Raw genomic sequence first — 72089 nt, forward strand, 5'->3', positions numbered from 1 at the left:
CACTCCACTCCCCAGTTCAGTACCGGCGGGCCACCACCCGACCCCGGTCCTACGGTTCCACGTTGATCCGCTAACTCCTGCAGACGGCCACCACCGTTTGCCAACCTTGCTGACAGTGCCTGGGCTCCGACCCAGACACTAGCAGTTTTGCACTCCTGCCCACAACTGGGCTCCTCACTGAACTCACTACCTCCACGACTCAACTCTAAACTGAACTCCAACTAACTGACTGCTTTTCCCACCTCCAGGCCTGTGAACTCCTCGGTGGGTGGGGCCAACCACCTGGCTCCACCCCACCTGGTGTGGACATCAGCACCTGGAGGGAGGCAACAAAGGTTTTGTGTCTGACTAGTGTAACTATCCGGGGGAGGAGGTGTGTGTGTGTGTTATGTCTGTGACTACCTGGCTAGTCCAGGGTGTCAAACTTGCACTACCCTTTTGACCCCCTTCTTGTGATGTGAAGGTGTGGAGTCAGTGCCTACGTGTAATTCCTGACACCACTCCTCTGGCTGACTTGGTGAGCTGTCACTGACTGGGTGGGGTGCAGTAATGGTGGATGCTGCTGCTGCTTGGATAGCATGTGTATCTACTCTGAACAGCTTATCAATGGTGGCAAATCAAGGCAGCTTAACCTCTTGCTCTCCGCAGTTCAACACTCTCAGGGGCACTCTTCCCTTCCGTATTAATGAATAAAACTATGATGTAAATAGTAAATAGATACCCCACAATTGTACATAAAGGTAGGTTATGGGAGAAGGGAGAAGAGGGAAACAGGAAAATAGTGTAATAAAGTATACCTTCCAGGGGGGAGAGGAAATGGCAGCACAGCCAGTGGAGGTGAAGCAAGGGGAGCCTGCAACTAAAGAGTTGGGAGCGTTATCACATGGTGACTGAGCCTGATTGTAACGGGAGCATAGAGGTGCCGATTCTGTCTTACCTGCGGTGGTGTAGAAGTGGGTCTCCTATGGTGGAGTCAGCTGTGTGCAGTGGTGGCCGTGGGTTCTTTTATGTGCGACCGTAGTAATAGCTGCGCCCACTTCCTGTATGGGAGTGGAATGCAGTGAGGTCAATGGAACGCATGCCTTCGCCTGCGCATTTGTGAAGAAGGGGAAGGGGGAGGGGGGAGGATGTAATTGACTACAAGGGTATGAGTTATGAGTGATCATAGGGATAGTGGTACATAAGTGGAAAAACCTATGGAGGACCAAATGTGTAAGTGCATACCTTATACAAACCTATAGAGTGCTGACGGGTGAGAGTGTGATGTTAGATACAAGACATCCTATAGTGAATAGTGATCCGTAATCAAGTGCAGCAGGGATATTTCACGTGACTATGGGAACCTGGACAGTAAAGAAAGGGGAGAAAAAAAGGTTAGACAAGGAAATTGGACATAATGTAACCAGTTGACTGATCAACTAGTTACATTATGTCTGATTTCCTTGTCCTTGACAAATAAAAAACAAGGAATAATGGAACTCCATACATAGTGGAACCACATATAGTGTGAACACGGAAAAGAACCGGGAGTTAGAAAAAATGTACACGGCCCAATGCTGCACTTGATTACGGCTCACTATTCACTATAGGATGTCTTGTATCTAACATCACACTCTCACCCGTCAGCACGCTATAGGTTTGTATAAGGTATGCACTTACACATCCGGTCCTCCATAGGTTTTTCCACTTATGTAACACTATCTCTATCTATGTGTATATGATCACTCACAACTCATACCCTTGTAGTCAAATACAGCCTCCTCCCTCCCCCCTCCCCTTCTCCCTTTCCATCAATAATTTTGCCAGTACAATATTAGTTTACATTAGGCCAGTTGATCAGACATGACAAATATGACAAATAAAAAACAAGGAAGAATGGAACTCCATACAAAGTGGAACCACATATAGTGTGAACACTCCGCCTGCTCAGGACTCCGTGCATACAAAGCTAATCAGAATGGGGAAAGATAAGATCCACATCAACATCGTGGTCATCGGCCATGTGGACTCCGGGAAGTCCACCACCACCGGACACCTGATCTACAAGTGCGGCGGCATCGACAAGAGATCCATCGAGAAGTTTGAGAAGGAAGCGGCGGAGATGGGCAAGGGCTCCTTCAAGTATGCCTGGGTCCTGGACAAGCTGAAGGCGGAGCGGGAGCGTGGCATCACCATCGATATCTCACTGTGGAAGTTCGAGACTGGGAAGTACTACATCACCATCATTGATGCTCCAGGGCATCGGGACTTCATCAAGAACATGATCACTGGCACCTCTCAGGCGGATTGCGCTGTCCTGATTGTGGCTGCTGGTATGGGGGAGTTTGAAGCTGGGATTTCCAAGAGTTCAGACTCGTGAACATGCTCTCCTCGCCTTTACATTGGGAGTAAAACACGAAATCATCGGTGTGAACAAGAGGGATTCCACAGAGCCTCCGTACAGCGAGGGCATGTTTAAAGAAATTAGCAAAGAAGTTTCTGACTATGTGTATATGATCACTCATAACTCATACCCTTGTAGTCAAATACAGCCTCCCCCCTCCCCCCTCCCCTTCTCCCTTTCCATCAATAATTTTGCCAGTACACTATTAGTTTACATTAGGCACACACTCACATATTCCATTCCTTAATGACTTATTGTAATTCACATTTGCATAGAATTCCTTATGCCTGCCCCATTACTACTGTACCGCCCTGAGAGGGGCTCGTCTGCTCCGCTGCTTCGGGCCGAGCCGCTCGGGGTTCGGGCTCGGGTGGTCGGTGGCTCGAGCACCTCGTGACCGGGGGGCCACGTCGCTCTGTTAGCCGGGCTGGCGGTGTCGGTTGAAGGGGTGGCGCAGCCGGTGAGGCCGCGTAGTTGTCGGGTGAGTTGTGACGCCACCCACGGTTCGTGGTGAGATGGTGCACCACCGCTGCGGATGATGGTGGGGCTTCCTTGGGACGATGTTGTGGCGCAGCCTTGGTGTTAGCCCCTCTGTGGGCAGGGGCGGTGTGTCCCGGGGCCCGGTGGTGAGGGGACGGGCATTGCTGGAGGGGTCGTGGTGCAAGGGGGACGCGCTGCGTTGCTGTGCCCGGGTGGCACTGATGTACTCACGATTAACCACACACGGAGTCAATAGTAAACCAAAGTTCGGTGATGGTCGGGTCCCGCAGCCGGCTGCCAGTGTCCCCTGTGGGGTTGGTGGTGGCCCCTTTTCCCTTGCACCTGTGTTGGGTGTTTGGCTCCCCTGCCTGAGCAGTGGTAGCTCGCTCCTCGGTGATTTGGCTGCCGGAGGAGCCCTCTGTTGCCCGCAGGTGCTGGCCCGTCGGGTGTTTGGCCCTTGTCAGTGGCACTCACTCGGTGACGGTGGGCTTTTGCCTTTTGTCGGGACTTGGGTGTGGGTGAATCCGTGAGGTCCAGACAGCAATCAGTTAATTTGCCTAAACTCGGTGGGTTCTGAGCTAGGACGGTGTTTGAGTACCCGGTACTTGGTGCTCCGGTAAAACGTTTGACTCTCCGGTTCAGGGCTGGCGGGCTCCAACCCACAGCCGGTCCCTACGGTTCTGCCGGTTGTCTACCGGGACGACTGCAGACGGTCACCACCGTCTGCCTGTCTGACATGTCAGCTCTTTTATGAAGTACAGACTTGATTCATTGGGCCGTGCACATATTTTCTAACTCCCGGTTCTTTTCTGTGTTCACACTATATGTGGTTCCACTATGTATGGAATTCCATTATTCCATGTTTTTTATTTGTCATGTCTGATCAACTGGTTACATTATGTCTGATTACCCTATCAAACCTTTTTTACGACTCACTACTCACTATAGGATGTCTTGTATCTAACATCACACTCTCACCCGTCAGCACTCTATAGGGTTGTATAAGGTATGCACTTACACATCCGGTCCTCCATAGGTTTTACCACTTATGTAACACTATCCCTATGATCACTCATAACTCATACCCTTGTAGTCAATTACAGCCTCCCCCCTCCCCTTCTCCCTTTCCATCTATAATTTTGCCTGTACAATATTAGTTTACATTAGGTACACACTCACATATTCCATTCCTTAGTGACTTATTGTAATTCACATTCGCATACAATTCCCTATGCCTGCCCCATTACTACATTCATACCAATTTCACCGTATCCTGATAACCCTTGTCTCACCTTGTTGGTCCCTACACCTGTTATCCTGTCATTTCCTGTGTCTGTCTTGTCACATAACACATTTTAGCATATCCCTTGTGCTCCCTATTACCTGTCCTGCCTTTTAGAATTATGTCCATTTATGCCAAAGATACAGATAAAGGTACAAAGATATATTTTACCTGTATCATTTATGCCAATGTAATCATACTGTTGCACACATATCCATTTCTTATACCTATACAGCTCCTGGCGCTTATCGCCTGTGTTTATTATCAACCCCTCCTGTTGTTGCGTCAGCGTGCATTCACTGCAGCCTAGCTGCGTCTCACTCCCTTTCATTAGGAAGTGAGCGCAGCCTTTTCTCCATTCTGTGCATATGCGACGTTAAACACAAATGCGAATGTGCAGGCATGCGTTCCATTAGCCTCACTGTGTTCCACTCCCATACAGGAAGTGGGCGCAGCTATTACTACGGTCGCACATAAAACAACCCACGGCCACCACTGCACATAGCTGACTCCACCACAGGAGACCCACTTCTACACCAACGCAGGTAAGACAGGATCGGCACCTCTATGCTCCCGTTACAATCAGGCTCAGTCACCATGTGATAACACTCTCAACTCTTTAGTTGCAGGCTTCCTTTTGCTTCACCTCCACTGGCTGTGCTGCCATTTCCTCTCCCCCCTGGAAGGTATACTTTATTACACAATTTTCCTGTTTCCCTCTTCCCCCTTTTCCCATAACCTACCTTTATTTACAATTGTGGGGTATCTATATGCTATTTGCATCATAGTTTTATTCATTAATACGGAAGGGAAGAGTGCCCGTGAGAGTGTTGAACTGCGGAGAGCAAGAGGTTAAGCTGCCCCGAATTGCCACCATTGATAAGCTGTTCACAGTAGATACACATGCTATCCAAGCAGCAGCATCCACCATTCCTGCACCCCACCCAGTCAGTGACTGCTCACCAAGTCAGCCAGAGGAGTGGTATCAGGAATTACACATAGGCACTGACTCCACACCTTCACATCACAAGAAGGGGGTCTACAGGATAGTGCAAGAATACGAGCAAGTCTTCAGCAAACATCCGCTAGACTTTGGGGCAATAAAAGGGGTCCAACACTACATCCCCACAGGTGCACACCCACCCATCAAAGAGAGATATAAGCCAATACCACCTGCACATTACCAGTGTACCAAGGACATGTTGAGCAACATGAAGAAGGCTGGGGTTATCCGTGACAGTTGTAGCCTTTGGGCAGCTCCGTTGGTCCTGTTAAAGAAGAACGACGGCACCACTCCCCCGTATTGAGGAATCGTTAGCTGCATTGAGAACTGCAAATTATTTTTCTACCCTTGATCTCACTAGTCGCTATTGGCAAGTGTCCGTTGCTGAGGCAGACCGGGAGAAGACCGCCTTCGCCACCCCGATGGGTCTCTGTGAGTTCAAAAGCATGCCCTTCGAGCTGTGAAATGTGCCAGGAACCTTCCAGAGGCTGATGGAATGCTGCCTCGGACATCGTAACTTTGAAACGGTACTGCTATACCTAGATGATGTTATTGTTTATTCTAAAGCAAACAAGATTTTAGGGTGTATAAAAAGTAAGATTAGATCCCGTAATCCCAACGTATTTTTACTCCTCTATAAATCACTGGTAAGGCCATATCTGGAATATAAGAACCAGTTTTGGGCTCCACATTTTAAAAAGGACATTCAGAAGTTAGAGTCAGTTCAAAGGCGGGCAACTAGACTACTACAAGGAATGGAAGGCCTCCCATATGATGACAGGTTGAAAAAGTTATTAAGTGATTATTGGCTGTAATGGGGCTTTCTGGCTGGTACCAGCCTTTCTTCTTAGCACACAGTAACCACAATCCCTACACCATGCTTCGATGGATTCTCTCATCCCAGCCCAGTAAAACTACATATTTCACACAGTCATAAGCAGCCCATGGGCATTCACCTGGATTCAAACCCATAACAGCTCATAGACCAAACAATCAATCTACCACTGGACCAAAGACAGGAAGTTAAATCCACTTCCTGCGGTAACTAACTTAATCCTATAGGCTATAAATCACTTGTAAGGCCACATCTGCTCGGGGAAGACGCTCGAGCGGGAAATTTTCGCGCCCAAGATGGCGATTCTTCCAATTTTTCGGCCGGACGCCGCCGGCGGAGACTACAAGGTGCACTTCCACGGGTAAGTGGAATGGCTCGATCCTGTTCGTAATGCCAAGTTGTCGCGGGCGGCGGGGAGCGTGCTCGCTACGCTCGGGTCCGGTTTTTCTGCCGGGGCTGCTTGGTGGCTTGAGCGGTGGGGCCGGATCCGGGGACTCAATCAGCGCTCCTCGCCCGTGAGTGAAAAGGGGTGGTGTTTGGGGGGTAATGGTTAGTTCGTGACGCCACCCATGGGTCGTGGTGATAGTGGGCACCACCGCTGCTTGGTGAGTGTTGGTAGGGAGCAGCTGGGATGTTGATTCCCCCTCTGTGGGCAGGGGTTGGTGGTCCCGGGGCCCGGTGGTGATATGGGGAGGCAGGGTCGCTGGGGTGCAGGGTCGCAGGGACAGTGCGGCACGGTGCCGGATGGCACTGGTGTACTCACTCCGATACAAAGGCACAAAGTCACTGGTGAACCAAACGGCTGGATGGACGGGTCCCGCAGCCGGCTGCTGCTTCTGTGGTCTCCCCGGACAGGTGATGGCGGCTGTCTTTCCCTGCACCTTTGAACTGACTTGACTATGATTGTTTCCCAACGGTAGTCCACTCCCTGGTGATACGCCCTAGGGAGCACTCGTTGCCCGCAGGCGCTGGCCCTTTGGATCTCTAGCCCTTGGCGGTGGCTCTATATCCTAATGGGTTGGGCGGTTGCCTTCTGACGGGACTTGGTAGTTAGGGAACCCCGGGGGTTCCGGTCACACTCGGAAGCCTCTCTCTAGGTTAAAAACCTCCTGTGTATGGGCAAGTAGGAACCTGCTATATTGGATAAGATTACCTGTGGCAACTGGGGGAAGGGTGCACGGTCAGAAGGTATGACCCTCTTCATATAGACAAAAAAAGACTGACTGCACTCCTCGACCTGACGTGTGAACAGGTGCATAACTGAACATTGCCACAGGTAATCTTATCCTATATAGCAGGTTCCTACTTGCCCATACACAGGAGGTTTTTAACCTAGAGAGAGGCTTCAGCATAGCGTTAGGGACCCAGTTACGAGATATGCCGTGAAGGGGCAACTGGGCAGATATACAAATGGCCATTTATATATGCTAAATATCTCATTTTTCTCAGATTTTCCTTAGCAGTAATGCAGGTCCATGTTCACACATTCATGGTTTCCATACTTTAGCATTATTAGAGTGCAAACTGTCTTTTTGTATTTTATGGAGGAGTGTAGTCAGTCGTTTTTTGTCTATAGTTAGAGAAGTCAGACTGTGAAATATTCTAGCACAAGAGGTAGTAATGGCAGACACTATAGTAATAACATTTAAATCATGGCTGGATGCATATCTCACTACACAAGGCAATGTGGGATATAAATAATCAAGAGACAGAAAATATATAACTTTGAGGATAGGTTGAACTTTATGGACCCATGTCTATTCATCCGGTAACTATGTAGGATGTATATTAGGAAATTGCTTAAAATGCAATTGTTTTACAAGTAATTTGCCCTTAACTTTTTATGTGCAAATTAATATTTATAAGCCCAACCTTTCCATGCAATAAATGCACAATATTCATGAAAAACACAACGTTTAATCCACGACCTCTATTTCTTTTGGTGTCTATGGGAGGCCATAATAATAGGGCGCCTGCTGGATAACAAGTGCAATGATTGACTTCTAAAGTGAAAAGAATTGCCAATGGTGAAAGGGTTAAAGTTTTGGTCCTTTATGTAGTAGGCCCCTGTAGTAACCATGACAACTGTTATGAGCTCATAAACACATGTCATAAAGAAGATTCCATAAAAGAAGGTTGCGTTGCCATGATCAGTGACATTACTGATGTGCCTGGAGACGTTGAGCTTGACCACCCCACGTAATGTGCCCACCTTGGTGTAATTTGGAGGTTCTAGCAGGTAAAGAGGTTGTCTGCTTTAGACACCCCCAGGGTATATAAAGGTAACTGAGGAAGGTCCCCAGCACAGGATCCACTTCTGTTACCCTCTCCAGAGAGTAGCTCTCATTTAGAAATTCCTGGCTATGCCTTTAATGGGTGATAAATTGGGAGGGATATTCAGCCAATTAGAGGTTATCCGAAATGAACAAACCCTGTAACCAAGTTTACAACTTCTGGAGAGTTGAACCTGGATCTGTGAGGGAGAAATTGTTCAATCAGGTCAACCAAATTAGTTGTATCAATTCTTGTGGTGACAGATATAGCAGCCAGATCTCCCCCACATCCAGATTATCACATTTATAGTCTAAATTTATTATTTCATTGTCTGTAAATCTGGTAAAATGTACAAATTGTAAAACTGCTGTTACATCTGTAATACTGTATGTACATCTTTTATTTGATCCTAGATTGTTAATCACTTTATCTCACAATAGGGACTAATAGGGACTCTTTAGGTAAAAGTCGACGGTGAGCGGGGGCGCCAACTGCGCAGGTAATAGGGCGCCGACCTCCGCTGCAAGGTAGGGACAGTCATAGGGCTCATTAGGGTCAGCCCCCTTGTGTGTTGTTTTCTTATTTAATGTATTGGATGTGGGGTTTCCCCTCCTTTTAACCTTATTAATAAATTCTAGGTTTTAGGAGTTTTTTGTTTATGATATACATCTGTTATATATCGGCGCTAACTCTATAAGCCCAGGGGAAGGGCAATCCTCCGGCCATGGTTCCCTAGAGGTTTCCCCCACAGGGGTTTTCTCCTCTCCTGAGCGCTGGAGGGTGACTCTCCGTCAGTCGGGGGTGTGCCATTTTCAGTGTCATGTAAATTTCAATAAAATTGGGACCATTTGACACCTAATTGCAATGTGTTGTGTATTTATTTTGTGTGTTTCTGTCTGGTACATTTTGTTTGGGAGTCTATCACATACCACATAAAGTCACACGGCAGGGAATCTGCCGGTGACACAGGACCCTCACTTACTCAATAAGTGCATCTTGCCCCATTAGTTGCTCCTGCTCTCGTGAATAGGATGAAGCAGAGAAGACAGCGCATTACAGTATAACTCCCGCATTCTTGGAATAAGGACGTATTTTACAGCACTATTACACACTCACAGTCAGTATTTTTGTCAGTATTTTCCATCAGTATTTGTAAGTCCCGAAAATCAAAGGGGAACAAACACCGAGAAAAAGAATAACTGAAACATTTGCACCTCTTATGTGTTTTGGATCTACCTCTGTTCTCTCAAGCAAATACTGATGAAAAATCTCGCCATTACAGATGAGTGAACCGGTCGTGGTTCTGCTCTAGTTCGGTTCGTCGAACGGAGGTCTCGTTCGAGTTCAGTTCGTCGAACGTTCGACGAACCGAACTCGAACCACATAGGAAACAATGGCAGGCAATCACAAACACATAAAAACACCTAGAAAACACCCTCAAAGGTGTCCAAAAGTTGACAAACAACTCACAACACAACACAAACACATGGGAAAGTGACAAAGACATATACTCATGCGAAAACAAAAGAGCTGGACAAGGAAAAAGAGGAGGAGTCGCAGATATAGGCATGGCACGCCCTTCTAAAATCATGTAAAACACCGCAAGGTAACTCCAAGCGGAGTCTCCCTTTTTTCCAAAAATTGGGCCCCACACACACCCACCCCTTCAGTGGCAGCACTTGTGCCCCAGTTGTACACTTCATAGGTAGATTTGCATCGAGCACATTCAAAAATACGCCATACTTAACCGTTCCCAGGATGACCCCGGGGTAGGTAGCAAAGTCTTTGCTGAACCATGACTTGTTCATCTTGGCTCCTTTTTAAAAACAAAGCAAGCAAGGGTTACTCCAAGCGGAGTCTCCCTTTTTTCCAAAAATTGGGCCCCACGCACACCCACCCCTTCAGTGGCAGCACTTGTGCCCCTGTTGTACACTTCACAGGTAGATTTGCATCAAGCACATTCAAAAATACGCCATACTTAACCGTTCCCAGGATGACCCCGGGGTAGGTAGCAAAGTCTTTGCTGAACCATGACTTGTTCATCTTGGCTCCTTTTTAAAAACACAGCAAGCAAGGGTTACTCCAAGCGGAGTCTCCCTTTTTTCCAAAAATTGGGCCCCACACACACCCACCCCTTCAGTGGCAGCACTTGTGCCCCAGTTGTACACTTCACATACTTGGATCTGGTCCGCCTTTATCAATGGTTGCTGTCTGGCACTGGGAGGGTCAGTTCTGATATAGTCCTGGTATGTGTAGAGCTTGCTCCACATGCTGGGACCTGGGCTGGCCTCTATGCACAATTGCCTCTTTTGCAACTTAGAAGCGGTTATAACTACAGGTTACAGGTATGTGTGCTCCATTATGGTTCTGCTTTTAACTTTATCTAGGAGGCCGCATGGCACATGAAATACAGAATATAGAGTAGGACCCCCCTATTGAGATTTGCCGTGACGTTGGCAGGGGTGGCTCAAAGAATTGATCAATTATTTGCTAGAAATCTCGTTTATATTACAGTACAGTTGGAATAAATCTGTGAATTTGCACTTTTTATATGATGCATGCCATTTTCAGATCGTGCTGGCTCCCCTCTCTCTCTGTTTGGTTGTAGTTATGCTACAAATGTCTGGTGGCTGGTCACCACCATGCTATGCACGCCTGATCTTGGTTTGCAATATATTCCTCCTGTTGGTAGCTGTACACATTCAGTTGCCTCACCCTTTCCACAGGCATTGCTAATTAAGCACCATACTTGGATCTGGTCCGCCTTTATCAATGGTTGCTGTCTGGCACTGGGAGGTTCAGTTCTGATATAGTCCTGGTATGTGTAGAGCTTGCTCCACATGCTGGGACCTGGGCTGGCCTCTATCCACAATTGCCTCTTTTGCAACATAGAAGCGGTTATAACTACAGGTTACAGGTATGTGTGCTCCATTATGGTTCTGCTTTTAACTTTATCTAGGAGGCCACATGGCACATGAAATACAGAATATAGAGTAGGACCCCCCTATTGAGAATTGCCGTGACGTTGGCAGGGGTGGCTCAAAGAATTGATCAATTATTTGCTAAAAATCTTGTTTATATTACAGTACAGTTGGAATAAATCTGTGAATTTGCACTTTTTATATGATGCATGCCATTTTCAGATCGTGCTGGCTCCCCTCTCTCTAAGGGTTACTCCAAGCGGAGTCTCCCTTTTTTCCAAAAATTGGGCCCACACACACCCACCCCTTCAGTGCCAGCACTTGTGCCCCAGTTGTACACTTCACAGGTAGATTTGCATCGAGCACATTCAAAAATATGCCATTCTTAACCGTCCCCAGGATGACACCGGGGTAGGTAGCAAAGTCTTTGCTGAACCATGACTTGCTCATCTTGGCTCCTTTTAAAAAACACGGCAAGCAAGGGTTACTCCAAGCAGAGTCTCCCTTTTTTCCAAAAATTGGGCCCCACACACACCCACCCCTTCAGTGGCAGCAGTTGTGCCCCAGTTGTACACTTCACAGCTAGATTTGCATGAAGCACATTCAAAAATACGCCATCCGTAACCGTCCCCAGGATGACACCGGGGTAGGTAGCTAAGTCTTTCCTGATCCCAGCTCTGTTCATCTTGGTTCCTTTTTAAAAACACTGAAAGCAAGGGTTACTCCAAGCGGAGTCTCCCTTTTTTCCAAAAATTGGGCCCCACACACACCCACCCCTTCAGTGGCAGCAGTTGTGCCCCAGTTGTACACTTCACAGCTAGATTTGCATCAAGCACATTAAAAAATACGCCATTCTTAACCGTCCCCAGGATGACACCGGGGTAGGTAGGAAAGTCTTTGCTGAACCATGACTTGTTCATCTTGGCTCCTTTTAAAAAACACAGCAAGCAAGGGTTACCCCAAGCGGAGTCTCCCTTTTTTCCAAAAATTGAGCCACACAGACACCCCATCAGTGGCAGCACTTGTGCCCTAGTTGCAAACAGGATGTTTTGATTTGCATCAAGCACATTCCAAATCCACAAGCATTTACTCTCCCCAGGATGACACAGGGGTAGTAAATTCCTTGTGGATCCATGACTTGTTCATTTTGATGAACGTTAGTCTGTCCACATTGTCACTGGACAGACGCGTGCGCTTATCTGTCAGCACACACCCAGCAGCACTGAAGACACGTTCAGAGACAACGCTGGCAGCTGGACACGACAAAATCTCCAAGGCGTAAGTTATGAGCTCTGGCCATTTTTCAAGATTTGAAGCCCAAAATGAGCAAGGCTCCATTTGCAAAGTCATGGCATCGATGTTCATTTGGAGATACTCCTGTATCATCCTCTCCAGCCGTTGACTATGTGTCAGACTTGTTGTCTCTGGTGGCCTTGCAAAGGACGGTCTAAAAAAATTATGAAAAGATTCCATAAAATTGCTGTTACCAGCACCAGATACGGTGCTACTGGTACGGGTAGACTGTTGAAGATGACGAGACCGTCCCATGTTTGTCAAGTTACAACTGGGAGATTCACTCCCTGCACCTGCATGGTTGTTTGGTGGAAAAGCCGAGCTAAGATCGAGTAACAGCTTCTGCTGATACTCCTGCATACGTGCGTCCCTTTCTATGGCTGGAATTATGTCACAAAATTTGGACTTGTACCGGGGATCTAATAGTGTGGCAAGCCAGTAGTCATCATCACTTCTAATTTTGACAATACGAGGGTCATGTTGGAGGTAGTGCAGCAAGAAGGCGCTCATGTGTCTTGCGCAGCCATGCGGACCAAGTCCACGCTGTGTTTGTGGCATAGAGGTGCTAACCGTTCTTTCTTCCTCTGACATCTCCCTCCAACCTCTTTCAACAGAAATTTGACCAAGGTCTTCCTCATCCGCTGAGTCTTCCATGTCCATGTACAGTTCGTCCTCCATTTCTTCATGTTCTCTTACACCTTCCTCAACATTTCGCCTGCTACCATGCGCCCTTGTTGATCCCTGTCCCCCATGGTCCCATGCCTGCCGCGTTGGTGATGATGAAAGTCTGGACCTTGGTGATGTTGTTGTGTCTTGCGCATATGAATCCTCCTGTAGTTCCTCCCCTTCCTGTTGTCTCAGCCCCTGACTCCGAATAGTGTTTAGCGTGTGCTCCAGCATGTAAATGACTGGAATTGTCATGCTGATAATGGCATTGTCAGCGCTAAACATATTCGTCGCCATGTCAAAACTGTGCAGAAGGGTGCATAGGTCCTTGATCTGAGACCACTCCATCAGGGTGATCTGCCCCACCTCTGCATCTCGTTGGCCCAGGCTATACGTCATGACGTATTGCACCAGGGCTCGGCGGTGCTGCCACAGTCGCTGTAACATGTGGAGAGTCGAATTCCAGCGTGTCGCCACATCGCATTTCAGGCGATGAACCGGCAGGCCGAAAGACTTCTGGAGCGATGCAAGTCGCTCAGCTGCGGCGGTTGAACGGCGGAAGTGAGCAGACAGTTTTCGTGCCCTGGTCAGAAGGCCATCTAGGCCGGGATAGTGTGTTAAAAATTGCTGGACAACAAGGTTCAACACGTGAGCCATACAAGGCACGTGTGTCACCTTGCCCAGGCGAAGGGCTGCACCCAGGTTTGCAGCATTGTCGCACACAGCCTTACCAGGCTGCAGGTTGAGTGGAGACAACCATTTATTAAACTCAGTCTCCAGAGCTGCCCACAACTCATCCGCTGTGTGACTCTTATTCCCAAGACATGTCAAGCTAAAGACCGCCTGATGCCGTTGCGCTCTGCTGCCAGCATAGTAATGAGGGGTGCGTGATTCCTTCTGCGCAGTGAGAACGCTGGTGGCCTGACAAGGCAGGCTTGGGGCGGAGGTGGAGGACCCAGATGAGGTGGAGGAGGCAGAAGCAGTGTCGGAACTTGGACAGACAGAGGATTGACACACAAGTCGTGGGGACGGCAAGACTTGTGCAGCAGACCCTTCACCATCTATCACCATAGTTACCCAGTGCCCAGTCAGCAACATGTAACGTCCCTGTCCATGCTTACTGGTAGTATCGGTGGTGAAATGCACCCGTTGACACACAGAGTTTCTCAAGGAAGCGGTGATGTTGTGTGCGACATGCTGGTGTAGCGCGGGCACACCTTTCTTAGAGAAGTAGTGGCGACTGGGCATCTGGTACTGGGGCACAGCGACAGACATAAGGTCTCTAAAATCCTGTGTGTCCACCAGGCGGAAAGGCAGCATTTCGGTAGCCAAGAGCTTACAGAGGGATAAAGTCAACCTCTTAGCTTTGTCATGGGTCGCAGGAAATGGCCTTTTATTTGTCCACATCTGAGGGACAGAGATCTGGCTGCTGTGTGTAGACGGTGTTGAGTAGGGTGTCTCTGGAAAAATGCAGGTTTGTGAGGAAAGTGCAGGCGGAGACATGATGTTGCCTTCATCCAACGTTGGTGCTATCGATGTCTGAGAGAGCTGTACACACGCACTTGTTTCCCCTTCCAAACCAACTGACGACCTACCAAGCAAACTGCCTGTTGTGGTTTCAGTGGTGGAAGTTGTGCGTGGAAAACCAGGTGTGACAGCTGTCCCCACAGTCCTAGAAGATGAAGAGCGCGCGGATGCACTAGAAGGGGCAGGCGGTGGATGGTTCGCTCCGCTAGGCCGCATTGCAGCACGGTGAGCTTCCCACCGGGACATATGATATTTATTCATGTGACGATTCATGGAAGAAGTTGTCAAACTGCTGAGGTTTTGCCCTCTACTAACAGAATCATGACAAATTTTACAGATCACATAATTTAGGCGATCTTTTGCTATGTCAAAAAAGGACCAGGCTAGGCAAGGCTTAGAGGGCATGCGACCTGCTGATCCACCCCGACTAGTGCTCAGAGGCACAGTGGTGGCTGAGGATGCAGTTCTAGACGTGCTACCAGTACGCCTACTCTGTCCAGGAAGGCGCAAGGTAACTTCGTCGTCAGTTGCATCCTCCTCCAGCATCTCTGTTGACCTCCTCGAGGGCCTGACTGTGGGTTGACAGTAGGTGGGATCTAGAACTTCCTCATCAATTGTTGTGTTTGCACTCCCCTCACCCTCAGACCGAGCCTCTTCTTGCCCTGACAGAATATTTAAGTTGTCATCCCAATCTGGTATCTGCGTCTCATCGTCATCAATATGTTCCTCATTGTCTATAACAACAGGTGTTACAGTTTGTGAAATAGGGTCAACATTATGCTCAGAAACTTGGTCCTCACGGCCTGAATCTAAGTCACAAAGATTCTGGGCATCACTGCAGACCATTTCCTGGTCTGTACTCACTGTAGCTTGGGAGCAGACCTCTGATTCCCAGGCTATAGTGTGACTGAACAGCTCTGCAGACTCAGCCATCTCAGTTCCACCATACTGTGCAGGGCGGATGGAGACTTCAGAGCTGGGAGAAAGCAAGTTTGATTGGGATGACAACTCAGAGGACTGGTGTTTTTTGGATGCGGTAGTTGAGGTGGCGGAGAGGGCACTTGTTGGACCACTTGAGATCCATTCAAGCATTTTCCTTTTTTGGCCATTATCTACCTTTGTTCCAGTTGTTCGTGTCCGTAAAAAAGGGAGCACATCAGATTGTCCACGGTAAGTAGTAGACATCTTACTTTTGCTGGAAGATGGTCTATCTTCAGCAGATGTTAATGGAGCTTTGCCACCTTCCCCACGGACAAACCCTTTTTTTCCTTTTCCAACACGCCTCTTCCCCTTTCCACCAGCATCTGTCTTTTTGCCACTCATTTTGATTGCGACAAGATTGTGCACTTAAAATGTGGTAGTAAAAATGGAGAGGTGGTGTAGATTTCAGCGGTGGTCTAGCTTTATTAACAGCAGAATAAACAACAATAATTATCCCTGACAATGCAACTACGGCCCTTAAACTGGCAGCAGTGTTTGCTAGTATAATGGCTTAGTAACAATGAGTTTGAGTGTGCAATGCAGGCAGACGTGCTGCAAATATCTTTGCACTAGTGGGACAATACAGAAGTCCAACAGCCACGTTTATGATGCCACTAAGTTCACTCAGTGTTTGCTAGTATAATGGCTTAGTACCAATGAGTTTGAGTGTGCAATGCAGGCAGACGTGCTGCAAATATCTTTGCACTAGTGGGACAATACAGAAGTCCAACAGCCACTTTTATGATGCCACTAAGTTCACTCAGTGTTTGCTAGTATAATGGCTTAGTAACAATAAGTTTGAGTGTGCAATGCAGGTAGACGTGCTGCAAATATCTTTGCACTAGTGGGACAATACAGAAGTCCAACAGTCACGTTTAGGATGCCACTAAGTTCACTCAGTGTTTGCTAGTATAATGGCTTAGTAACAATGAGTTTGAGTGTGCAATGCAGGTAGACGTGCTGCAAATATCTTTGCACTAGTGGGACAAGACAGAAGTCCAACAGCCACTTTTAGGATGCCACTAAGTTCACTCAGTGTTTGCTAGTATAATGGCTTAGTAACAATGAGTTTGAGTGTGCAATGCAGGTAGACGTGCTGCAAATATCTTTGCACTAGTGGGACAAGACAGAAGTCCAACAGCCACTTTTAGGATGCCACTAAGTTCACTCAGTGTTTGCTAGTATAATGGCTTAGTAACAATGAGTTTGAGTGTGCAATGCAGGTAGACGTGCTGCAAATATCTTTGCACTAGTGGGACAATACAGAAGTCCAACAGCCACGTTTAGGATGCCACTAATTTCACTCAGTGTTTGCTAGTATAATGGCTTAGTAACAATGAGTTTGAGTGTCCAATGCAGGCAGACGTGCTGCAAATATCTTTGCACTAGTGGGACAATACAGAAGTCCAACAGCCACTTTTAGGATGCCACTAAGTTCACTCAGTGTTTGCTAGTATAATGGCTTAGTAACAATGAGTTTGAGTGTGCAATGCAGGCAGACGTGCTGCAAATATCTTTGCACTAGTGGGACAATACAGAAGTCCAACAGCCACTTTTATGATGCCACTAAGTTCACTCAGTGTTTGCTAGTATAATGGCTTAGTAACAATGAGTTTGAGTGTGCAATGCAGGCAGACGTGCTGCAAATATCTTTGCACTAGTGGGACAATACAGAAGTCCAACAGCCACTTTTATGATGCCACTAAGTTCACTCAGTGTTTGCTAGTATAATGGCTTAGTACCAATGAGTTTGAGTGTGCAATGCAGGCAGACGTGCTGCAAATATCTTTGCACTAGTGGGACAATACAGACGTCCAACAGCCACTTTTATGATGCCACTAAGTTCACTCAGTGTTTGCTAGTATAATGGCTTAGTAACAATGAGTTTGAGTGTGCAATGCAGGTAGACGTGCTGCAAATATCTTTGCACTAGTGGGACAATACAGAAGTCCAACAGCCACGTTTAGGATGCCACTAAGTTCACTCAGTGTTTTCTAGTATAATGGCTTAGTAACCATGAGTTTGAGTGTGCAATGCAGGCAGACGTGCTGCAAATATCTTTGCACTAGTGGGACAATACAGAAGTCCAACAGCCACTTTTATGATGCCACTAAGTTCACTCAGTGTTTGCTAGTATAATGGCTTAGTAACAAGGAGTTTGAGTGTGCAATGCAGGCAGACGTGCTGCAAATATCTTTGCACTAGTGGGACAATACAGAAGTCCAACAGCCACTTTTATGATGCCACTAAGTTCACTCAGTGTTTGCTAGTATAATGGCTTAGTAACAATGAGTTTGAGTGTGCAATGCAGGCAGACGTGCTGCAAATATCTTTGCACTAGTGGGACAATACAGAAGTCCAACAGCCACTTTTATGATGCCACTAAGTTCACTCAGTGTTTGCTAGTATAATGGCTTAATAACAATGAGTTTGTGTGTGCAATGCAGGTAGACGTGCTGCAAATATCTTTGCACTAGTGGGACAATACAGAAGTCCAACAGCCACTTTTATGATTCCACTAAGTTCACTCAGTGTTTGCTAGTATAATGGCTTAGTAACAATGAGTTTGAGTGTGCAATGCAGGTAGACGTGCTGCAAATATCTTTGCACTAGTGGGACAAGACAGAAGTCCAACAGCCACTTTTAGGATGCCACTAAGTTCACTCAGTGTTTGCTAGTATAATGGCTTAGTAACAATGAGTTTGAGTGTGCAATGCAGGTAGACGTGCTGCAAATATCTTTGCACTAGTGGGACAATACAGAAGTCCAACAGCCACGTTTAGGATGCCACTAATTTCACTCAGTGTTTGCTAGTAAAATGGCTTAGTAACAAGGAGTTTGAGTGTGTAATGCAGGCAGACGTGCTGCAAATATCTTTGCACTAGTGGGACAATACAGAAGTCCAACAGCCACTTTTATGATGCCACTAAGTTCACTCAGTGTTTGCTAGTATAATGGCTTAGTAACAATGAGTTTGAGTGTGCAATGCAGGTAGACGTGCTGCAAATATCTTTGCACTAGTGGGACAAGACAGAAGTCCAACAGCCACTTTTAGGATGCCACTAAGTTCACTCAGTGTTTGCTAGTATAATGGCTTAGTAACAATGAGTTTGAGTGTGCAATGCAGGTAGACGTGCTGCAAATATCTTTGCACTAGTGGGACAATACAGAAGTCCAACAGCCACTTTTATGATGCCACTAAGTTCACTCAGTGTTTGCTAGTATAATGGTTTAGTAACAATAAGTTTGAGTGTGCAATGCAGGTAGACGTGCTGCAAATATCTTTGCACTAGTGGGACAATACAGAAGTCCAACAGTCACGTTTAGGATGCCACTAAGTTCACTCAGTGTTTGCTAGTATAACGGCTTAGTAACAATGAGTTTGAGTGTGCAATGCAGGTAGACGTGCTGCAAATATCTTTGCACTAGTGGGACAAGACAGAAGTCCAACAGCCACTTTTAGGATTCCACTAAGTTCACTCAGTGTTTGCTAGTATAATGGCTTAGTAACAATGAGTTTGAGTGTGCAATGCATGTAGACGTGCTGCAAATATCTTTGCACTAGTGGGACAATACAGAAGTCCAACAGCTACGTTTAGGATGCCACTAATTTCACTCAGTGTTTGCTGGTATAATGGCTTAGTAACAATGAGTTTGAGTGTGTAATGCAGGCAGACGTGCTGCAAATATCTTTGCACTAGTGGGACAATACAGAAGTCCAACAGCCACTTTTATGATGCCACTAAGTTCACTCAGTGTTTGCTAGTATAATGGCTTAGTAACAATGAGTTTGAGTGTGCAATGCAGGTAGACGTGCTGCAAATATCTTTGCACTAGTGGGACAATACAGAAGTCCAACAGCCACATTTAGGATGCCACTAAGTTCACTCAGTGTTTTCTAGTATAATGGCTTAGTAACCATGAGTTTGAGTGTGCAATGCAGATAGACGTGCTGCAAATATGTTTGCACTAGTGGGACAATACAGAAGTCCAACAGCCACTTTTAGGATGCCACTAAGTTCACTCAGTGTTTGCTAGTATAATGGCTTAGTAACAATGAGTTTGAGTGTGCAATGCAGGCAGACGTGCTGCAAATATCTTTGCACTAGTGGGACAATACAGAAGTCCAACAGCCACGTTTAGGATGCCACTAAGTTCACTCAGTGTTTGCTAGTATAATGGCTTAGTAACAATGAGTTTGAGTGTGCAATGCAGGCATCAAGGTCTCTATGAAGTGAAAAGTAATAATCGATTGAAAAGAACCTGAATCTTCCTTAGTGAGCTAGGGCACATGGATATAAATTTGAGAGTAATCTCCAAATTACTGAAGGCAAAATCTGCAGGGTACTCGCAGGATTGCAGGGGCAGCGCGGCGCAGTGCCGGATGGCACTGTGGTACTCACTCAGGTACAAAGTAACAGAGTGTCTGGTAAACCAAACGGCTGGATGGACGGGTCCTGCAGCCGTCTGCAGTGTCGTAGCTCTTCCCGGACAGGTGATGGTGGCTGTCTTTCCCTGTACCTGTCTAACTGTGTTGACTCCGATGGCATCTCAACGGTAGTCCGCTCCCCGGCGTATAGGTACCGTAGGAGCCCGTTTTGCCCGCAGGCGCTGGCCCTTGGATCTCTATAAAATGATCAGACATGACAAACATGACAAATAAAAAATAAGGAAGAATGGAACTCCATACATAGTGGAACCACATATCGTGTGAACACGGAAAAGAACCCGGCATTAGAAAAAATGTGCACGGCCCAATGAATCAAGTCTGTACTTCATATTCATGGTTTAAGCCCTTGGGTTCTAACGTGCCCAGAGTATATATCCAGAAATATTCCCTTTCTTTGAGCTTCCTAATTTTATCGCCGCCTCTCCCTCCTCATGGGTGGGACATGTTCGATAACTTGAAATCTTAATTGGGCCACTGTGTGAATATGCGTCACAAAATGGTGTGGGACTGGTAATAGAATCTGCTTACAACGTATTGTTGACTTGTGCTTACCTCAAAGAAAGGGAATGTTTCTGGATATATACTCTGGGCACGTTAGAACCCAAGGGCTTAAATCATGAATATGAAGTACAGACTTGATTCATTGGGCCGTGCACATTTTTTCTAACGCCCGGTTCTTTTCCGTGTTCACACTATATGTAATTCCACTATGTATGTAGTTCCATTATTCCTTGTTTTTTATTTGTCATGTCTGATCAACTGGTTACATTATGTCTGATTACCTTGTCCAACCTTTTTTTCTCCCTTTTCTTTACTTTCCAGGTTCCCATAGTCACGTGAAATATCCCTGCTGCACTTGATTACACCTAACTATTCACTATAGGATGTCTTGCATCTAACATCACACTCTCACCCGTCAGCACTCTATAAGTTTGTATAATGTATGCACTTACACATCCGGTCCTCCATAGGTTTTTCCACTTATGTAACACTATCCCTATGATCACTCATAACCCATACCCTTGTAGTCAAAAACAGCCTACCCCCTCCCCCCTCACCTTCTCCCTTTCCATGTATAATTTTGCCAGTACAATATTAGTTTACATTAGGCACACACTCACATATTCCATTCCTTAGTGACTTATTGTAATTCACATTCGCACACAATTCCCTATGCCTGCCCCATTACTACATTCATATCTACTTTACCATATCCTAATACCCCTTGTCATACCTTGTTGGTCCCTACACCTGTTATCCTGTCCTTTCCTGTATCTTTCTTGTCACACAATACATTTTAGCATATCCCTTGTGCTCCTTATTACCTGTCCTGCCTATTAGAATTAGGTCCATTTATGCTAATGTAATCATACTGTTACACACATATCCATTTCTTATACCTATATAGCTCCTGGCGCTTATCTCCTGTGTTTACTATCAACCCCTCCTGTTGTTGCGTCATCATGCATTCACCGCTGCCTAGCTGCGTATCACTCTCTTTCATTAGGAAGTGAGCACCGCCTTTCCTCCGTACTGCGCATGCGAGATTTTAAACACAAATGCGCATGCGCAGGCGTGCGTTCCATTAGCCTCACTGCGTTCCACTCCCATACAGGAAGTGGGCGCAGCTATTACTACGGTCGCACTGCACACAGCTGACTCCACCACAGAAGACCCACTTCTACACCAACGCAGGTAAGACAGGATCGGCACCTCTATGCTCCCGTTACAATCAGGCTCAGTCACCATGTGATAACGCTCTCAACTCTTTAGTTGCAGACTTCCATTGCTTCACCTCCACTGGCTGTGCTGCCATTTCCTCTCCCCCCTGGAAGGTATACTTTATTATACTATTTTCCTGTTACTCTCTTCACCCTTTTCCCATACCCTACCTTTATCTACATTTGTGGGGTATCTATATGCTATTTACATCATAGTTTTATTCATTAATACGGAAGGGAAGAGTGCCCGTGAGAGTGTTGAACTGCAGAATGCAAGAGGTTAAGCTGCCACGATTTGCCACCATTGAGAAGCTATTCACAGTAGATACACATGCTATCCAAACAGCAGCATCCACCATTTCTTCACCCCACCCATTCAGTGACAGCTCACCAAGTCAGCCAGAGGAGTGGTGTAAGTAATTATACGTAGGCACTGACTCCACACCTTCACATCACAAGAAGGGGGTCTACAGGGTAGTGCAAGAATACGAGCAAGTCTTGTCCTGTCCTGCCCGTCCGTCTTTTTGTATCATGAATTGGAAAGACTGCAAGCAAACGGCTAATTGGAAATAGATAAACTGTAAAAAGCCCTCTGAGAAAGCCCCTCTCTAACCTTTGTTAATAAGCTTTTCTGTAGTCTGCCTGTTGATGTATTTTCCGTTTGAACAGTGCACAACATGAAGAGACGGAACACTGGCTTGTCACAATGCCTCCCGCTGACATCACAATAGCGCTGCTGCCTAGAAAGCCAGCTGCGCTGCAGAAGTTGCTCTTTGGGTGGGATGGTGGGCTAGTGGAAGGAGGGGGCAAGCACATTTTTTCCCGGGTGGTAGGGGGATGACAGGGGAAGGGATGCGGGTGGTGGGAGGGGTACAGAGGGCAGGGATTGGGGGCTGGGAAGGAAAGGGAAAAGATTAGGGTTTGGGGATGATGAAAGGGCTTTCTACGGGTAAGGATGGCAAAGGGTGGCAGTGACGGTAAGTCAGGCAGAGTGCCCTGTCCTGTCCGTCCGTCTTTTTGTATTGTCGCAGGCGGGGAGGGCACTGCGCTCACAACGCTCGGGTCCGGCTCTGGGCTGCTGCTTGCTCGCCGCTGCTCGGTGACTCGAGCGGTGGGCTGGATCCGGGGACTCGAGCGGCACTCCTCGCCCGTGAGTGAAAGTGAGTATTTCCCTTGCTCGGTTTGGACGGTTGCCTTCAATCGAGTCTTAGCTGCTAGGAAACCCCGGAGGTTCCAGTCGCTAATGGATTTGACCGGTTTAACGGCGACTCCAAACCTGGTCGGGGTCCGTAGGCCCTGCCGGTTTGTGCTGGCTTCTCTTCGTTCCCCGGTTTGGTACCGGCGGGCCACCGCCCGTCCCCGGTCCTACGGTTCTGCGTCGATCGGCCTCTCCTGCAGACGGCCACCATCGTCTGCCAACCTTGCTCTTGGTGCCCGGGCCACGTACCCGAACACGGTCAGTTTACTCTTTCTCCTCAACTACCACTTCCTCACTCTTACTACTCCAAAACTACTCTCACTTTCTTTCCCGCCTCCAGGACTGTGATCTCTTCAGTGGGTGGGGCCAACCACCTGGCTCCACCCCACCTAGTGTGGACATCAGCCCCTGGAGGGAGGCAACAAGGATTTGTGTGTGACTGATGTGCCTATCTCGGGGTGTGGGGTGTGTTGTTGCAGTACCTGTGACGACCTGGCTTGTCCAGGGCGCCACATTCCCCCTTAGTTAAATGCAGACTGTCCACGGGCTTGCCATCCATCACCGGTTTTATTTTATAAAACTGTAGAAAAAGAAGGTAGAAAAACATGTAAACATTAAAACATTGCATTTTTATGAATCTTCCCTTAACGGGAGGCACGGTACTTAAACGTTGCTAATGGTAGTCATTTTTATTAATGGTAACGGTTGGCTTCCGCTCTCTCCCACCCTAACAACGTGGCCCTGATGCTGCCCCTAAGAAGTGGGCAACACCCCTTGACCCCAGTCCAGAACCAAGCTGCCTGAGCGGGTACGGGTACGGTGTCTCGCACCCATTGGTCACTTCAGGGGACCCCACGTCCATGGCGGACCCCTGACCCCCGGAGGATCGCCACCGGTTGCGGTAGTTGCGGGCCTGGGCCATCTCTTTCCTCCAGGCCCATCCTCCAAATCAGCCTCTCCGGAGGCGATAACAGATTTAAGCCAACAATTATTTACACTCCAAAAGTTTGTGGTTGCCCTGCAAGTTCTCGGGCTTGTCCGTAAGCAGTTCCTTACGCACGGTTGGAAAAGGTCCCTATGGGGACTAGTTGTCGGCAATGGCCGGTTCAATCACGGTTGACAATCTGGTAATCACTCGGTTGATTTATTCATTTCTTTAACAACGGTACTGGTGGTCCCAACGGGGACAACTTGCAGAGGAGGGACCGCTGACTCATTTCAAATCCACCACGCAGGCCGGGGGAGGGGGCTGGGCTGACGCTTGGGCCTCCCGGTCTTCTCTCAATTTGGCGTCCAGGGCGAACCAGCCCCTCTCCCCACAGTACGGCGTGTAGGTTACTAAGTCACCTGGGAGTAGGTTAGGGCCCGGGTGGTCCTCTGGGAGGTGGGCATTAACGTCCCTACGGGTCACAAAAACTTCGGCCTCCAGGCCCGGCTCGAAGATAAACCCGTTTCGCCGACGGACATCTAATCTCCTCACTTGCCCCTCATGGATCGGGCCCCGTACCCGAAAGGTGGCTCTGCTGAGGCTCTCCTTCTCTTGGATGGTGCGGGCTATCAGTTCAGCTTTCCGCCTTTCCCTCTCCGCAATTTCTCGGCCCAGCGGGGTCGGTTCCCTATCCCAGTAAGGGGCTACTGCTTGCCCCTGCGCGCGGGTAGGGCCCCGCGAGACTTCCACTACACTGCCCACCACTGGCATCCTAGGTGGAAGTTCCCACGGTGACATGGCCTGGGGCGCTGCCTCGCAGCAACGACCTTGCGCAGCCTCAGCCGAGGCGTGGGGGACGGGTACAGGGGTCCTCTCCCGCTTGACCTCCGCCTCCTCCTGCACGGGACGGGCCGCTGGTGCCGGCATGGCACTGCAAGCGGTTCAGGGCGGCTACAGGCTTCGGCTGCAGGTCGGTCCGCTTGGGCGGACGGGCAGGGTGCCGCTACCGGTTGTGCGGGTAGCGGGCCTAGTGGCGGGGCAGCAGCAGCCAACAAGGGTAGCGGGAGAGGCAGCAGGACGAGTGGGCGCAGACCGGGCCCCTCAGCCGCGACGACCGATCCGGTAGGAATACAGGGGCGTGGGTCGCTTACCCGCTCTTCCAAAACTTCCTCCAACTCGCGTCTCCGTATGGCCGCCAACACGTCCACCATGTCGGCCTCCCACTCCTCCAGGAGGAGTTGCATTCGGACCTGCAGACGGCTACTCAGCTGGACGGTCCGGACCTCCACCGACGCTGCGGTGCCGGGCGCGGGGGCTACGGTGTTGCCGTTTTTTGGCCGGACACCTATGGTGGGACACAATGTGCACTTCTACCAGCCGGTAGAATAGTAAGATCCTGTTCGTGACGCCAAGTTGTCGCTGGCGGGGAGGGCGCTGCGCTCACCATGCTCGGGTCCGGCTCTGGGCTGCTGCTTGCTCGCCGCTGCTCGGTGACTCGAGTGGTGGGCCGGATCTGGGGACTCAAGCGGCGCTCCTCGCCCGTGAGTGAAAGGGGTGGTTTTGGGGTTGGAGGGTATGGTCCGTGACGCCACCCACGGTTTGTGGTGAGGTTGGACACCACCGCTGCTAGTGACGGGGATCCCGGGAGCGATGGCGGGGAGCAGCTTGGATATTGTTTTCCCCCTCCGTGGGTAGGGGTTGGTTGTCCCGGGGCCCAGTGTTGTGTGATGGGGAAGGCAGGGCTGGCGAGGTGCAGGGTCGTGGGGGCAGCTAGGTGTCCGGCCAAAAAAATTTCAGAAGCCGCCATCTTGGGCGCGAAAATTGTCCCGCTCGAGCATCACCTCGAGCAGTGGAGGCGCGAAAGCCGAAACTCCGCCCCGGTAGGGGAGGTATCGGAAAAAGACAAAGGGGGACGGATGGCGCCCGGCCGCATGTAACCCGCGGCTATAAGAGCAGGGACACCAGGACTCTGCAGCCATATTTGGTTCCTGGAAAATACCGCTGCCAGCATGCAAAGTCCGTCCAGCAACACCGTAGCCCCCGTGCCCGGCACCGCAGCGTCGGTGGAGATCCGGACCGTCCAGCTGAGTAGCCGTCTGCAGGTCCGAATGCAACTCCTCCTGGAGGAGTGGGAGGCCGACATGGCGGACGTGTTGGCGGCCATATGGAGACGCGAGTTCGAGGAAGTTTTGGAAGTGCGGGTAAGCGACCCACGCCCCTGTATTCCTACCGGATCGGTCGTCGTGGCTGAGGGGCCCGGTCTGCGCCCACTCGTCCTGCTGCCTCTCTCGCTACCCGTGTTGGCTGCTGCTGCCCCACCACTAGGCCGCTACCCGCACAACCGGTAGTGGCACCCTGCCCGTCCACCCAAGCGGACCGACCTGCAGCCGAAGCCCGTAGTTGCCCTGAACCGCTTCCCTGGAAGTTGCCGAAGCCGTGGCCCGCTGATGAAGATGTACCGGAGGCACTTGCAGTGATCGTGCCTGGTTCCATGCCGGCACCGGCGGCCCGTCCCGTGCAGGAGGAGGCGGAGGTCAAGCGGGAGAGAACCCCTGTACCCGTCCCCCACGCCTCGGCTGAGGCTGCGCCAGGTCGTTGCTGCGAGGCAATGTCACCGCGGGAACTTCCACCTAGAATGCCAGTGGTGGGCAGTGTAGTGGAAGTCTCGCGGGGCCCGACCCGCACCCAGGGGTAAGCAGTAGCCCCTTACTGGGACAGGGAACCATCCCCGCTGGGCCGAGAAATTGCGGAGAGGGAAAGGTGGAAGGCTGAACTGATAGCCCGCACCATCCAAGAGAAGGAGAGCCTCAGCAGAGCCACCTTCCGAGTACGGGGCCCGATCCATGAGGGGCAAGTGAGGAGATTCGATGTCCGTCGGGGATACGGGTTTATATTCGAGCCGGGCCTGGAGGCCAAAGTTTTTGTGGCCCGTCGGGACGTTAATGCCCACCTCCCGGAGGACCACCTGGGCCCTAACCTACTCCCAGGTGACTTAGTAACCCAAAGGCGACACTGTGGGGAGAGGGGCTGGTTCGCCCTGGACACCAAATTGAGAGGAGGCCGGGAGGCCCAAGCGTCAGCCCAGCCCCCTCCCCCGGCCTGCGTGGTGGATTTGAAATGAGTCAGCGGTCCCTCCTCTGCAAGTTGTCCCCGTTGGGACCACCAGTACCGTTGTTAAAGAAATGAATAAATCAACCGAGTTATTACCAGATTGTCAACCGTGATTGAACCGGCCGTTGCCGGCAACTAGTCCCCGTAGGGACCTTTTGCAACCGTGCGTAAGGAACTGCTTACGGACAAGCCCGAGAACTTGCAGGGCAACCACAAACTTGTGGAGTGTAAATAATTGTTGGCTTAAATCCGTTATCGCCTCCGGGGAGGCTGATTTGGAGGATGGGCCTGGAGGAAAGAGATGGCCCAGGCCCGCCACTACCGCAACCGGTGGCGATCCTCCGGGGGTCAGGGGTCCCCCATGGACGTGGGGTCCCCTGAAATGACCGTTGGGTGCGAGACACCGTACCCGTACCTGCTCGGGCAGCTTGGTTCGGGACTGGGGTCAAGGGGTGTTGCCCACTTCTTAGGGGCAGCATCAGGGCCAGGTTGTTTGGGTGGGAGAGAGCGGAAGCCAACCGTTACCGTTAATAAAAATGACTACCATTAGTAACGTTTAAGTACCGTGCCTCCCGTTAAGGGAAGATTCATAAAAATGCAATGTTTTAATGTTTCCATGTTTTTCTACCTTCTTTTTCTACAGTTTTATAAAATAAAACCGGTGATGGACGGGCAGCCCACGGACGGCCTGCATTTAACTAAGGGGGAATGTGGCGCCCTGGACAAGCCAGGTCGTCACAGGTACTGCAACAACACACCCCACACCCCGAGATAGGCACATCAGTCACACACAAATCCTTGTTGCCTCCCTCCAGGGGCTGATGTCCACACCAGGTGGGGTGGAGCCAGGCGGTTGGCCCCACCCACTGAGGAGTTCACATTCCTGGAGGCGGGAAAGAAAGTGAGAGTAGTTTTGGAGTAGTAAGAGTGAGGAAGTGGTAGTTGAGGAGAAAGAGTAAACTGACCGTGTCCGGGTACGTGGCCCAGGCACCAAGAGCAAGGTTGGCAGACGGTGGTGGCCATCTGCAGGAGAGGCCGATCGACGCAGAACCGTAGGACCGGGGATGGGCGGTGGCCCGCCGGTACCAAACCGGGGAGCGAAGAGAAGCCAGCACAAACCGGCAGGGCCTACGGACCCCGACCAGGCTTGGAGTCGCCGTTAAACCGGTCAAATCCATTAGCGACTGGAACCTCCGGGGTTTCCTAGCAGCAAAGACCTGATTGAAGGCAACCGTCCAAACCGAGCAAGGGAAATACAGCTACCGCCACAGCTAGAATTCCCAGGGCCAGAGCCTGCGGGCATAAGGGGCTGCTCCGGCACACATCCAAGCTGGGGAGCGGGTTACCGGTGAGAAGCCATCGGGACCGAAGATACACAACAGGTGCAGGGAAAGGCAGCCACCACCACCCGTCCGGGAGTACCCACCGCAGCCGGCTGCGGGACCCCGTCCATCCAGCCGTTTGTTTTACCGGAGACTCTGTATTCGTCATTGGCTGAGTGAGTACCACCATGCCGTCTGGCACCGCGCTGCCCCCCGCGACCCTGCACCTTGCCAGCCCTGCCTTCCCCGTCACACAACACCGGGCCCCGGGACAACCAACCCCTACCCACGGAAGGGGAAAACAACATCCAAGGCTGCTCCCCGCCATCGCTCCCGGGATCCCCGTCACTAGCAGCGGTGGTGTCCAACCTCACCACAAACCGTGGGTGGCGTCACGGACCATACCCTCCAACCCCAAAACCACCCCTTTCCCTCACGGGCGAGGAGCGCCGCTCGAGTCGCTGGATCCGGCCCACTGCTCGAGTCACCGAGCAGCGGCGAGCAAGCAGCAGCCCAGAGCCGGACCCGAGCGTGGTGAGCGCAGCGCCCTCCCAGCCCGCGACAATACAAAAAGACGGACGGACAGGACAGGACAGGACAGGCTGCCTGACTTACCGTCACTGCCACCCTTTGCCATCCTTACCCGTAGAAAAGCCCTTTCATCATCCCCAAACCCTAATCTTTTCCCTTTCCTTCCCAGCCCCCAATCCCTGCCCTCTGTACCCCTCCCACCACCCGCATCCCTTCCCCTGTCATCCCCCCTACCACCCGGGAAAAAAAGTGCTTGCCCCCTCCTTCCACTAGCCCACCATCCCACCCAAAGAGCAACTTCTGCAGCGCAGCTGGCTATCTAGGCAGCAGCGCTATTGTGATGTCAGCGGGGGACATTGTGACAAGCCAGTGTTCCGTCTCTTCATGTTGTGCACTGTTCAAACGGAAAATACATCAACAGGCAGACTACAGAAAAGCTTACTAACAAAGGATAGAGAGGGGCTTTCTCAGAGTGCTGTTTACAGTTTGTCTATTCCCAATTAGCCGTTTAAGTATGCTTAATGAAAGTACTAATTCTTTCATAGGCCGCCCATTCTTAGTATTTGACGTTCCTTATATTGCGGTATCAGGCTTCGCAGCAGGTTGCAAAACATTCATCACCCATGACTGTCCCCAATTGGGCTCAGAAGCTAAATGTCTATCATGACCTCTCTTTTTGAAAGTCCAAGAGCAAGCAAACTCTTCCTCCAGGAGAGAGAGCCAAAAGATCACTAAAGACATCATCATTGCTCAAAGAAAACACCGAAAAACAATGCATGGTAGGAATAAACATGGAACCTTTAATTGGAGTGGAATCTGATAGACAGCACCTGATGCCAAATCTGCATCTTCTAACACTGCAGTCACTGCAGCAGCTGAATCCAATGTGTCCAAAAGGGATCTATTCCATTCAATTGCAAATGATCTAGAGAAGACTGAGAACAAGATACTGCATGGGACATAGCAGAGTTGGTCAAGTTGAGTGGAGATGAGTTTGCTATTTTTCGCAGCTTTTCAATGAGTAAAGCAAGTAAAAGGTGTGAAAGATAAAAAAAAAAGTGTGAAAGTGTGAAAAGTGAATTGGCCAAATTGAGGTGCATATGAAGTTGTTTGCTTTCTTTCAATTCACTAATCGGGCTCATTTGAATCAGGTGAATTGAGTTCTGCTTTTGGAAACTGGGTTAAGAAGGGGTGCACCGGTCCTGGAGGTACTGCAATACCAGGTCAATGCGTGGAGTGGACAGAGCAAGCTCTTATTCCATCTCCCTGTTCTAAAAATCAGTTTAATACATGGTCCCCAGATAGAGGACGTATCAGATATTAAACTGATAAGAACAGATCTTTTTTTTTTTTTATGTTTATCAGTAGGACTTCAAAATAACAAAGGTGATTGCCTCCCATTGCCTGGGAACCGTCCAGGCACAAGAGGGTTATGTGTCACCAGAAAGCACACACACTCCCCCAAGGCCAGCATTCGTGCAATCCTAGGCACCTTCCAGCACCGACCAAGGTAGCATCCTCCGAAACTACACTTGATCTTAGCCAAAAGGCCGAGAAGCGATAACCCAAATTGGTTTCGGCCTTGAGTGGCACCCTGGCCTATGCCGGACACATCTTAGGGAGAGGGAGACAAACCCCACGCCTACAGAAGACATTTTGTCACCCAAGCCAACCCTTGAAAAGGCTGTTTTGCAGAGCAAAAACAAGAAGAATGGTGCGTTTTGCAGCCGCCGCCCACTGCAATGAATCTGAATAACTCCTCCTTTGGGCACAAGCACCTCCCCTCCCCCCTTGCAGTCTTTCCAATTCATGATACAAAAAGACGGACGGACAGGACAGGACAGGACAGGCTGCCTGACTTTCCGTCACTGCCACCCTTTGCCAATTAGTACTTTTAGCAGGTGTTAGAAGATGCAGATTTGGCATCAGGTGCTGTCTTATCAGATTCCACTCCAATTAAAGGTTCCATGTTTATTCCTACCATGCATTGTTTTCCGGTGTTTTCTTTGAGCAATGATGATGTCTTTAGTGATCTGTTGGCTCCTTCTCCTAGAGGAAGCGTTTGCTTGCTCTTGGACTTTCAAAAAGAGAGGTCATGATAGACATTTAGCTTCTGAGCCCAATTGGGGACAGTCATGGGTGATGAATGTTTTGCAACCTGCTGCGAAGCCTGATATCGCAATATAAGGAACGTCAAATACTAAGAATGGGCGGCCTATGAAAGAATTAGTACTTTCATTAAGCATACTTAAACGGCTAATTGGGAATACACAAACTGTAAAAGCCCTCTGAGAAAGCCCCTCTCTAACCTTTGTTAGTAAGCTTTTCTGTAGTCTGCCTGTTGATGTATTTTCCATTTGAACAGTGCACAACATGAAGAGACGGAACACTGGCTTGTCACAATGCCCCCCGCTGACATCACAATATTCCATTAAATTGCAAATGATCTAGATAAGACTGAGAACAAGATACTGCACGGGACATAGAAGAGTTGGTCAAGTTGAGTGGAGATGAGTTTGCTATTTGACGCAGCTTTTGGATGAATAAAGCAAGTAAAAGGTGTGAAAGATAAAAAAAAAAGGGTGAAAGTGTGAAAAGTGAATTGGCCAAATTGAGGTGCATATGAAGTTGTTTGCTTTCTTTCAATTCACTAAACGGGCTAATTTGAATCAGGTGAATTGAGTTCTGCTTTTGGAAACTGGGTTAAGAAAGGGTGCACCGGTCCTGGAGGTACTGCAACACCAGGTCAATGCATGGAGTGGACAGAGCAAGCTCTTTTTCCATCTCCCTGTTCTAAAAATCCATTAAATCTAAGTCCCCAGATAGGGGACGTATCAGATATTAAACTGATAAGAACAGCTTTTTTTTTTTTTTTTTCTGTTTATCGGTAGGACTTCAATATAACAAAGGTGATCGCCTCCCGTTGCCTGGGAACCGTCCAGGCACAACAGGGCTATGCATCACCAGAAGGCATTCACACTCCACCAAAACCGGCAGTCGTGCAATCCCGGGCACCTTCCAGCACCTACCAAGGTAGCGTCCTCCGAAACTACACTTGATCTTAGCCAAAAGGCCGAGAAGCGATAACCCAAATTGGTTTCGGCCTTGAGTGGCACTCTGGCCTATGCCGGACACATTTTAGGGAGAGGGAGACAAACCCACGCCTACAGAAGACATTTTGTCACCCAAGCCAACCCTTGAAAAGGCTGTTTTGCAGAGTAAAAACAAGAAGAATGGTGCGTTTTGCAGCCGCCGCCCAATGCAATGAATCTGAATAACTCCTCCCTTTGGGCACAAGCACCTCCCCTCCCCCCTTGCAGTCTTTCCAATTAATGATACAAAAAGACGGACGGACAGGACAGGACAGGCTGCCTGACTTTCCGTCACTGCCACCCTTTGCCATCCTTACCCATAGAAAGCCCTTTCATCATCCCCAAACCCTAATCTTTTCCCTTCCCTTCCCAGCCCCCAATCCCTGCCCTCTGTACCCCTCCCACCACCTGCATCCCTTCCCCTGTCATCCCCCTACCACCCCGGAAAAAAAGTGCTTGCCCCCTCCTTTCACTAGCCTACCATCCCACCCAAAGAGCAACTTCTGCTGCGCATCTTGCTTTCTAGGCAGCAGCGCTATTGTGATGTCAGCAGGGGGCATTGTGACAAACCAGTGTTCTGTCTCTTCATGTTGTGCACTGTTCACACGGAAAATACATCAACAGGCAGACTACATAAAAGCTTACTAACAAAGGTTAGAGAGAGGTTTTCTCAGAGGGCTTTTTACAGTTTGTCTATTCCCAATTAGCCGTTTAAGTATGCTTAATGAAAGTACTAATTCTTTCATAGGCCGACCATTCTTAGTATTTGACGTTCCTTATATTGCGGTATCAGGCTTCGCAGCAGGTTGCAAAACATTCATCACCCATGACTGTCCCCAATTGGGCTCAGAAGCTAAATGTCTATCATGACATCTCTTTTTGAAAGTCCAAGAGCAAGCAAACTCTTCCTCCAGGAGAGGGAGCCAACAGATCACTAAAGACATCATCATTGCTCAAAGAAAACACCGAAAAACAATGCATGGTAGGATTAAACATGGAACCTTTAATTGGAGTGGAATCTGATAGACAGCACCTGATGCCAAATCTGCATCTTCTAACACCTGCAGTCACTGCAGCAGGTGAATCCAATGTGTCCAAAAGGGATATATTAAATTCAATTGCAAATGATTTAGATAAGACTGAGAACAAGATACTGCACGGGACATAGCAGAGTTGGTCAAGTTGAGTGGAGATGAGTTTGCTATTTGGCACAGCTTTTGGATGAATAAAGCAAGTAAAAGGTGTGAAAGATAAAAAAAAAGGGTGAAAGTGTTAAAAGTGAATTGGCTAAATTGAGGTGCATATGAAGTTGTTTGCTTTCTTTCAATTCACTAATCAGGCTCATTTGAATCAGGTGAATTGAGTTCTGCTTTTGGAAACTGGGTTAAGAAGGGGTGCAGCGGTCCTGGAGGCACTGCAATATCAGGTCAATGCGTGGAGTGGACAGAGCAAGCTCTTTTTCCATCTCCCTGTTCTAAAAATCTATTTAATATATGGTCCCCAGATAGGGGACGTATCAGATATTAAACTGATAAGAACAGATTTTTTTTTTTTTCTATGCATCGGTAGGACTTGAAAACAAAAAAGGTGATCGCCTCCCGTTGCCTGGGAACCGTCCAGGAAGAAGAGAGTTATGTGTCACCAGAAGGCGCACACACTCCCCCAAGGCCGGCAGTCGTGCAATCCCAGGCACCTTACAGCACCGACCAAGGTAGCGTCCTCCGAAACTACACTTGATCTTAACCAAAAGTCCGAGAAGCGATAACCCGAATTGGTTTCGGCCTTGAGTGGCACCCTGGCCTATGCCGAACACATGTTAGGGAGAGGGAGACAAACCCACGCCTACAGAAGACATTTTGTCACCCAAGCCAACCCTTGAAAAGGCTGTTTTGCAGAGCAAAAACAAGAAGAATGGTGAATTTTGCAGCCGCCGCCCACTGCAATGAATCTGAATCACTCCTCCTTTTGGGCACAAGCACCTCCCCTCCCCCTTGCAGTCTTTCCAATTCATGATACAAAAAGACGGACGGGCAGGACAGGACAGGCTGCCAGACTTTCCGTCACTGCCACCCTTTGCCATCCTTACCCGTAGAAAGCCCTTTCATCATCCCCAAACCCTAATCTTTTCCCTTCCCAGCCCCCAATCCCTGCCCTCTGTACCCCTCCCACCACCCGCATCCCTTCCCCTGTCATCCCCCTACCACCCGGGAAAAAAAGTACTTGCCCCCTCCTTCCACTAGCCCACCATCCCACCCAAAGAGCAACTTCTGCTGCGCATCTGGCTTTCTAGGCAGCAGCGCTATTGTGATGTCAGCGGGAGGCATTGTGAAAAGCCAGTGTTCCGTCTCTTCATGTTATGCACTGTTCAAACGGAAAATACATCAACAGGCAGACTACAGAAAAGCTTATTAACAAAGGTTAGAGAGGAGCTTTCTCAGAGGGCTTTTTTACAGTTTGTCTATTCCCAATTAGCCATTTGCTTGCAGTCTTTCCAATTCATGATACAAAAAGACGGACGAGCAGGACAGGACAAGACTTGCTCGTATTCTAGCACTACCCTGTAGACCCCCTTCTTGTGATGTGAAGGTGTGGAGTCAGTGCCTACGTATAATTCCTTACACCACTCCTCTGGCTGACTTGGTGAGCTGTCACTGAATGGGTGGGGTGAAGTAATGGTGGATGCTGCTGTTTGGATAGCATGTGTATCTACTGTGAACAGCTTCTCAATGGTGGCAAATCGTGGCAGCTTAACCTCTTGCTCTCTGCAGTTCAACACTCTCACGGGCACTCTTCCCTTCCGTATTAATGAATAAAACTATGATGTAAATAGCATATAGATACCCCACAAATGTAGATAAAGGTAGGGTATGGGAAAAGGGGGAAGAGAGTAACAGGAAAATAGTGTAATAAAGTATACCTTCCAGGGGGGAGAGGAAATGGCAGCACAGCCAGTGGAGGTGAAGCAAAAGGGAGCCTGCAACTAAAGAGTTGAGAGCGTTATCACATGGTGACTGAGCCTGATTGTAATGGGAGCATAGAGGTGCCGATCCTGTCTTACCTGCGTTGGTGTAGAAGTGGGTCTCCTGTGGTGGAGTCAGCTGTGTGCAGTGCGACCGTAGTAATAGCTGCGCCCACTTCCTGTATGGGAGTGGAACGCAATGAGGCTAATGGAACGCACGCCTGCGCATGCGCATTTGTGTTTAAAATCTCGCATGCGCAGAACGCATGATGACGCAACAACAGGAGGGGTTGATAGTAAACACAGGAGATAAGCGCCAGGAGCTATATAGGTATAAGAAACGGATATGTGTGTAACAGTATGATTACATTGGCATAAATGGACATAATTCTAATAGGCAGGACAGGTAATAAGGAGCACAAGGGATATGCTAAAATGTATTGTGTGACAAGAAAGATACAGGAAAGGACAGGATAACAGGTGTAGGGACCAACAAGGTATGACAAGGGGTATTAGGATATGGTAAAGTAGGTATGAATGTAGTAATGGGGCAGGCATAGGGAATTGTGTGCGAATGTGAATTACAATAAGTCACTAAGGAATGTAATATGTGAGTGTGTGCCTAATGTAAACTAATATTGTACTGGCAAAATTATACATGGAAAGGGAGAAGATGAGGGGGGAGGGGGGAGGCTGTTTTTGACTACAAGGGTATGAGTTATGAGTGATCATAAGGATAGTGTTACATAAGTGGAAAAACCTATGGAGGACCGGATGTGTAAGTGCATACCTTATACAAACCTATAGAGTGCTGACGGGTGAGAGTGTGATGTTAGATACAAGACATCCTATAGTGAATAGTTAGCTGTAATCAAGTGCAGCAGGGATATTTCACGTGACTTTGGGAACGTGGAAAGTAATGAAAAGGGAGAAAAAAAGGTTAGACAAGGTAATCAGACATAATGTAACCAGTTGATCAGACATGACAAATAAAAAACAAGGAATAATGGAACTACATACCTAGTGGAATTACATATAGTGTGAACACGGAAAAGAACCGGGCGTTAGAAAAAATGTGCACGGCCCAATGAATCAAGTCTGTACTTCATATTCATGATTTAAGCCCTTGGGTTCTAGCGTGCCCAGAGTACATATCCAGAAAGATTCCCTTTCTTTGAGCTAAGCACAAGTCAACAATACGTTGTAAGCAGATTCTATTACCAGTCCCACACCATTTTGTGACGCATAATCACACAGTGGCCCAATTAAGATTTCAAGTTATCGAACATGTCCCACCCATGAGGAGGGAGAGGCGGCGATAAAATTAGGAAGCTCAAAGAAAGGGAATATTTCTGGATATATACTCTGGGCACGTTAGAACCCAAGGGCTTAAACCATGAATATGAAGTACAGACTTGATTCATTGGGCCGTGCACATTTTTTCTAATGCCCGGTTCTTTTCCGTGTTCACACGATATGTGGTTCCACTATGTATGGAGTTCCATTCTTCCTTGTTTTTTATTTGTCATGTTTGTCATGTCTGATCATTTTATAGAGATCCAAGGGCCAGTGCCTGCAGGCAAAACGGGCTCCTACAGTACCTGTACGCCGGGGAGCGGACTACTGTTGAGATGCCATCGGAGTCAACACAGTTAGACAGGTGCAGGGAAAGACAGCCACCATCACCTGTCCGGGGAGAGCAACAACACTGCAGCCGGCTGCGGGACCCGTCCATCCAGCCGTTTGGTTTACCAGAGACTCTGTTACTTTGTACCTGAGTGAGTACCACAGTGCCATCCGGCACTGCGCCGTGCTGCCCCTGCAATCCTGCGAATACCCTGCAGATTTTGCCTTCAGTAATTTGGAGATTACTCTCAAATTTATATCCATGTGCCCTAGCTCACTAAGGAAGATTCAGGTTCTTTTCAATCGATTATTACTTTTCACTTCATAGAGACCTTGATGTCTGTATGTTGCCCTATGATGCTTTTTTTTCTCAACAGGCTTAGAGGTATAACCTCTCCCATAAGTCCATCACTCTGATGAAATAATAGGGGATGTTCTGAAAAACAATACAGCATTATCTGTTAATATTATCAGTATAGTCAGCAGACGTATTAAGTCACTGATTCCAACCAATCTCTAAGTAAGTTATCCTCTTTGCACACATGAGGACAAGGAAGCATCTATTTTTCTTTCTAATCTAATTAGCGACACCTCTGTCTTTCTTACAGGTGTCTTCTACCCAATACCCCTGATGAACCCCCTTCATTGCGTTAGAAGGGGGGGGAAACGCGTCGGGAGAGCTACAGGAGCCCGCTGCGGCAGGCCCGGTTGCTCTATTCTAACAATCTCAAGTTCATAGAGCGGAGAATTTATTATCCGGCGAAGAACCTACATCTAACGCTATTATGTATTATATGTAGTCTGTCTAAACACAATTTGCACTTGGTGCTTGGTGGTGGACACGAGCTAGTGGAAAATAGGGATAGTGAGGGCCAGCCACCCGGAGCGGGGGAGGTCCAAAACAGTATGACACCCTCCGCTGGCAGGAAGGGTCATTTGAGGATCTAGATCAGTATCTCTAAACCTGACATCTATTGCAGACCTATTGCTTATTACCTCACGCCTTTCTATTTTCCATCTAAGCTACTATTCACACTGTGTTGTCTATTTTTGTTGTCTGAAAGACATATGGTGTCTATATTTTATTAATCTTATAAATAAAGATTTTTTTTAGAGGTATTGCTTACGTGGTTTGCTATGGTTATAATACCTCATCTCTTTACTAGTTGTGGTTTACGTAATCTTATCCTATATAGCAGGTTCCTACTTGCCCATACACAGGAGGTTTTTAACCTAGAGAGAGGCTTCAGCATAGCATTAGGGACCCAGTTACGAGATATGCTGTGAAGGGGCAACTGGGCAGATATACAAATGGCCATTTATATATGCTAAATATCTCATTTTTCTCAGATTTTCCTTAGCAGTAATGCAGGTCCATGTTCACACATTCATGGTTTCCATACTTTAGCATTATCAGAGAGCAAACTGTCTTTTTGTATTTTATTGACTGCTCTAACTGTGAAGATCCCTTTCCTATTTAGTTGCCAAAACAACCTTTCCTCTACATTTTTTCCTGGTCTCTTTTGTAAGGTACTTAGAGGAAGGTGCAAGTCATTTGTATTGATCACACATGTTTTTTTACATATACAGTGTGTGAAATATAATTTTTAAAGGTACTATTGACATGAATTTCTCACCAGATGTCAGTATAACCAATCCACATAGGCAAAAAAATAAAACCATAGATGTCCAGATATTAAATTATATGTAATTCTAAGGCTAGAGTTACCCTGGCATATGACTCACACATGTGCAGTATGAGAAAACGTCGCATTGCACTCAGCTCCATGTAAGACAATGCTGCAGCTCAGATCTGCGAGTTTTTCCTCAACTCTAACAGGACTGAGGAAAGAATGCAGCATGCTGCAATTGTCTATGAGTCTCTCATCACTCGCACCCATACAAGTCTATGGGTGCGAGTGAAGCATTGGACTGCAACTGCACTTAGATGACGTCCGAGCGAAGTGCGATATACGCACGAGCTTACAATGCAGCAGATGGAAAGATTCATCTCTTCCTCTCCTCCACAGCTATGATCTAATCCCATCCTAGGTTCAAATCCCACCAAGGACAACATCTGCAAAGACTTTGTATGTTCTCCCCATGTTTGTGTGGGTTTCCTTCTGGTTCTCCAGTTTACTCTCACACGCCAAAGACATACAGATAGGGAATTTAGATTGTGCGCCGTAATGGGGACAGTGCTGCTGTTGTATGTAAACCACTGCAAAATATGTTTTTCACCCTCCTATTTCGTATGTCCTGTGTACTTTTGTAATTTGCAATTTTTCCATTTCCCTGCACCCTCTTTTTTTTGACACTCAATATAATTTACTGTTATAAATATTGGTTTGAGTCCCTGTTGACCTGGAGATGTGAAGATATATGGGCAAATTTAAAGACTTTTTTTCTCTTGTTTCTTACTTTAGTAATCTTCCTGTCTGCGGAGCTTTGATAATGCTTTATTGGTAATTTCGTGCATGGATGACATGTTTTGTTGCAGAATCCCAATAGAAACACATATGCATTTTACATACAGATTGTCTGCATCTCATTAAACTCTATGTGGAAAACCTGTAAATAAAACACATAACTGCAAGATAAGTGAGAAAACTCAATGCATTTCAATTTCTGCCATATTAGGCAGCTTTCATAGAAGCTATCATAGGCAGCTCAGTCTTTCCTGGGTAGGGTGAGTAAAATACAGGTTTTTTGGTTGTTTTTTTTCCTTTTTAAATAAACTACAACCAGGGGACGGGTTTTCCCAAACCGGAAAACTCCTTTAATGCTTGTAACCTCTCCGGCTTATCTGCAACCCAAAATGTGAAATCAGCCGCTTATGTGACTATAGAAAGAAAGTCAGGATGGATTCATGGCACTTTTACATGGCGAGATTTTCCATCAGTATTTGCTTGAGAGAACAGAGGTAGATCCAAAACACAGAAGAGGTGCAAATGTTTCAGTTATTCTTTTTCTCTGTGTTTGTTCCCCTTTGATTTTCGGGACTTACAAATACTGATGGAAAATACTGACCAAAATACTGACTGTGTGTGTAATAGTGCTGTAAAATACGTCCTTATTCCAAGAATGCGGGAGTTATACTGTAATGCGCTGTCTTCTCTGCTTCATCCTATTCACGAGAGCAGGAGCAACTAATGGGGCAAGATGCACTTATTGAGTAAGTGAGGGTCCTGTGTCACTGGCAGATTCCCTGCCGTGTGACTCTATGTGGTATGTGATAGACTCCCAAACAAAATGAACCAGACAGAAACACACAAAATAAATACACAACACATTGCAATTAGGTGTCAAATGGTCCCAATTTTATTGAAATTTACATGACACTGAAAATGGCACACCCCCGACTCACGTAGAGTCAGCCTCCAGCGCTCAGGAGAGGAAAAACCCCCTGTGGGTGAAACCTCTAGGGAACCATGGCCGGAGGATTGCCCTTCCCCTGGGCTTATAGAGTTAGCGCCGATATATAACAGATGTATATCATAAACAAAAAACTCCTAAAACCTAGAATTTATTAATAAGGTTAAAAGGAGGGGAAACCCCACATCCAATACATTAAATAAGAAAACATCACACAAGGGGGCTGACCCTAATGAGCCCTATGACTGTCCCTACCTTGCAGCGGAGGTCGGCGCCCTATTACCTGCGCAGTTGGCGCCCCCACTCACAGTCGACTTTTACCTAATGAGTCTCTATTAGTCCCTATTGTGAAATAAAGTGATTAACAATCTAGGATCAAATAACAGATGCACATACAATATAACAGATGTAACAGCAGTTTTACAATTTGTACATTTTACCAGATTTACAGACAATGAAATAATAAATTTAGACTATAAATGTGATAATCTGGATGGGGGGGAGATCTGGCTGCTATATCTGTCACCCCAAGAATTGATACAACTAATTTGGTTGACCTGATTGAACAATTTCTCCCTCACAGATCCAGGTTCAACTCTCCAGAAGTTGCACACTTGGTTACAGGGTTTGTTTATTTCCGATAACCTCTAATTGGTTGAATATCCCTCCCAATTTATCACCCATTAAAGGCATAGCCAGGAATTTCTAAATGAGAGCTACTCTCTGGAGAGGGTAACAGAAGTGGATCCTGTGCTGGGGACCCCCCTCAGTTACCTTTATATACCCTGGGGGTGTCTAAAGCAGACAACCTCTTTACCTGCTAGAACCTCCAAATTACACCAAGGTGGGCACAGTACGTGGAGTGGTCAAGCTCAACGTCTCCAGGCACATCAGTAATGTCACTGATCATGGCAACGCAACCTTCTTTTATGGAATCTTCTTTATGACATGTGTTTATGAGCTCATAACAGTTGTCATGGTTACTACAGGGGCCTACTACATGAAGGACCAAAACTTTAACCCTTTCACCATTGGCAATTCTTTTCACTTTAGAAGTTAATCATTGCACTTGTTATCAAGCAGGCGCCCTATTATTATGGCCTCCCATAACACCAAAAGAAATAGAGGTCGTGGATTAAACGTTGTGTTTTTCATGAATATTGTCCATTTCTTGCTTGGAAAGGTTGGGCTTATAAATATTAATTTGCACATAAAAAGTTAAGGGCAAGTTATTTGTAAAACAATTGGATTTTAAGCAATTTCCTAATATACATCCTACATAGTTACCGGATGAATAGACATGGGTCCATCAAGTTCAACCTATCCTCAAAGTTATATATTTTCTGTCTCTTGATTATTTATATCCCACATTGCCTTGTGTAGTGAGATATGCATCCAGCCATTTTTTAAATGTTATTACTATAGTGTCTGCCATTACTACCTCTTGTGCTAGAATATTTCACAGTCTGACTGCTCTAACTATAAACAAAAAAAGACTGATTGCACTCCTCCATAAAATACAAAAAGACAGTTTGCACTCTGATAATGCTAAAGTATGGAAACCATGAATGTGTGAACATGGACCTGCATTACTGCTAAGGAAAATCTGAGAAAAATTAGATATTTAGCATATATAAATGGCCATTTGTATATCTGCCCAGTTGCCCCTTCACGGCATATCTCGTAACTGGGTCCCTGACGCTATGCTGAAGCCTCTCTCTAGGTTAAAAACCTCCTGTGTATGGGCAAGTAGGAACCTACTATATAGCATAAGATTACCTGTGGCAATGTTCAGTTATTCACCTGTTCACACGTCAGGTCAAGGAGTGCAGTCAGTCTTTTTTTGTCTATATGAAGAGAGTCATACCTTCTGACCGTGCACCCTTCCCCCAGTTGCCAGAGGTAATCTTATCCTATATAGCAGGTTCTTACTTGCCCATATACAGGAGGTTTTTAACCTAGAGAGATCAACTGGTTAAATTATGTCTGATTACCTTGTCTAACCTTTTTTTCTCCCCTTTCTTTACCTTCCAGATTCCCATAGTCACATAAAATATCCCTGCTGCACTTGATTACGGCTCACTATTTACTATAGAATGTCTTATATCTAACATCACTCTCTCACCCGTCAGCACTCTGTAGGTTTGTATAAGGTATGCACTTACACATCCGGTCCTCCATAGGTTTTTCCACCTATGTAACACTATCCCTATTTATGTGTATATGATCACTCATAACTCATACCCTTGTAGTCAAATACAGCCTCCCCCCTCCCCCCTCCCCTTCTCCCTTTCCATCTATAATTTTGTCAGTACAATATTAAGTGAAAAAGAGAAAACAACTGAGTTTTATGAAGCCTTGCATAATCAAAGACAGATGCGTTACTATCAGTAATGTAATGTTTATTAGAAAACAAAGAATAGGGGCACTGTCATGTAAAAAAACACATAAAATACTGACAATGATTGGAGAAAGAATCGGGAAAATCCCATACTAGGACCTCAACAACATCATATTGTGTGAAAGAGTATTAGCTCCAGCTTTACTATATAATGATGTCCCAAACAGTCAATAAAGAAAAGGGGCCCAATAGGGCACACACAGTAAGGGAAACATGTAACATTATTCAATTCTAGAGCAGTGCTTACCCATATATGTTGCCAATATAGATGCCGTGTCAGTGGTCCAGGTAATGGAGGGGGAAGCCCCGACGCGTTTCGCAGAAAAGCTTCCTCGGGGGGCAGTGTGTTGTTGAGGTCCTAGTATGGGATTTTCCCGATTCTTTCTCCAATCATTGTCAGTATTTTATGTGTTTTTTACATGACAGTGCCCCTATTCTTTGTTTTCTAATAAACATTACATTACTGATAGTAACGCATCTGTCTTTGATTATGCAAGGCTTCATAAAACTCAGTTGTTTTCTCTTTTTCACTTATCATGTTATACTGAGTGGCCGTTCTTACTTGATGGGAACCCCATTTGTTATCCCCTTTAATCTTTCAGTACAATATTAGTTTACATTATGCACACACTCACATATTCCATTCCTTAGTGACTTATTGTAATTCACATTTGCATACAATTCCCTATGCCTGCCCCATTACTACATTCATACCTACTTGACCCTATCCTGATACCCCTTGTCTTTTCTTGTTGGTCCCTACACCTGTTATCCTGTCCTTTCCTGTGTCTGTCTTGTCACACAACACATTTTAGCATATCCCTTGTGCTCCTTATTACCTGTCCTGCCTATTAGAATTATGTCCATTTATGCCAATGTAATCATACTGTTGCACACATATCCGTTTCTTATACCTATACAGCTCCTGGCGCGTATCGCCTGTGTTTACTATCAACCCCTCCTGTTGTTGCGTCAGCATGCATTCACCGCTGCCTAGCTGCGTTTCACTCCCTTCCATTAGGAAGTGAGCGCAGCCTTTTCTCCATTCTGCGCATGCGCGACGTTAAACACAAATGCGAATGTGCAGGCGTGTGTTCCATTAGCCTCACTGTGTTCCACTCCCATACAGGAAGTGGGCGCAGCTATTACTACGGTCGCACATAAAAGAACCCATGGATACCACTGCACACAGCTGACTCCACCACAGGAGACACAGGACACAGGAAAGGACAGGATAACAAGTGTAGGGACCAACAAGGTGAGACAAGGGGTATCAGGATAGGGTTAAGTAGGTATGAATGTAGTAATGGGGCAGGCATAGGGAATTGTATGCAAATGTGAATTACAATAAGTCACTAAGGAATAGAATATGTGAGTGTGTACCTAATGTAAACTAATATTGTACTGGCAAAATTATAGATGGAAAGTGAGAAGGGGAGGGGGGAGGCTGTAATTGACTACAAGGGTATGAGTTATGAGTAATACACATAAATAGGGATAGTGTTACATAAGTGGAAAAACCTATGGAGGACCGGATGTGTAAGTGCATACCTTATACAAACCTATAGAGTGCTGACGGGTGAGAGTATGATGTTAGATACAAGACATCCTATAGTGAATAGTGAGCCGTAATCAAGTGTACCAGGGATATTTCACGTGACTATGGGAACCTGGAAGGTAAAGAAAGGGGAGAAAAAACGGTTAGACCAGGTAATCAGACATAATGTAACCAGTTGATCAGACATGATAAACATGACAAATAAAAAACAAGGAAGAATGGAACTCCATACATAGTGGAACCACATAATGTGTGAACACAGAAAAGAACCGGGCGTTAGAAAAAATGTGCATGGCCCAATGAATCAAGTCTGTACTTCATATTATTGGTTTAAGCCCTTGGGTTCTAACGTGCCCAGAGTATATATCCAGAAAGATTCCCTTTCTTTGAGCTTCCTAATTCTATCGCCTCCTCTGCGTATGGCTGGGACATGTTCGATGACTTGGAATCTTAATTGGGCCACTGTGTGATTATGCGTCACAAAATGGTGTGGGACTGGTAATAGAATCTTCTTACAACGTATTGTTGACTTATGCTTAGCGCAAAGAAAAGGCATCTTTCTGGATATGTACTCTGGGCACGTTAGACCCCAAGGGCTTAAACCGTGAATATGAAGTACAGACTTGATTCATTGGGCCGTGCACCATGTTACCATGTGTGCAGTTGCATTGTCCAATGGCTCACAATGGTTATGCGTTTTCATTGGATGGATAATCGAAGCCATGTTTTTTTCCTTTCTCTTGGGTTTGTTGTGTGAGTAGCCTATAGGATTAAGTTAGTTACCGCAGGCAGTGGATTTAGCTTCCTGTCTTTGGTCCAGTGGTAGATTGATTGTTTGGTCTATGAGCTGTTATGGGTTTGAATCCAGGTGAATGCCCATGGGCTGCTTATGACTGTGTGAAATATGTAGTTTTACTGGGCTGGGATGAGAGAATCCTTCGAAGCATGGTGTAGGGATTGTGGTTCCTGTGTGCTAAGAAGAAAGGCTGGTACCAGCCAGAAAGCCCCATTACAGCCAATAATCACTTAATAACTTTTTCAACCTGTCATCATATGGGAGGCCTTCCATTCCTTGTAGTAGTCTAGTTGCCCTCCTTTGAACTGACTCTAACTTCTGAATGTCCTTTTTAAAATGTGGAACCCAAAACTGGTTCCCATATTCCAGATATGGCCTTACAAGTGATTTATAGAGGTGTAACAATACGTTGGGATCACGGGATCTAATCTCTCTTTTTTACACCCTATAATCTTGTTTGCTTTAGAATAGACAATAACATCATCTAGGTATAGCAGTACCGTTTCAAAGTTACGGTGTCCCAAGCAGCATTCCAGCAGCCTCCGGAAGGTTCCTGGCGCATTGCACAGCTCGAAGGGCATGCTTTTGAACTCGCAGAGACCCATCGGGGTGGCGAAGGCGGTCTTCTCCCGGTCTGCCTCAGCAACGGACACTTGACAATAGCGACTAGTCAGATCAAGGGTAGAAAAATAATTTGCAGTTCTCAATGCAGCTAGCGATTCCTCAATACTGAGGAGAAGTGTCGTCCTACTTCTTTAACAGGACCAACGGAGCTGCCCAGAGGCTACAAACTGTCATGGATAATCCCAGCCTCCTTTATTTTGCTCAACATGTCCTTGGTACACTGGTAATGTGCAGGTGGTATTGGCTTATATCTCTCTTTGATGGGTGGGTGTGCACCTGTGGGGATGTAGTGTTGGACACCTTTTATTCTCCCACAGTCTAGTGGATGTTTGCTTAAGACTTGCTCGTATTCTTGGGTCGCGGGCGTTGGATCCGCGCTCGCTACGCTCGGGTTCGTTGTCTCTGCTGGGTGCTGCTCGGTGGCTCGAGCAGTGGGCCGGACCCGGAGACTCGAGCAGCGCTACTCGCCCAGCGAGTGAAAGGGGGGTTGTTTGGTTTGGGGAGTTCGTTCGTGACGCCACCCACGGGTCGCGGTGATGATGGGCACCACCGCTGCTGGTGATGGGGATCCCGGGAGCGATGGCAGGGAGCAGCTAGGATGTTGGTTCCCCCTCCGTGGGTAGGGGTTGGTGACCCCGGGGCCTGGTGGTTGAGACGGGGAGGCTGGATGGCTGGGGTTTCGCAGGATTGCAGGGGCAGCGCGGCGCAGTGACGGATGGCACTGTGGTACTCACTCAGGTGCAAAGTAACAGAGTCTCTGGTAAACCAAATGGCTGGGTGGACGGGTCCCGCAGCCGACTGCAGTGTCGTTGCTCTCCCCGGACGGGTGATGGTGGCTGTCTTTCCCTGCACCTGTGTAACTGTGTTGACTCTGATGGCTTGCCAATGGTAGTCCGCTCCCCGGCGTATAGGTACCGTAGGAGCCCGTTTTGCCCGCAGGCGCTGGCCCTTGGATCTCTAGCCTCTGGCGGTGGCTGTATATCCTCACGGTGTGGATGGTTGCCTTTTGTCGGGTCTTGGGTGTTAGGAAACCCCTGGGGTTCTGGTCACTGTCGGACTTGACCTTTGTCGGCGGCTCCAAGCCTAGTCGGGGTCCCATAGCCCTGCCTTTGTGCTTAGCTTCACTCCGCTCCCCCGGTTCAGTACCGGCGGGCCACTGCCCGACCCCGGTCCTATGGTTCCGCGTTGATCCGCTAACTCCTGCAGACGGCCACCACTGTTTGCCAACCTTGCTGACAGTGCCTGGGCTCCGACCCAGACACTAGCAGTTTCGCACTCCTGCCCACAACTGGGCTCCTCACTGAACTCACTACCTCAATGGCTCAACTCTATACTGAACTCCAACTAACTGACTGCTTTTCCCACCTTCAGGCCTGTGAACTCTTCAGTGGGTGAAGCCAACCACCTGGCTCCGCCCCACCTAGTGTGGACATCAGCCCCTGGAGGGAGGCAACAAGGGTTTTGTGCCTGACTAGTGTAACTATCCGGGGGAGGGGGTGTGTGTGTATTATGTCTGTGACTACCTGGCTAGTCCAGGGCGTCACACTTGCACTAACCTGTAGACCCCCTTTTTGTGTTGTGAAGGTGTGAGGACAGTGCCTACGTGTAATTCCTGACACCACTCCTCTGGCTGACTTGGTGAACTGTCACTGACTGGGTGGGGTGCAGTAATCGTGGATGCTGCTGCTGCTTGGATAGCATGTGTATCTACTCTGAACAGCTTATCAATGGTGGCAAATCAGGGCAGCTTAACCTCTTGCTCTCCGTAGTTCAACACTCTCACGGGCACTCTTCCCTTCCGTATTAATGAATAAAACTATGATGTAAATAGTATATAGATAAACCACAATTGTACATAAAGGTAGGTTATGAGAAAAGGGGGAAGAGGAAAACAGGAAAATAGTGTAATAAAGTATACCTTCCAGGGGAAAGAGGAAATGGCAGCACAGCCAGTGGAGGTGAAGCAAAAGGAAGCCTGCAACTAAAGAGTTGAGAGCGTTATCACATGGTGACTGAGCCTGATTGTAACGGGAGCATAGAGGTGCCGATCCTGTCTTACCTGCGTTGGTGTAGAATTGGGTCTCCTGTGGTGGAGTCAGCTGTGTGCAGTGGTGGCCGTGGGTTCTTTTATGTGCGACCGTAGTAATAGCTGCACCCACTTCCTGTATGGGAGTGGAATGCAGTGAGGCTAATGGAACGCACACCTACGCCTGCGCACTTGTGAAGAAGGGGAGGGGGGAGGGGGGACGGTGTAATTGACTACAAGGGTATGAGTTATGAGTGATCATAGGGATAGTGTTACATAAGTGGAAAAACCTATAAAGGACCGGATGTGTAAGTGCATAACTTATACAAACCTATAGAGTATAGGGCGGTACAGTAGTAATGGGGCAGGCATAGGGAATTGTATGCAAATATGAATTACAAAAAGTCACTAAGGAATGGAATATGGGAGTGTGTGCCTAATATAAACTAATATTGTACTGGCAAAATTATTGATGGAAAGGGAGAAGTGGAGGGGGGAGGGGGGAGGCTGTATTTGACTACAATGGTATTAGTTATGAGTATGAGGTATGAGTGATCATATACACATAGATAGAGATAGTGTTACATAAGTGGAAAAACCTATGGAGGACCGGATGTGTAAGTGCATACATTATACAAACCTATAGAGTGCTGACGGGTGAGAGTGTGATGTTAGATACAAGACATCCTATAGTGAATAGTAAGCCGTAATCAAGTGCAGCATTGGGCCGTGCACATTTTTTCTAACGCCCGGTTCTTTTCTGTGTTCACACAATATGTGGTTCCACTTTGTATGGAGTTCCATTATTCCTTGTTTTTTATTTGTCATGTCTGATCAACTGGTTACATTTTGTCTGATTACCCTGTCAATCCTTTTTTTCTCCCCTTTCTTTACCTTCGAGGTTCCCATAGTCACGTTAAATATCCCTGCTGCACTTGATTACGACTCGCTATTCACTATAGGATGTCTTGTATCTAACATCACACTCTCACCCATCAGCACTCTATAGGGTTGTATAAGGTATGCTCTTACACATCCGGTCCTCCATAGGTTTTTCCACTTATGTAACACTATCCCTATGATCACTCATAACTCATACCCTTGTAGTCAATTACAGCCTCCCCCCTCCCCTTCTCCCTTTCCATCTATAATTTTGCCAGTACAATATTAGTTTACATTAGGCACACACTCACATATTCCATTCCTTAGTGACTTATTGAAATGCACATTCGCATACAATTCCCTATGCCTGCCCCATTACTACATTCATACCTATTTGACCCTATCCTGATACCCCTTGTCTCACCTTGTTGGTCCCTACACCTGTTATCCTGTCCTTTCCTGTGTCTGTCTTGTCACATAACACATTTTAGCATATCCCTTGTGCTCCTTATTACCTGTCCTGCCTTTTAGAATTATGTCCATTTATGCCAATGTAATCATACTGTTGCACACATATCCATTTCTTATACCTATACAGCTCCTGGCGCTTATCGCCTGTGTTTATTATCAACCCCTCCTGTTGTTGTGTCAGCGTGCATTCACCGCTGCCTAGCTGCGTCTCACTCCCTTTCATTAGGAAGTGAGTGCAGCCTTTTCTCCGTTCTGCGCATGCGCGACGTTAAACACAAATGCGCATGCACAGGCGTGCGTTCCATTAGCATCACTGCGTTCCACTCCCATACAGGAAGTGGGCGCAGCTATTACTACAGTCGCACATAAAAGAACCCACGGCCACCACTGCACACAGCTGACTCCACCACAGGAGACCCACTTCTACACCAACGCAGGTAAGACAGGATCGACATCTCTATGCTCCCTTTACAATCAGGCTCAGTCACCATGTGATAACGCTCTCAACTCTTTAGTTGCAGGCTTCCTTTTGCTTCACCTCCACTGGCTGTGCTGCCATTTCCTCTTTCCCCTGGAAGGTATACTTTATTACACTATTTTCCTGTTTCCCTCTTCCCCCTTTTCTCATAACCTACCTTTATGTACAATTGTGGGATATCTATATGATATTTACATCATAGTTTTATTCATTAATACGGAAGGGAAGAGTGCCCATGAGAGTGTTGAACTGCGGAGAGCAAGAGGTTAAGATGCCCCAATTTGCCACCATTGATAAACTGTTCACAGTAGATACACATGCTATCCAAGCAGCAGCATCCACCATTATTGCACCCCACCCAGTCAGTGACAGCTCACCAAGTCAGAGAGAGGAGTGGTGTCAGGAATTACACATATGCACTGACTCCACACCTTCACATCACAAGAAGGGGGTCTACAGGGTAGTGCAAGAATGCGAGCAAGTCTTCAGCAAACATCCGCTAGAGTTTGGGAGAATAAAAGGGCTCCAACACTTCATCCCCACTGGTGCACACCCACCCATCAAAAAGAGATATAAGCCAATACCACCTGCACATTACCAGTGTACCAAGGACATGTTGAGCAACATGAAGGAGGCTGGGGTTATCCGTATTAGTTGTAGCCTCTGGGCAGCTCCGTTGGTACTGTTAAAGAAGAAGGACGGCACCACTCCCCCGTATTGAGGAATCGCTAGCTGCATTGAGAACTGCAAATTTTTTTTCTACCCTTGATCTCACTAGTCGCTATTTACAAGTGTCCATTGCTGAGGCAGACTGGGAGAAGACCACCTTCGCCACCCCGATGGGTGTCTGCGAGTTCAAAAGCATGCTCTTCGAGCTGAGCAATGCGCCAGGAACCTTCCAGGATCTAATGGAATGCTGCTTGAGACACCGTAACTTTGAAACGGAACTGATATTCATAGATGATGTTATTGTTTATTCTAAAGCAAACAAGATTTTAGGGTGTATAAAAACTGCTAGAGATGAGGAAACAAAAGGCGCAAATAGGGTCTTACCCGGCAATAACCGTTTAGAAAAACACGAATGAGAACACTCACCTGATGAGGTTGTGCCAGTCACAACCCCTTGAAAAGCCTGTGAGTGTCAGCGTGGTTCCAAGCAGCGGCCCCGAGATGATCGTGACAAAGATTTTTATATATGTATATACATATATGAGAAACGGGTTTATGCCGCGCTCAAGAATCACTGTATCCAAGGAATTTACTTTAAATCTCTTTTTTTATTTCAGTTCCAACGCGTTTCAGAGACATATACCGTCTCCTTCTTCAGGGAAAAATTTTCTCTTTTTCCCTGAAGAAGGAGACGGTATATGTCTCTGAAACGCGTTGGAACTGAAATAAAAAAAGAGATTTAAAGTAAATTCCTTGGATACAGTGATTCTTGAGCGCGGCATAAACCCGTTTCTCATATATGTATATACATATATAAAAATCTTTGTCAGGGTGTATAAAAAGGGAGATTAGATCCCGTGATCCCAACGTATTGTTACACTTTTATAAATCACTTGTAAGGCCACATCTGGAATATGAGGTATAGTTTTAAGAAGGTTGATGACCATTGGTTTGGGCATGGGCGTTTGGGCGTATCTTCCTGCATCGGTACAAGCTGCAGAACTCCTTGAAGGTTTCCACTTCAAAGGCAGGGCCTTGATCTGTGAGGACTCTCTCTGGGCAGCCATGAGGTCTGCAGAAGTGTGCTTGGAAGACCTTCACTGCAGTATGGGCCATTAGATCTTTGACAGGTACCACAACCATAAATCTTGAGTAGTTGTCTACCATCGTAAGTGCATACGTGTATCCATTCCTGCTTGGTGTGAGTTTGATATGATCTAGAGCAACGAGTTCCAGCAGCTGGCGGGTAATTTTTGGCTGTAATGGGGCTTTCTGGCTGGTGCCAGCCTTTCTTCTTAGCACACAGGAACCACAATCCCTACACCATGCTTCGATGGATACTCTCATCCTAGCCCAGTAAAACTACATATTTCACACAGTCATAGGCAGACCATGGGCATTCACCTGGATTCAAACCCATAACAGCTCATAGACCAAACAATCTATCTACCACTGGACCAAAGACAGGAAGCTAAATCCACTGCCTGCGGTAACTAACTTAATCCTATAGGCTACTTACAAAACAAACCCAAGAGAAAGGAAAAAAACATGGCTTCGATTATCCATCCAATGAAAACGCATAACCATTGTGAGCCATTGGACAACGCAATTGCACACATGGTGACATGGTGCACGGCCCAATGAATCAAGTCTGTACTTCATATTCACGGTTTAAGCCCTTGGGTTCTAATGTGCCCAGAGTACATATCCAGAAAGATTCCCTTTCTTTGAGCTAAGCATAAGTCAACAATACGTTGTAAGCAGATTCTATTACTAGTCCCACACCATTTTGTGACGCATAATCACACAGTGGCCCAATTAAGATTCTAAGTCATCGAACATGTCCCAACAATACGCAGAGGAGGCGATAGAATTAGGGAGCTCAAAGAAAGGGACCAGATCCGGGACCAGAGAAATGCAGTGGATGTTGTGTATATGGACTTTTCAAAATCTTTTGATACAGTGCCACACAAAAGGTTGGTACATAAAATGAGAATAATGGGGATCGGGGAAAATATGTGTAACTGGGTTAAAAACTGGCTCAGTGATAGGAAACAAAGGGTGGTTATTAATGGTACCTACTCGGACTGGGTCTCAGTTCATAGTGGGGTACCACAGGGGTCAGTATTGGGCCCACTTCTTTTCAACATATTTATTAATGACCTTGTTGGGGGCATGCGGAGTAGAATTTCAATATTTGCAGATGATACTAAACTCTGCAGGGTAATCAATACAGAAGAGGATAATTTTATATTACAGGGAGATTTATGTAAATTGGAGGATTGGGCTGAGAGGTGGCAATTGAATTTTAATGTAGATAAATGTAAGGTCATGCACTTGGGTAGAGGAAATAAAATTTATGATTATGTACTTAATTGTAGAACACTGGGTAAAACAGACACAGAAAAAGACTTGGGTGTATGGGTGGATGGTAAACTTAACTTTACTGGACAATGTCAGGCAACAGCTGCCAGGGCTAATAAAATAATGGGATGTATTAAAAGAGGTATACGTGTTCATGAAAAAAATATAGTTCTACCCCTGTACAAGTCACTAGTGCGACCGCACTTAGAATACTGTGTACAATTCTGGTCACCGATATATAAAAAGGACATAGCTGAGCTGGAGAGGGTGCAGAGAAAAGCGACCAAGATTATTAGAGGAATGGGTGGGCTGCAATACCAAGACAGGTTATTAAACTTGGGGTTATTTAGTTTAGAAAAACGACGGCTTAGGGGGATCTAATCACAATGTATAAATATATGAGGGGACAGTACAGAGACCTTTCCAAAGATCTTTTTACACCTAGGCCTGCGACAGGAACATGGGGGCATCCGCTAAGTCTTGAGGAAAGAAGGTTTAATCATAATCACAGGCGAGTATTCTTTACTGTACGAGCAGTGAGACTATGGAACTCTCTGCCGCATGATGTTGTAATGAGTGATTCACTACTAACATTTAAGCAGAGTCTGGATGCCTTTCTTGAAAAATTTAATATTACCAGTTATGTATATTAGATTTTATGACAGAGAACTAGTCTGATTGCGATATGTGGAGTCAGGAAGGATTTTTTTTCCACATTGGAGCTTGTTTGCCATATTGGGTTTATTTTACCTTCCTCTGGATTAACATGTTAGGCTACGGGTTGAACTAGATGGACTACGGGCGGCTTTGCATGTTGCGATATCGCAGGTGTGATGTCGATGGGGTCAAATCGAAAGTGACGCACATCCGGCCTCGCAGTCGATATCGCAGTGTGCAAATCCTTTTGGATATGATTAACGAGCGCAAAAGCATCGTTATCGTATCATCGGTGCAGTGTCCGACATTTCCATAATGCCGGTGCAGCGACAGGTACGATGTTGTTTCTCGTTCCTGCGGCAGCGCACATCGCTGTGTATGACGCCACAGGAGCGAGGAACATCTCCTACCTGCGTCCCGGCTGCAATGCAGAAGGACGGAGGTGGATGGGATGTTTACATCCTGCTCATCTCCGCCCCTCCGCTGCTATTGGCGGCCTGCTGTGTGACGTCGCTGTGACGCTGCATGGCCCGCCCCCTTAGGAAGGAGGTGGGTCACCGGCCAGATCGACGTCGCTGGACAGGTGAGTGCATGTGAAGCTGCCGTAGTGATAATATTCGTGATGGGGGCGGGGACTATCGCTGCAGCATCGGTAACACATTGTTACCGATGTCGCAACGTGCAAAGCCCGCCTTAGAGTCTCCCTTCAACCTTAAAACTATGATGATACTATGATACTATGATATACTCTGGGCACGTTAGAACCCAAGGGCTTAAGCCATGAATATGAAGTACAGACTCATTGGGCCGTGCACATTTTTTCTAACACCCGGTTCTTTTCCCGTGCACATTTTTTCTAACACCCGGTTCTTTTCCGTGTTCACACTATATGTGGTTCTGTGATGCCCTGGACTAGCCAGGTAGTCACAGGTTCAACATCGCCCACACCCCCTCCCCCGGGCAGTTAGATCAGTCAAACACAAAACCCTTGTTGCCCCCTCCAGGGGCTGATGTCCACATCAGGTGAGGTGGAGCCAGGCGGTTGGCCCCACCCACCGAGGAGTTCACAGTCCAGGAGGCGGGAAAAGGGCAGTCAGTGAGTAGTGAGTGAGGGTTGGAGACAGAGGAGAGTGGAGTTAAGTGAGGAGCCCAGGGTGGGGCGGAGTGTAGAAGTGGAGGAGCTGGACTGTCAGTGTCTGGACAGGAGCCCAGGCACCGTGCACAAGGTTGGCAGATGGTGGTGGCTGTCTGCAGGAGTAGGTGCAGGTCGGTGAAACCGAAGGACCAAAGAGGGGCGGTGACCTGCCGGTACCGAACCGGGAAGCAGAACCTGTACCAGCACAAAAGGGCAGGGCCATCGGACCCTGACCAGGCTAGAAGCCGCCGGCAAAGGTCAAATCCGAGTGTGACTGGAACCCCCGGGGTTCCCTAACTACCAAGTCCCGTCAGAAGGCAACCGCCCAACCCGTTAGGATATAGAGCCACCGCCAAGGGCTAGAGATCCAAAGGGCCAGCGCCTGCGGGCAACGAGTGCTCCCTAGGGCGTATCACCAGAGAGTGGACTACCGTTGGGAAACCATCATAGTCAAGTCAGTTCAAAGGTGCAGGGAAAGACAGCCGCCATCACCTGTCCGGGGAGACCACAGAAGCAGCAGCCGGCTGCGGGACCCGTCCATCCAGCCGTTTGGTTCACCAGTGACTTTGTGCCTTTGTATCGGAGTGAGTACACCAGTGCCATCCGGCACCGCGCCGCACTGTCCCTGCGACCCTGCACCCCAGCGACCCTGCCTCCCCATATCACCACCGGGCCCCGGGACCACCAACCCCTGCCCACGGAGGGGGAATCAACATCTCAGCTGCTCCCTACCAACACTCCCAGGATCTCCGTCACCAAGCAGCGGTGGTGCCCACTATCACCACGACCCGTGGGTGGCGTCACGAACTAACCATTACCCCCCAAACACCACCCCTTTTCACTCACAGGCGAGTAGCGCTGCTTGAGTCCCCGGATCCGGCCCCACCGCTCGAGCCGCCAAGCAGCCCCGGCAGAAGTACCGGACCCGAGCGTAGCGAGCACGCTCCCCGCCGCCCGCGACAACTTGGCGTCACGAACAGGATCGAGCCATTCCACTTACCCGTGGAAGTGCGCCTTGTAGTCTCCGCCGGCGGCGTCCGGCCGAAAAATTGGAAGAATCGCCATCTTGGGCGCGAAAATTTCCCGCTCGAGCGTCTTCCCCGAGCAGATGTGGCCTTACAAGTGATTTATAGCCTATAGGATTAAGTTAGTTACCGCAGGCAGTGGATTTAGCTTCCTGTCTTTGGTCCAGTGGAAGATTGATTGTTTGGTCTATGAGCTGTTATGGGTTTGAATCCAGGTGAATGTCCATGGGCTGCTTATGACTGTGTGAAATATGTAGTTTTACTGGGCTGGGATGAGAGAATCCATCGAAGCATGGTGTAGGGATTGTGGTTACTGTGTGCTAAGAAGAAAGGCTGGTACCAGCCAGAAAGCCCCATTACAGCCAATAATCACTTAATAACTTTTTCAACCTGTCATCATATGGGAGGCCTTCCATTCCTTGTAGTAGTCTAGTTGCCCGCCTTTGAACTGACTCTAATTTCTGAATGTCCTTTTTAAAATGTGGAGCCCAAAACTAGTTCCCATATTCCAGATATGGCCTTACCAGTGATTTATAGAGGAGTAACAATACGTTGGGATCACGGGATCTAATCTCCCTTTTTATACACCCTAAAATCTTGTTTGCTTTAGAATAAACAATAACATCATCTAGGTATAGCAGTACCGTTTCAAAGTTACGATGTCCGAGGCAGCATTCCATCAGCCTCTGGAAGGTTCCTGGCACATTTCACAGCTCGAAGGGCATGCTTTTGAACTCGCAGAGACCCATTGGGGTGGCGAAGGCGGTCTTCTCCCGGTCTGCCTCAGCAACGGACACTTGCCAATAGCGACTAGTGAGATCAAGGGTAGAAAAATAATTTGCAGTTCTCAATGCAGCTAAGGATTCCTCAATACGGGGGAGTGGTGCAGTCCTTCTTCTTTAACAGGACCAACGGAGCTGCCCAGAGGCTACAACTGTCACGGATAACCCCAGCCTTCTTCATGTTGCTCAACATGTCCTTGGTACACTGGTAATTTGCAGGTGGTATTAGCTTATATCTCTCTTTGATGGGTGGGTGTGCACCTGTAGGGATGTAGTGTTGGACCCATTTTATTGCTCCAAAGTCTAGCGGATGGTTGCTGAATACTTGCTCGTATTCTTGCACTACCCTGTAGACCCCCTTCTTGTGATGTGAAGGTGTGGAGTCAGTGCCTATGTGTAATTCCTGATACCACTCCTCTGGCTGACTTGGTGAGCAGTCACTGACTGGGTGGGGTGCAGTAATGATGGATGCTGCTGCTTGGATAGCATGTGTATCTACTGTGAACAGCTTATCAATGGTGGCAATTTGGGGCAGCTTAACCTCTTGCTCTCCGCAGTTCAACACTCTCACGGGCACTCTTCCCTTCCGTATTAATGAATAAAACTATGATGTAAATAGCATATAGATACCCCACAATTGTAAATAAAGGTAGGTTATGGGAAAAGGGGGAAGAGGGAAACAGAAAAATTGTGTAATAAAGTATACCTTCCAGGGGGGAGAGGAAATGGCAGCACAGCCAGTGGAAGTGAAGCAAAAGGAAGCCTGCAACTAAAGAGTTGAGAGCGTTATCACATGGTGACTGAGCCTGATTGTAACGGGAGCATAGAGGTGGCGATCATGTCTTACCTGTGTTGGTGTAGAAGTGGGTCTCCTGTGGTGGAGTCAGCTGTGTGCAGTGGTGGCCATGGGTTCTTTTATGTGCGACCGTAGTAATAGCTGCGCCCACTTCCTGTATGGGAGTGGAACACAGTGAGGCTAATGGAACACACGCCTGCACATTCGCATTTGTGTTTAACGTCGCGCATGCGTAGAATGGAGAAAAGGCTGCGCTCACTTCCTAATGAAAGGGAGTGATACGCAGCTAGGCAGCAGTGAATACACGCTGACACAACAACAGGAGGGGTTGATAATAAACACAGACGATAAGCGCCAGGAGCTGTATAGGTTTAAGAAATGGATATATGTTCAACAGTATGATTACATTGGCATAAATGATACAGGTAAAATATATCTTTGTACCTTTATCTGTATGTTTGGCATAAATGGACATAATTCTAAAAGGCAGGACAGGTAATAAGGAGCACAAGGGATATGCTAAAATGTGTTATGTGACAAGACAGACACAGGAAATGACAGGATAACAGGTGTAGGGACCAACAAGGTGAGACAAGGGTTATCAGGATACGGTGAAATTGGTATGAATGTAGTAATGGGGCAGGCATAGGGAATTGTATGCGAATGTGAATTACAATAAGTCACTAAGGAATGGAATATGTGAGTGTGTACCTAATGTAAACTAATATTGTACTGGCAAAATTATAGATGGAAAGGGAGAAGGGGAGGGGGGAGGCTGTAATTGACTACAAGGGTATGAGTTATGAGTGATCATAGGGATAGTGTTACATAAGTGGAAAAACCTATGGAGGACCGGATGTGTAAGTGCATACCTTATACAACCCTATAGAGTGCTGACGGGTGAGAGTGTGATGTTAGATACAAGACATCCTATAGTGAGTAGTGAGTCGTAATCAAGTGCAGCAGGGATATTTCACGTGACTATGGGAACCTGGAAGGTAAAGAAAGGGGAGAAAAAAAGGTTTGATAAGGTAATCAGACATAATGTAACCAGTTGATCAGACATGACAAATAAAAGACAAGGAATAATGGAATTCCATACATAGTGGAACCACATATAGTGTGAACACAGAAAAGAACCGGGAGTTAGAAAATATGTGCACGGCCCAATGAATCAAGTCTGTACTTCATAAAAGAGCTGACACTTCAGACAGGCAGACGGTGGTGACCGTCTGCAGTCGTCCCGGTAGACAACTGGCAGAACCGTAGGGACCGGCTGTGGGTTGGAGCCCGCCAGCCCTGAACCGGAGAGTCAAACGATTTACCGGAGCACCAAGTACCGGGTACTCAAACACCGTCCTAGCTCAGAACCCACCGAGTTTAGGCAAATTAACTGATTGCTGTCGGGACCTCACGGATTCACCCACACCCAAGTCCCGACAAAAGGCAAAAGCCCACCGTCACCGTGTGAGTGCCACCGACAAGGGCCAAACACCCGACGGGCCAGCACCTGCGGGCAACAGAGGGCTCCTCCGGCAGCCAAAACGCCGAGGAGCGAGCTACCACTGCTCAGGCAGGGGAGCCAAACACCCAACACAGGTGCAAGGGAAAAGGTGCCACCACCAACCCCACAGGGGACACTGGCAGCCGGCTGCGGGACCCGACCATCACCGAACTTTGGTTTACTATTGACTCCGTGTGTGGTTAATCGTGAGTACATCAGTGCCGCCCGGGCACAGCAACGCAGCGCGTCCCTCTTGCACCACGACCCCTCCAGCAATGCCCGTCCCCTCACCACCGGGCCCCGGGACACACCGCCCCTGCCCACAGAGGGGCTAACACCAAGGCTGCGCCACAACATCGTCCCAAGGGAGCCCCACCATCATCCGCAGCGGTGGTGCACCATCTCACCACGAACCGTGGGTGGCGTCACAACTCACCCGACAACTACGCGGCCTCACCGGCTGTGCCACCCCTTCAACCGACACCGCCAGCCTGGCTAACAGAGCGACGTGGCCCCCCGGTCACGAGGTGCTCGAGCCACTGACCACCCGAGCCTGAACCCCGAGCGGCTCGACCCGAAGCAGCGGAGCAGACGAGCCCCTCTCAGGGTGGTACAGTAGTAATGGGGCAGGCATAGGGAATTGTATGCAAATGTGAATTACAATAAGTCATTAAGAAATGGAATATGTGAGTGTGTGCCTAATGTAAACTAATAGTGTACTGGCAAAATTATTGATGGAAAGGGAGAAGGGGAGGGGTGAGGGGGGAGGCTGTATTTGACTACAAGGGTATGAGTTATGAGTGATCATATACACATAGTCAGAAACTTCTTTGCTAATTTCTTTAAACCTGCCCTCGCTGTACGGAGGCTCTGTGGAATCCATCTTGTTCACACCGATGATCAGTTGTTTTACTCCCAATGTAAAGGCGAGGAGAGCATGTTCACGAGTCTGGCCACTCTTGGAAATCCCAGCTTCAAACTCCCCCACAATCAGGAGAGCGCAATCCGCCTGAGAGGTGCCAGTGATCATGTTCTTGATGAAGTCCCGATGCCCTGGAGCATCAATGATGGTGATGTAGTACTTCCTAGTCTCGAACTTCCACAGTGAGATATCAATGGTGATGCCAAGCTCCCGCTCCGCCTTCAGCTTGTCCAGGACCCAGGCATACTTGAAGGAGCCCTTGCCCATCTCCGCCACTTCCTTCTCAAACTTCTCGATGGATCTCTTGTCGATGCCGCCGCACTTGTAGATCAGGTGTCCGGTGGTGGTGGACTTCCCGGAGTCCACATGGCCGATGACCACGATGTTGATGTGGATCTTCTCTTTCCCCATTCTGATTAGCTTTGTATGCACGGAGTCCTGAGCAGGCGGAGTGTTCACACTATATGTGGTTCCACTTTGTATGGAGTTCCATTCTTCCTTGTTTTTTATTTGTCATATTTGTCATGTCTGATCAACTGGCCTAATGTAAACTAATATTGTACTGGCAAAATTATTGATGGAAAGGGAGAAGGGGAGGGGGGAGAAGGGGAGGGGGGAGGGGGGAGGCTGTATTTGACTACAAGGGTATGAGTTATGAGTAATCATATACACATAGATAGAGATAGTGTTACATAAGTGGAAAAACCTATGGAGGACCGGATGTGTAAGTGCATACCTTATACAAACCTATAGAGTGCTGACGGGTGAGAGTGTGATGTTAGATACAAGACATCCTATAGTGAATAGTGAGCCGTAATCAAGTGCAGCATTGGGCCGTGTACATTTTCTCTAAAGCCCGCTACACACGCTTCAATATATCTCACAATCCGTCGTTGGGGTCAAGTTGTAAGTGACGCACATCCGGCATCGTTTGTGAGGTATCTGCGTGTGACATCTACGTGCGATCAGGATTGAACGCAAAACCGTTGATCGCAAACACATCGTATCATTCTCTAGAATTGAGCGTTTTGTTGCACGAACCTAGTCAATTGTAACGTGTGACATCCCTCATACGATTTTGGTGTCTGATGCTATGTGCGCAGGTGTGCGCTCTGCACCGCAGCTTAAAAAAGGTCCGCTTCAGAGCGCAGCTGAAAAGCTGCGTTCTGAAGCGCCTCACAATGTCTGTCATTCACTAATCTTTGTCAGTCGGTCACTATCTCTGTCCCTCACTCTCTGTCCATGTCAGTCTATCCCCCTCTCTCATATACTCACCGATCCCTGATCCCCGGCGCTGCACGGCGTTCACACTGCTCCGGCGGCTTTTACTGTTTTGAAAAAGCCGGCCGCCCATTAAACAATCTCGTATTCCCTGCTTTCCCCGCCCACCGGCGCCTATGATTGGTTACAGTGAGACACGCCCCCACGCTGAGTGACAGGTGTCACACTGCACCCAATCACAGCAGCCGGTGGGCGTGTCTATACTGTGTAGTGAAATAAATAATTAAATAATTAAAAAAAACGGCGTGCGGTTCCCCCCAATTTTAAAACCAGCCAGATAAAGCCATACGGCTGAAGGCTGGTATTCTCAGGATGGGGACCTCCACGTTATGGGGAGCCCCCCAGCCTAACAATATCAGCCAATAGCCGCCCAGAATTGCCGCATACATTATATGCGACAGTTCTGGGACTGTACCCGGCTCTTCCCGATTTGCCCTGGTGCGTTGGCAAATCGGGGTAATAAGGAGTTATAGGCAGCCCATAGCTGCCAATAAGTCCTAGATTAATCATGTCAGGCGTCTATGAGACACCCTCCATGATTAATCTGTAAATTACAGTAAATAAACACACACACCCCGAAAAAATCGCGCTACTCACCGCCGCTCCTCTCACCTCCACGCAGCAACTGAGGTGAGTAGCGTGATCAGCTGAGCTGTCACTGAGGTTACCCGCGGCCACCGCTGGATCCAGTGACAGCGGGTAACCTCAGTGAATGCAGCTGATCGCGCGGCTGTCTTCATTACCTGCGTGGAGGTGACCGGAGCGGCGGTGTCTTCTGCAGCTCCGGTCACCTCCATGCAGCAGCGCTGGAAGCGACGCTGGAGCATCCTGGATTACGCCGGACATGGAGGGCTTTTTGGGGCTGATTAAAGTGGTGAACCAGGGTATATGTTTGTGTTTTTTATTTCTAATAAAGGATTTTTTCGGGTGTGTGTGTTTATTTACTGTAATTTACAGATTAATCATGGAGGGTGTCTCATAGACGCCTGACATGATTAATCTAGGACTTATTGGCAGCTATGGGCTGCCAATAACTCCTTATTACCCCGATTTGCCAACGCACCAGGGCAAATCGGGAAGAGCCGGGTACAGTCCCAGAACTGTCGCATATAATGTATGCGGCAATTCTGCGCGGCTGTTGGCTGATATTGTTAGGCTGGGGGGCTCCCCATAACGTGGAGCTCCCCATCCTGAGAATACCAGCCTTCAGCCGTATGGCTTTATCTGGCTGGTTTTAAAATTGGGGGGAACCGCACGCCGTTTTTTTTAATTATTTAATTATTTATTTCACTACACAGTATAGACACGCCCACCGGCTGCTGTGATTGGGTGCAGTGTGACACCTGTCACTCAGCGTGGGGGCATGTCTCACTGTAACCAATCATAGGCGCCGGTGGGCGGGGAAAGCAGGGAATACGAGATTGTTTAATGGGCGGCCGGCTTTTTCAAAACAGTAAAAGCCGCCGGAGCAGTGTGAACGCCGTGCAGCGCCGGGGATCGGGGATTGGTGAGTATGAGAGAGGGCTGCTAACTTCAGTAATTTAGGAGATTAGCGGTCACCGGTGAGCCCTTCACAGGTGACCGCTAATCAAGACGCGACACAGACAGAGCCGCAGCATGACCGTGAAGTCGGGTGAAGTTCACCCGAGTTCATTCTGACAGTGCGGCTCTGTCTGTGTCTGCTGTCATCTGCCATTCAGCTCTGCTACATGGCTGTCTGTGTCTGCTGTTAGCGGCCATGTAGCAGAGCTGAATGGCAGATGACATAGTAAAAACGCATCCCTACACATTACACACGCTTGGCAAGTCAATAAATAAAAAAAAAAAAAAAAGGTGCCCAATGCATACGTCACAGAACACATGATCTAAAGGATCGCACACAAAATTGACCAATTTAACATAGACTACTAACGCTCGTGTGACAGCAAATGAACGACCAACGTGAAATCTCATAAGATCCCGTATGCAACCTGGGCGTGTCACATCGCAAATGCGATTGTACAACTAATTGCAACGTGTAAAGTGGGCTTAACTCCCGGTTCTTTTCCGTGTTCACACTATATGTGGTTCCACTATGTATGGAGTTCCATTATTCCTTGTTTTTTATTTGTCAAGGACAAGGAAATCAGACATAATGTAACCAGTTGATCAGTCAACTGGTTACATTATGTCTAATTTCCTTGTTTAACCTTTTTTTCTCCCCTTTCTTTACTGTCCAGGTTCCCATAGTCACGTGAAATATCCCTGCTGCACTTGATTACGGCTCACTATTCACTATAGGATGTCTTGTATCTAACATCACACTCTCACCCGTCAGCACTCCATAGGTTTGTATAAGGTATGCACTTACACATTTGGTCCTCCATAGGTTTTTCCACTTATCTAACACTATCCCTATGATCACTCATAACTCATACCCTTGTAGTCAATTACAGCCTCCCCCCTCCCCTTCTTCACAAATGCGCAGGCGAAGGCATGCGTTCCATTAGCCTCACTGCATTCCACTCCCATACAGAAAGTGGGCGCAGCTATTACTACAGTCGCACATAAAAGAACCCACGGCCACCACTGCACACAGCTGACTCCACCACAGGAGACCCACTTCTACACCACCGCAGATAAGACAGAATAGGCACCTCTATGCTCCCGTTACAATCAGGCTCAGTCACCATGTGATAACGCTCCCAACTCTAGCCTTTTTGCAGGCAACCCTTGCTTCACCTCCACTGGCTCTGCTGCCATTTCCTCTCCCCCCTGGAAGGTATACTTTATTACACTATTTTCCTGTTTCCCTCTTCTCCCTTTTCCCATAACCTACCTTTATGTACAATTGTGGGGTATCTATAAACTATTTACATCATAGTTTTATTCATTAATACGGAAGGGAAGAGTGCCCCTGAGCGTGTTGAACTGAGTAGAGCAAGAGGTTAAGCTGCCTTGATTTGCCACCATTGAGAAGCTGTTCAGAGTAGATACACATGCTATCCAAGCAGCAGCAGCAGCAGCAGCATCCACCATTACTGCACCCCACCCAGTCAGTGACAGGTCACCAAGTCAGCCAGAGGAGTGGTGTCAGGAATTACACATAGGCACTGACTCCACACCTTCACATCACAAGAAGGAGGTCTACAGGGTAGTGCAAGGGTGACACCCTGGTCTAGCCAGGTAGTCACAGACATAACACACACCCCCTCCCCCGGATAGTTACACTAGTCAGACACAAAACCTTTTTTGCCTCCCTCCAGGGGCTGATGTCCACACCAGGTGGGGTGGAGCCAGGTGGTTGGCCCCACCCACCGAGGAGTTCACAGGCCTGGAGGCGGGAAAAGCAGTCAGTTAGTTGGAGTTCAGTTTAGAGTTGAGCCGTGGAGGTAGTGAGTTCAGTGAGGAGCCCAGTTGTGGGCAGGAGTGCAAAACTGCTAGTGTCTGGGTCGGAGCCCAGGCACTGTCAGCAAGGTTGGCAAACGTTGGTGGCCATCTGCAGGAGTTAGCGGATCAACGTGGAACCGTAGGACCGGGGTCGGGTGGTGGCCCGCCGGTACTGAACCGGGGAGCGGAGTGAAGCTAAGCACAAAGGCAGGGCTATCGGACCCCGACTAGGCTTGGAGCCGCCGAAAAAGGTCAAATCCGACAGTGACCGGAACCCCAGAGGTTTCCTAACACCCAAGACCCGACAGAAGGCAACCGTCCGCACTGTGAGGATATACAGCCACTGCCAGAGGCTAGAGATCCAAGGGCCAGCACCTGCGGGCAAAACAAGCTCCTACGGCACCTATAGGCCGGGGAGCGGATTACCTTTGAGAAGCCATTGGAGTCAACACAGTTACACAGGTGCAGGGAAAGACAGCCACCATCACCTGTCCGGGGAGCGCAACGACACTGCAGCCGGATGCGGGACCCGTCCATCCAGCCGTTTGGTTTACCAGAGACTCTGTGACTTTGTACCTGAGTGAATACCACAGTGCCATCCGGCACTGTGCCGCGCTGCCCCTGCAATCCTGCAAAACCCCAGCCATCCAGCCTCCCCGTATCAAACACAGGACCCCGGGGTCACCAACCCCTACCCACGGAGGGGGAACCAACATCCTAGCTGCTCCCTGCCATCGCTCCCGGGATCCCTGTCACCAGCAGCGGCGGTGCCCATCATCACCGCGACCCGTGGGTGGCGTCACGAACGAACTCCCCAAACCAAACAACCCCCCCTTTTCACTCGCCGGGCGAGGAGCGCTGCTCGAGTCCCCGGGTCTGGCCCACCGCTCGAGCCACCGAGCAGCACCCAGCAGAGACACCGGACCCGAGCGTAGTGAGCGCGGATCCTCCGCCCGTGACACAAGAATACGAGCAAGTCTTCAGCAAACATCCGCTAGACTTTGGGAGAATAAAAGGGGTCCAACACTACATCCCCACAGGTGCACACCCACCCATCAAAGAGAGATATAAGCCAATACCACCTGCACATTACCAGTGTACCAAGGACATGTTGAGCAACATGAAGGAGGCTGGGGTTATCCGTGACAGTTGTAGCCTCTGGGCAGCTCCGTTGGTCCTGTTAAAGAAGAAGGACGGCACCACTCCCCCATATGGAGGAATCGCTAGCTGCATTGAGAACTGCAAATTATTTTTCTACCCTTGATCTCACTAGTCGCTATTGGCAAGTGTCCGTTGCTGAGGCAGACCGGGAGAAGACCACCTTCGCCACTCCGATGGCTCTCTGCGAGTTCAAAAGCATGCCCTTCGAGCTGTGCAATGCGCGAGGAACCTTCCAGAGGCTGATGGAATGCTGCTTGGGACACCGTAACTTTGAAATGGTACTTCTATACCTAGATGATGTTATTGTCTATTCTAAAGCAAAGATTATAGGGTGTATTAAAAGAGAGATTATATCCCGTGATCCCAACGTATTGTCACACCTCTATAAATCACTTGCAAGGCCATATCTGGAATATGGGAACCAGTTTTGGGCTCCACATTTTAAAAAGGACATTCAGAAGTTAGAGTCAGTTCAAAGGCGGGCAACTAGACTACTACAAGGAATGGAAGGCCTCCCATATGATGACAGGTTGAAAAAGTTATTAAGTGATTATTGGCTGTAATGGGGCTTTCTGGCTGGTACCAGCCTTTCTTCTTAGCACACAGGAACCACAATCCCTACACCATGCTTCGATGGATTCTCTCATCCCAGCCCAGTAAAACTACATATTTCACACAGTCATAAGCAGCCCATGGGCATTCACCTGGATTAAAACCCATAACAGCTCATAGACCAAACAATCAATCTACCACTGGACCAAAGACAGGAAGCTAAATCCACTGCCTGCGGTAACTAACTTAATCCTATAGGCTACTCACACAACAAACCCAAGAGAAAGGAAAAAAACATGGCTTCGATTATCCATCCAATGAAAACGCATAACCATTGTGAGCCATTGGACAATGCAATTGCACACATGGTGACATGGTGCACGGCCCAATGAATCAAGTCTGTACTTCATATTCACGGTTTAAGCCCTTGGGTTCTAATGTGCCCAGAGTACATATCCAGAAAGATTCCCTTTCTCTGAGCTATGCACAAGTCAACAATACGTTGTAAGCAGATTTTATTACCAGTCCCACACCATTTTGTGACGCATAATCACACAGTGGCCCAATTAAGATTCCAAGTCATCGAATATGTCCCAGCCTTACGCAGAGGAGGCGATAGAATTAGGACGCTCAAAGAAAGGGAATCTTTCTGGATATATACTCTGGGCACGTTGGAACCCAAGGGCTTAAACCATGAATATGAAGTACAGACTTGATTCATTGGGCCGTGCACATTTTTTCTAACGCCCGGTTCTTTTTCGTGTTCACACTATATGTGGTTCCACTATGTATGGAGTTCCATTCTTCCTTGTTTTTTATTTGTCATGTTTGTCATGTCTGATCAACTGGTTACATTATGTCTGATTACCTTGTCTAACAGTTTTTTCTCTTCTTTCTTTACCTTCCAGGTTCCCATAGTCATGTGAAATATCCCTGCTGCACTTGATTACGGCTCACTATTCACTATAGGATGTCTTGTATCTAACATCACACTCTCACCCGTCAACACTCTATGGGTTTGTATAAGGTATGCGCTTACACTTCCAGTCCTCCATAGGTTTTTCCACTTATGTAACCCTATCCCTTTGATCACTCATAGCTCATACCCTTGTAGTCAATTACAGCCTCCCCTCTCCCCCCTCCCCTTCTTCCTTTCCATCTATAATTTTGCCAGTACAATATTAGTTTACATTAGGCACACACTTACATATTCCATTCCTTAGTGACTTATTGTAATTCACATTCGCATACAATTCCCTATTACATTATGTCTGATTACCTTGTCTAACCTTTTTTTTTCCCCTTTCTTTACCTTTCAGGTTCCCATAGTCACGTGAAATATCCCTGCTGCACTTGATTACGGTTCACTATTCACTATAGGATGTCTTGTATCTAACATCACACTCTCACCCGTCAGCACTCTATAGGTTTGTATAAGGTATGCACTTACACATTTGGTCCTCCATAGGTTTTTCCACTTATGTAACACTATCCCTATGATCACTCAAAACTCATACCCTTGTAGTCAATTACAGCCTCCCCCCTCCTCTTCTTCACAAATGCGAATGCGCAGGCGTGCGTTCCATTAGCCTCACTGAGTTCCACTCCCATACAGGAAGTGGGCGCAGCTATTACTACGGTCGCACATAAAATAACCCACGGCTAAGACTGCACACAGCTGACGTAACCACAGGAGATACAGGACACAGAAAAGGACAGGATAACAAGTGTAGGGACCAACAAGGTGAGACAAGGGGTATCAGGATAGGGTCAAGTAGGTATGAATGTAGTAATGGGGCAGGCATAGGGAATTGTATGCAAATGTGAATTACAATAAGTCACTAAGGAATAGAATATGTGAGTGTGTACCTAATGTAAACTAATATTTTACTGGCAAAATTATAGATGGAAAGTGAGAAGGGGAGAGGGGAGGGGGGAGGCTGTAATTGACTACAAGGGTATGAGTTATGATTGATCATATACACATAGATAGGGATAGTGTTACATAAGTAGAAAATCCTATGGAGGACTGGATGCGTAAGTGCATACCTTATACAAACCTATAGAGTGCTGACGGGTGAGAGTGTGATGTTAGATACAAGACATCCTATTGTGAATAGTGAGCCGTAATCAAGTGCAGCAGGGATATTTCACGTGACTATGGGAACTTGGAAGGTAAAGAAAGGGGAGAAAAAACGGTTAGACAAAGGTAATCAGACATAATGTAACCAGTTGATCAGACATGACAAACATGACAAATAAAAAACAAGGAAGAATGGAACTCCATACATAGTGGAACCAGATATAGTGTGAACACGTAAAAGAACCGGGCGTTAGAAAAAATGTGCACGGCCCAATGAATCAAGTCTGTACCTCATATTCATAATTTAATTCTAACGTGCCCAGAGTATATATCCAGAAAGATTCCCTTTCTTTCAGCTTCCTAATTCTATCGCCTCCTCTGCGTATGGCTGGGACATGTTCGATGACTTGGAATCTTAATTGGGCCACTGTGTGATTATGCGTCACAAAATGGTGTGGGACTGGTAATAGAATCTTCTTACAACGTATTGTTGACTTGTGCTTATCTCAAAGAAAGGGAATCTTTCTGGATATGTACTCTGGGCACGTTAGAACCCAAGGGCTTAAACCGTGAATATGAAGTCCAGACTTGATTCATTGGGCCGTGCACCATGTCACCATGTGTACAATTGCATTGTCCAATGGCTCACAATGGTTATGCGTTTTCATTGGATGGATAATCGAAGCCATGTTTTTTTCCTTTCTCTTGGGTTTGTTGTGTGAGTAGCCTATAGGATTAAGTTAGTTACCGCAGGCAGTGGATTTAGCTTCCTGTCTTTGGTCCAATGATAGATTGATTGTTTGGTCTATGAGCTGTTATGGCTTCTAATCCAGGTGAATGCCCATGGGCTGCTTATGACTGTGTGAAATATGTAGTTTTACTGGGCTGGGATGAGAGAATCCATCGAAGCATGGTGTAGGGATTGTGGTTCCTGTGTGCTAAGAAGAAAGGCTGGTACCAGCCAAAAAGCCCCATTACAGCCAATAATCACTTAATAACTTTTTCAACCTGTCATCATATGGGAGGCCTTCCATTCCTTGTAGTAGTCTAGTTGCCCGCCTTTGAACTGACTCTAACTTCTGAATGTCCTTTTTAAAATGTGGAGCCCAAAACTGGTTCCCATATTCCAGATATGGCCTTACAAGTGATTTATAGAGGTGTAACGATACGTTGGGATTACGGGATATAATTTCTCTATTTTTACACCCTATAATCTTTGCTTTAGAATAGACAATAACATCATCTAGGTATAGCAGTATTGTTTCAAAGGTACGGTGTCCCAAGCAGCATTCCATCAGCCTCTGGAAGGTTCCTGGCGCATTGCACAGCTCGAAGGGCATGCTTTTTGAACTCTCAGAGACCCATCGGAGTGGCGAAGGCGATCTTCTCCCGGTCTGCCTCAGCAACGGACACTTGACAATAGCGACTAGTCAGATCAAGGGTAGAAAAATAATTTGCAGTTCTCAATGCAGCTAGCTATTCCTCCATATGGGGGAGTGGTGTCGTCCTTCTTCTTTAACAGGACCAACGGAGCTGCCCAGAGGCTACAAACTGTCATGGATAACCCCAGCCTCCTTCATGTTGCTCAACATGTCCTTGGTACACTGGTAATGTGCAGGTGGTATTGGCTTATATCTCTCTTTGATGGGTGGGTGTGCTGAAGACTTGCTCGTATTCTTGTGTCACGGGCGGAGGATCCGCGCTCGCTATGCTCGGGTCCGGTGTCTCTGCTGGGTGCTGCTCTGTGGCTCGAGCGGTGGGCCAGACCCGGAGACTCGAGCAGCGCTCCTCGCCCGGCGAGTGAAAAGGGGGGGATGTTTGGTTTGGGGAGTTCGTTCGTGACGCCACCCACGGGTCGCGATGATGATGGGCACCGCCGCTGCTGATGACGGGGATCCCGGGAGCGATAGCAGGGAGCAGCTAGGATGTTGGTTCCCCCTCCGTGGGTAGGGGTTGGTGACCCTGGGGCCCGGTGGTTGATATGGGGAGGCTGGATGGCTGGGGTTTCGCAGGATTGCAGGGGCAGCGCGGCGCAGTGCCGGATGGCACTGTGGTACTCATTTACGTACAAAGTCACAGAGTCTCTGGTAAACCAAACGGCTGGATGGACGGGTCCCGCAGCCAGTTGCAGTGTCGTTGCTCTCCCCGGACAGGTGATGGTGGCTGTCTTTCCCTGCACCTGTGTAACTGTGTTGACTCCAATGGCTTCTCAAAGGTAGTCCGCTCCCTGGTGTATATGTGCCGTAGGAGCCCGTTTTGCCCGCAGGCGCTGGCCCTTGGATCTCTAGCCTCTGGCGGTGGCTGTATATCATCACGGTGCGGACGGTTGCCTTCTGTCGGGTCTTGGGTGTTAGGAAACCCCTGGGGTTCCGGTCACTGTCGGATTTGACCTTTTTCGGCGGCTCCAAACCTAGTCGGGGTCCGATAGCCCTGCCTTTTTTGCTTAGCTTCACTCCGCTCCCCGGTTCAGTACCGGCTGGCCACCACCCGACCCCGGTCCTACGGTTCCACGTTGATCCGCTAACTCCTGCTGACGGCCACCACCGTTTGCCAACCTTGCTCACAGTGCCTGGGCTCCGACCCAGACACTGGCAGTTTTGCACTCCTGCCCACAACTGGGCTCCTCACTGAACTCACTACCTCCACGGCTCAACTCTAAACTGAACTCCAACTAACTGACTGCTTTTCCCGCCTCCAGGCCTGTGAACTCCTCGATGGGTGGGGCAAACCACCTGGATCCACCCCACCTGGTGTGGACATCAGCCCCTGGAGGGAGGCAACAAAGGTTTTGTGTCTGACTAGTGTAACTATCCGGGGGAGGGTGTGTGTGTGTGTGTGTGTTATGTCTGTGACTACCTGGCTAGTCCAGGGTGTCACACTTGCACTACCCTGTAGACCTCCTTCTTGTGATGTGAAGGTGTGGAGTCAGTGCCTACGTGTAATTCCTGACACCACTCCTCTGGCTGACTTGGTGAGCTGTCACTGACTGGGTGGGGTGCAGTAATGGTGGATGCTGCTGCTGCTTGGATAGCATGTGTATCTACTCTGAACAGCTTCTCAATGATGGCAAATCAAGGCAGCTTAACCTCTTGCTCTCCGCAGTTCAACACTCTCAGGGGCACTCTTCCCTTCCGTATTAATGAATAAAACTATGATGTAAATAGTATATAGATACCCCACAATTGTAGATAAAGGTAGGTTATGGGAAAAGGGAGAAGAGGGAAACAGGAAAATAGTGTAATAAAGTATACCTTCCAGGGGGGAGAGGAAATGGCCGCAGAGCCAGTGGAGGTGAAGCAAGGGGAGCCTGCAACTAAAGAGTTGAGAGCGTTATCACGTGGTGACTGAGCCTGATTGTAACAGGAGCAAAGAGGTGCCGATCCTGTCTTACCTGCGTTGGTGTAGAAGTGGGTCTCCTGTGGTGGAGTCAGTTGTGTGCAGTGGTGGCCGTGGGTTCTTTTATGTGCGACTGTAGTAATAGCTGCGCCCACTTCCTGTATGGGAGTGGAATGCAGTGAGGCTAATGGAACGCAAGCCTTCGCCTGCGCATTTGGGAAGAAGGGGAGGGGGGGAGGGGGGAGGCTGTAATTGACTACAAGGGTATGAGTTATGAGTGATCATAGTGTGAGACTGTGACCGGGGTTGTCTATGACGGCCGGTATGTCTCGCCCCGGTTGTGCTCACTCCATGATAGAAAGTACATCCACTCTAGGGTTAATGCTGTTTCCTTACAGGCTGAAGGAAGGGTTAAATGCAAACAGGAACAAGGGCAGGTGTGCCGGGTGTGAGGGAGTGAACACAACTCCCTGAGTTCTCTGCTGGAGAGGCACATGTATATTGGTGTGGACTTTTGTTTGGACATTAAAAACCGTGTGCTGTGAACCTTAATGCCTGGATCCCGTGTCTTCTGCTGCGCAGCCGACCGTGCTACCTGACATATGGTGGAGAATCGGCGGGCATCCCAGCCGGTGAGGTGTAGCTTCCTTTTCTGGTGACCCGGTAGCACATGTCCTGGATGCAAGCGGCTATACTACGGCCCAAACCCAGCGACAACATGGAGGAAATACTAAAGCAGCAGCAACAGATCAATGCACACCTGCTCCAATCCTTGAAATCGCAGGACCAAAGACACCAAGAACTGCTGGTTCAGGCCAATGTACGTCAGCAGCAAGCCTTACAATTGCAGGAACAAAGACATCAAGAACAGATGGTTCTCCTGGCCAAGTCGATCCGTGCTGGACCGGCAGCAACAACCCCGGGACTGGGTGATGACGGCAGCATCCGGAAAGCGGTGAGACAAGCGTTGCAAAAGATGACCCCGGGGGATGACGTGGAAGCGTTCCTGGCGGTGTTTGAGAGGGTGGCCGAGCGGGAAAAGCTGCCGACCCCCCAGTGGGCTGAGGTATTGTCGCCCTATCTGACGGGGGAACCCCAAAAAGCGTACCTGGACCTCTGTACCGAGGACGCCATTGACTATGTGACCCTAAAAGCCGAAATACTGGCACGGTTGGGGGTGAATACCTATGTACGGGCTCAGCGGGTAAATCAGTGGTTCTATGAGGAAGCCAAACCCGTACGCTCCCAGGCCTATGACT

The 72089-nt window shown here is 47.9% G+C and overlaps 1 protein-coding gene, 1 non-coding gene and 3 pseudogenes across 2 annotated transcripts; 1 reads left to right on the top strand and 4 right to left on the bottom strand.

Annotated features, from left to right (window-relative positions):
• Positions 1-1957: 1957 nt before the first annotated feature.
• On the top strand, positions 1958-39035 carry LOC142260412 (elongation factor 1-alpha, oocyte form-like; annotated as a pseudogene).
• On the bottom strand, positions 30093-30291 carry LOC142260415 (U2 spliceosomal RNA). The gene has a single exon (XR_012728637.1). It is a non-coding gene; the product is annotated as a U2 spliceosomal RNA (small nuclear RNA).
• Positions 31615-31820, bottom strand: LOC142260417 (U2 spliceosomal RNA; annotated as a pseudogene).
• Positions 33388-33590, bottom strand: LOC142260416 (U2 spliceosomal RNA; annotated as a pseudogene).
• A 99-nt stretch (positions 39036-39134) lies between the features above and the next one.
• LOC142260413 (elongation factor 1-alpha, oocyte form-like) lies at positions 39135-59459 on the bottom strand. Its single transcript, XM_075331908.1, has 2 exons — positions 58910-59459; positions 39135-39154 (listed from the first exon to the last, which is right to left on the bottom strand). Exons 1-2 carry the CDS (start codon positions 59457-59459, stop codon positions 39135-39137), a joined length of 570 nt encoding a protein of 189 aa, XP_075188023.1.
• Between the last annotated feature and the right edge of the window lie 12630 nt (positions 59460-72089).

Source organism: Anomaloglossus baeobatrachus, unplaced genomic scaffold (genome assembly GCF_048569485.1).
Source record: "Anomaloglossus baeobatrachus isolate aAnoBae1 unplaced genomic scaffold, aAnoBae1.hap1 Scaffold_103, whole genome shotgun sequence".
In the NCBI taxonomy this organism is placed as follows: Eukaryota; Metazoa; Chordata; class Amphibia; order Anura; family Aromobatidae; genus Anomaloglossus; species Anomaloglossus baeobatrachus.

Coding starts and splice junctions, on each gene's coding strand:
- LOC142260413 (XM_075331908.1), bottom strand. CDS start 59,459: ATGGGGAAAGAGAAGATCCACATCAACATCGTGGTCATCGGCCATGTG. Junction 39,155..58,909: donor CACTCATAACTCATACCCTT/GTAGTCAAATAC, acceptor TTTTATTTACAG/GTTTTCCACATAGAGTTTAA.